The sequence below is a fragment of the Culicoides brevitarsis genome, chromosome 1, assembly GCF_036172545.1.
Source record: "Culicoides brevitarsis isolate CSIRO-B50_1 chromosome 1, AGI_CSIRO_Cbre_v1, whole genome shotgun sequence".
NCBI classification, from domain to species: Eukaryota; Metazoa; Arthropoda; class Insecta; order Diptera; family Ceratopogonidae; genus Culicoides; species Culicoides brevitarsis.
Window position 1 is genome coordinate 20,709,071 of NC_087085.1, and position 72,089 is coordinate 20,781,159.

At 29.3% G+C, this 72,089-nt stretch overlaps 2 protein-coding genes across 2 annotated transcripts; both read right to left on the reverse strand.

Annotated features, from left to right (window-relative positions):
• Window positions 1-382: 382 nt before the first annotated feature.
• On the reverse strand, window positions 383-38,521 carry LOC134837020 (tetraspanin-2A). Its single transcript, XM_063852328.1, has 5 exons — window positions 38,235-38,521; window positions 16,103-16,300; window positions 11,679-11,855; window positions 8,275-8,460; window positions 383-577 (listed from the first exon to the last, which is right to left on the reverse strand). Exons 1-5 carry the CDS (start codon window positions 38,328-38,330, stop codon window positions 503-505), a joined length of 732 nt encoding a protein of 243 aa, XP_063708398.1. The 5' UTR covers window positions 38,331-38,521; the 3' UTR covers window positions 383-502.
• Window positions 38,522-50,050: 11,529 nt separating this feature from the next.
• On the reverse strand, window positions 50,051-62,159 carry LOC134837428 (uncharacterized). Its single transcript, XM_063852803.1, has 5 exons — window positions 62,073-62,159; window positions 55,183-55,380; window positions 52,805-53,912; window positions 52,106-52,697; window positions 50,051-51,259 (listed from the first exon to the last, which is right to left on the reverse strand). The coding sequence occupies exons 1-5, from the start codon at window positions 62,128-62,130 to the stop codon at window positions 50,051-50,053; spliced, it is 3,165 nt and encodes a 1,054-aa protein (XP_063708873.1). The 5' UTR covers window positions 62,131-62,159.
• Window positions 62,160-72,089: the final 9,930 nt, after the last annotated feature.

A 72,089-nucleotide genomic window follows, 5' to 3' on the forward strand; every position in this document is an offset into this window, starting at 1 on the left:
ATAAATAAATTTCTTGGCTCTCATATTTATTTTTTATTATCATCATTTCTATCATCATTATATTTAATAAAATAATAGATATTGATACGCAGACAAAAAAAAATTAAAAAGTCCATCTTTTATTTAAATATTAACTTAAGTTTTTCTACTGTCAGAGTCTACTTTTTCTTGATAAAAAAAAAATAAAAAAGTATTGTCTTGCAAAATTTTACAATGCAAGAAAATTGAAAAGAATAAAAGAAAAGTTTAAAATTAATATTCTTCTCATAATTTTTTTCTTTTCTCTCTAATTTTATTTAAATTTCCATTCATCAATATTGTTTCTCCATTGTTGTAATTTTTTATTCTTTTCTTTTTGTCGTGTAATTGAAAATGAAGATAGTAACAAAAAAAAATCCTCTGAGCTTTATTGTAATAAATTTTAATAATAAATGTAAATGAAAATCTTATTATTATCGATGAAATATGCAGCAGAGCTCCATTCCATTAAGATGTCGATGGTTTAACGGCGATACAAGAATTCCTCTTCACGTTTTGTCGCTTGGACAAAGACGATTCCCAGTACGGCATTGATAACCTATAAAATAATTAAATTGACGGATTATCTTGGAATTAGGACAATTGTGGCATCAATTTCCCGAAACTGTCGTCGCTGCGGGATTTATCTTTTCTCATTATGTCTTGTGTGTTTATTTATTTACTCTGAGATTTTTTTCTTTTTTTTAGCGTTTTATTTTGTAGTAAATCTAATGATGTTCAACCGTTTCTAATATAAAATGTCAATAAATTTAGTTTATTGTCTCCGTTTGTTGCTTGACTGTTTGCTGGCACGTACATTGAGTACAATAAAAATTTGTTATTAATTTTGCTTCGACTGGGATTTTATTACTTTGTCGCTAGAGCAATAGAAGGAGAAAGAGTAAACAATTGTAAATTACCAATAAATAAAGTTTGTTGTTCAGGACAGGATTAGAGTTTGTTTGCCCGTGGAGAAGTCAAGTGTCGTTTGTTGCGCCCATAATGTTGCGAGTTGCGATCGTATCAGCGACAAATATCTTCCCGCAGCGTGAAGAAAGGTAATAATAGTAAAGTAATAAACAGTCGACGACGATGAAGCGCAAGATAGAGACAGAACGAAACTTAATTCGAATAAAATTACTCAATAAAATAGGGATTTTCAGTATAATTTATTGCGTTAATCTTCTGGAAAGTCTCTCTCTCTGCCTTCTGTGTCTATAATTTCTGCCTAATGAAGATAGTAGTGGTGCGAAAGAGGGCGTACATTTCTGCTTGATTTGATAGAATTCCAGAGAAGACACAAATCACCATCACAGCAGCAGAAACAGCAGCAGCAGTAGTAAAAGTTTAACTCATTTATTCCTCATTTGTGCTAAGAATTAGTTTATTCACCCGAAATTGTTATCTTCTTGCTTTATTGTATTGATTGCATATGTTTCGTTTTTCTTTTGTTTTGTACATTGTCTGGTGAGAGAGTGAGTTATGAAGATAAGACAACAGCTGTGATTGAAATGAGTTTGGATTGTTTTGTTTTTCGCAGTAAATTACTTTCAAAAGATGGATGATTTTATCGGAGAAATTAAGAAAATTGCAAGATACCCTGTTGTTTTTGTTATTTTTGGGGCAATTAGGAATTATAGGAATTTTAATAAAAAATTACTTACATTAAAAATTAAAAAAAAATCTAAAAAGGATTTTTTGCTATCCAAACTAACTTATTTAAAAAAAAAATTAGATCAAAAATTGTTCAAATTTTTTAAAAAGTTAATCTACTAATTTTTTTCAAAATATTATTCATATTCAATGATTTATTGTTAATGGAAATTGATCTTTAATATTTTGGCGCCATTTTAAAGATCATACTAAAAATCCCGCCAAATAATCCTTTAGTGATGTTTTACTAATTTAACTTATTAGCCATAATTATTTTTTTTTTGAAATATTGTTGAAAAAACTAAAACTTAAAAAAAATATTTCAAAATACACATTTAGCATTATTTGGCGGGATTTTTAGTACGATCTTCAAAATGGCGCCAAAATATGGATGGAAAATAAGGATGTTTATTTTTATCTTAACGAATTTGAAAAATGATCTTTGAAAATTTATTTTTAATCTTAATTTTTAACATTACATTTTTTATTATTAAATTATTTTATATGAAAAATATAAAAAAACAATCTTCATCTAAAAATATTTAAAATTCTAAATTTTTCTCTCGGATCAAAGTTAAAATCCATTATCACTTCATCAAAAATTAATAAAATAGATCGATTTCTAGCTTATTCAATTTATATGAAAAAACTCACAAAATATTCAATTCTAACCTAAAAAATATATATTGAGTTCAACCATCACATCATTTCGAAACCAAAAGTAAAACAAGAGCATACCAAATTTTTCATCAAAATAACCCATTATTAAGCTATTTACATTCAATATTACTCTCGCACACACAAGCACGTTTAGACCTCATAAAAAGGTAAAAACGGATTCTGCCTCTGGTTGTTGGGCACGATGAAAAAAATCCCATAACTAGACTGTTTCCCCATCAAGAATGTATATTACACAGTAACGGGGACGTTGGTAGGTACTTAGTAGGAAGTATTCGAAATATGCATGATTGAATTTTTAATGAAATTTTCCTAGTAGGTAAATTTATATGGAAAAGGTGGTAACGAAATAAGGAAATAATGTTAAATATGCAATTTTGATATTTTCACATCATAATTTTCATCGTTTGTGTGCGTGTGGGATCGTAATAAAGTTATATGGCAATGAAAATTTATTGACAAGCTTTTCATCTCTTTTACTCTCGCTCTTCATCAAACGTAGGTGACGGCGGCGTCATGGAAAGGGAAGGCTTGGCATGCAAAAATGTGTTCGTCGTGGTATTTTTGATGGGTGCTAAAAAGCGTGTTTATTATTAGGTTTCATTTCATGACGACGATGTAAAATTAGGTTCGTAAAATTTTAATAACAGCATTCCTTAAAATTTGTCTGACAAATAGGAAATTAAAATTCATTCGAAAAGTTCATCAAATGGACGATAAAAAACGGATCAATTGCATTGTAATTCGATTCGTTTTGTTCAATTATCGAATTACGTTGCACCAGTCTCTCGAATGACAAAAGAGACAATGGCACAAGTGTCAATTTCAATCATACTCTAATTTATTTTCCTTTTTCTGTCGGCACTGGCCTCTCTCTTGCTCTCGTTCGAAATTAAGATAAATTTACTCAATTTAATTGTCTTTTATTTCCTATTTCTCAAGTCGCATGAAAGTTTGTGTCGAAAAATGTTGAGTTATGTGGCTGCAACATTGGATAAAATTAAAACCACACAGAATGTTTGACACTTTCTATCCATTCGTTCATTTCTTTTCTTTCCATTTCGACATTAGCTACTTTTGTTTTAGTTAAAAACTGAACAATGGCACGAAAAAAAAGGATTATTCCTCGTTCCTCGTTGTGGAGTACGTGCAATAATTAAATCGTATCGTATTGCAGTCAGAGTTCCGTTGTCGACACAAAAAATAAATCTTAATTAGCCAAAGTCTGTCAATTAATTTCAATTTATTTTCATTTAAAAAAAAAGAGTTTGATTTTTCAACTTATTATCTCTTTCTCTTTTTCACTGTCTCTCGGTGGCTTCGTGGTAATTTCTGTCTAAGACTTTTAATTTTATTTATTTATTTTGTTAGAAATTTTATGATAAAGTAAATAAATAAATTAAAGTAGACGACGTATCATGTCGCTCTGTTCATTAATTATGCCCCGGAGATAATATTTTGTGGGAAATATTTTTCGGTATTTATTTTAATTTTCATTTATTATTTTTGTTGATTGTCTTTCTTTTTTGTTGTGTGTGTGTCTGCGGTAGCGTGGTGTATTTTATGATGAATGACGCCACAAAAGACAACCACAAAATTAACAACGCGGAGGAAAAAAGTTAATTTAAAGGAAGACATTATTAAAATCTGACAATTTGACGACATCCGGCGATGATTAATCCGTAAAAATTTAAAGAAAGAAATTTTTTTGGAAGTGTTCCTTTTAATTATTAAGAAAAAGTTTTTTGAAGTATATATATTCAGAATATTATATAAAATTTAATTTAAAATTTGATTTCCTCTTTGAAAATCCGTACTCTTTTAACGTTTTTACGGGGTTTTTTTCGAAATTAACAAAAACTTGGAAAACCTGCTGGAAAAATCTTTGGAGGGAATTATGGAAGTGGAAATCCACTTGTTGAATAAGTTTTTTCAAGTTTGCTCAAATACAATTTTTTATTCGTCAAAAAAATGGATACGTTGGGGGATGTCAAAGATGGTTGAAAATTCCAAAAAATACAAGATCGAGCCTGATTTAATGTAGAAATAATTTTAGAATTTTAATTTGAAGTCACAAAGTATCTGTTTTTCATGTACCTAATTTTGAGAAAATAAAAGAAATACGTCTTATTATGTCTGTTGTTTCTCTCAAAGTGAGGAGTTCTCATTTAAATTGTGACTTTTAACATTAAAAAAATTCTTTAAATGCTACTAGGGAAAATTTAAGTTTTTAAGCGGTTATTTCTTGTTCAAAGTAATTTTTATTTGCTACATGATAAAATTGGCTTACCAAAAAAGGAATTTTTTATTTGCCGAAAGTGCATTTTTTGTATCCAGGTCACCAATTGTGGGTACTTGAAAACAGGTGAGTAGTGTTTTATGGAAATATAGAGCTTGTCCATCCAGAAATTTTTCAGAATTTGGGACTAAAAAACTTTTTTGTTCCATGTGACCCCCTCCTCCCCCTCAAAACACTTAGTTTGCTACGCTTCTGCTTGGAAATTTGATTTTTCAAAATTAATATAAATTGAAACTGATTTTTTATTGATGTCACTAGTTTTGCGACCGTAGAACGACTAAAGAAATAATTTGTTTCTTTTTACGGTGATAATTGTAACTAAAAAGGTTACTAGGACCAACCAAGTTGTTTGACACGTGTTGGTTGACCATAACATCTATGTGCCAAATTTATTTTTCATTGTAGATTTTTGATCTTTTTCATTTGCCAGAAAGTAATTTTTATTTGATATTTTGATTTTTTTGCCTAATTTTTCAGCAGTTAAAATAGTGCAAAGTGTATTTTGTTTCCTGCAATACAACTTTCTACTATGGTGATGTGGTTATTATATGGTGTACAAAACTTAAGCCTGCGTTTCAAGCAAAAACATCAAAATTGTGTAAATCTTAGCGTAAGTTTTGCGAAAAGTATCAACATTCAATGGCAAAATTTTTCCACAAGTTGGCATCGGGCATATTTGAACGCCAACCAAAAATAACAAAAACGTTTTACGTTCCTTCGGTGTCAACAAATACCATGGACAAGCATAAACTTCATCGATCAGGGCTTCGTTCATAATTTCAAGGACAGTTCCAACTGCACACGGCACAAAAATGAATCCAAAGACAATCACGATGCCATAATATGCAATGAACCAGAATTTGATCACGACAATGAACAACATACAGACTTTCATGGCGGTGTAGAAAGCGATATTCACAAAGAACAAATCGCTGTAACAATCTTCAATTTTGTCAATGTATTCCTGATATCGACTGTAAAGTTTAATCATTTCAATCAAAGTTTTTTCATGTCCATCCTGGTTTGGTTTCGCCTCAATTTGCACATTCAATTTTTGCAACTTGATGATCATGTTGTCAATTTGAAAGAATGCGTTGCTCATGAAAAAAACATACATGTGGAAAGTCGTTTGCATTACTGAAACAACCGTGAAGTAAATCTGCATCGCTTGGTAGGCAAAGTTGATCAAAAATCCTGGATTATGTACTTTGCTTGTGCCCGGAATAAAGAATCCAAACATCAAGGTAGCATTACCAGTGACCAGATACTCTACAATAGATGAAATGATGCAGGAACATCCACCTCCAGTACAAACGATCATTAGAAGCCAAAAAAATTTCCTGCATTCATTCGCATGTTTTACGTACTTTTCGATTTCTCGTGACTCAGTTTTCCAGTCCAAGTTGTTGCCGAAATCGTAAATAATGTCCAAAAGTTCACAGAATACCACTTTTTTCGCCAAAGCGACGTAGAACAACATTACTGTTGGCCATGTGAGCCACCAGGTTGAGATGCAAAAGCAAACGTCCGTGAAAGCACTTCCCCAAATCAAATAAATATCGGTGAGATTAATTATTGGGTAAGTAACAGCATCTGTTACTAAAACGCCAAACATAAAACTGAACCTGAAGTTCGGATCAAATACTTTGAATCCCCATAATGCTGTTTCTACTTTCAAAAATGGCACCAAAAAGTTCTCGTAAACATGTTTGGGGTCACTTTTTGGAGATATTTCGAGAGAATTCTTCTCTTTTTTACCAAACTTGTCTTTAAAAGCTTTGAATTTATCTCGAAGGTTATTTAAAATTGTTTTAGAAATATTTTTCTTCTTTGGCTGATACATGTTGAAGAAAAAAGCAATACTGAATGAAAATTCCAGGATTTTCCAACTTTTATACTGTCGCGTTAAAAAAGACGTTCAGCTGTAAATTACATAAAAATTCTCTGACATTGTGGAAAAAACCTGTGCTAATGATATATTATTAAAAAATGCAATAATGGAAATTTATGAAAAAATTGATATCTTGACCGTTATTGAAAATCTTAGCGATAAATCATTCATTCAAAGAAATACTTTCAATAAATGCCCTACCCTGTGGGAAATTTGAGCAGTTTTTAAGAACCTCAGAGGCTAAAATTAAGAAATTAACTTCAAAGTTTTCTAAATCCAGTTTCTCAAATTTCTGTTTTTGTGGAACAAAAATTAAGGCTGAGTAAATTTAAATTTTTATAGCTCAATGAGTTCTATTTTTTTTTTTTTTGGTTCAAAAATCTCAGAATCGAAGAAAATTAAAATTTAATCTTACTAGTAGAATTTTCTTCAATACTAAGATTTTTGAACCACAATTTTTCAATTTACTCAAAATTCATTTTCTTAAGAAAATAACAGAAATTTAAGACTCTGGATTTGGAAAACTCTGAAAGGCCCAGAGGGCTCTCAGAAACCTAGGGGGCAAATCTGTCATTATTGTCAATTGTCAGGCCTTTTTGGTTATTTTTAGTACATTTTGAGCTTAAAAGATAGGGCAAATCCCCTGATGCCTCCTTGGGAAGGTCTCAAGTTGGCCCAAATTTGCCACTGGGCGAAAATAACTGCTTTTACAGCATTTTTATCTGGTCATGTTAGAGTATTGAAACATCTGAAAATAATGAGCCTTAGTTCTCATGACGCTTGTTTTTTAAAAAAATTCCATCTAAAGGTATGAATTATTCTAAAAGAAAATTAAAAAACTTTCCTTTTCTTCCATATCAAACACCAGAAAATAACAATAATTATCTTTGGAATAAAATCTCACGCAATAAATTGGCCGCAGGTGCTGTATCGAAAACAATTTTAATAATTATTATTTTCCGTCGTACAAGTTCTGTGCTCACCACTATTTTAACCAATTTGTTGTCTCGCAATTCAAATGGGGAACACAAAAGGGACAGATAAACGAAGACACTTTTCTTTCCATTCTTTCATTCCTTCCAACTTTTTTTCTTTTCATTATTATTAAAATGCTTTCTTTGTTAATATTTGGTATTTTATTTCACGGTTGCTAACGCTTTTGAGCAAAAAAACAGAATTATCTAGAAAATTTTCACAAGGGATTCAAACAAGAAATGCAAATTTTTTTCGTAACCCACTGTGTGAGAAGATTAAAAATCGTGAAGAAAAACGCTACCTGAGGGAACAATTTATAATTAAACGGTGGTGGAAGATAATCATGTACAATGAAAAATGTTCCCATTTTTTTTTTATCCGGATGAATGACAAAAAATATTTTTCGAGAAAATTAAAGACACGAGACAAATTTCCTGTTTGTCTGATTGAAAAATATGAATCACGTTGAAATTCAATATTTTGCAAAAGTTAGTAGGAAATTGTCCGACATTTCATAAATTTTGTATCTCTTCTCACAATTTTTTACAAGAAAAACGATACACGTGATGCAATTTTGCAAAAGTGCAGGAGAGACAGGAAACAAATTTTATTTATAAATAAAAACGTATTGTAAATTATTTGTTCAATTTTCGAATGTTCGACTGTCGAAGAAAAGAGGCAAGACAAAAACAAACGGAAATTGATGCCAGTTTTCAGTTGTGTGACAAATAAATTGAAAAAATATAAAATAAAAACTTACATGAAGGAGTGCAAGTGTCATGCCGAGCACAGCTACCCAGACAGATTTGTCTTCCAAATACCAAATCAATTCGTCAACACACCCGTTGAAAAAGGCATTACCTGTTACGCTGTCACGACATTCCAGTGGCAAGGGTTGACGCAAATGCATGTAATCATTGGGACCGTCTGCGCCACAACATCCAATCTAAAACGAAATATGTTCATTTTTTTTTTTGCTGTACTATATGAAAACATGAGGATATGATTTTTTTTAATTTTTCGCTTGAAATACGCTTTTCACGAACAAACAACAACAACAACTCGATGTCTGTATTTTACTTCTTGTTACAAAGGTGTATCGAGAAAATAATTTCCAACTATTTTTCAATTTCATTCTTTCTGCTGTGTTTTTTATTTGCTGTTTTTTTTTCATCTGAAACCAGTTACCAGTAATGTCTATTATAACTTTTCTCGTCGGTCGGTAACGAATCTGGGAAAGACGAGGAGGAAAAAAATGATCAAATAACTTGATAACTTTCTTCTTGTCCGTATTCACCTTGCTTACATGCATGCCGGTAAGAGGAAGAAAAATATATAGGAAAAACTGTTTATAGATTATATTTATAGTAAAATGATGAGAGAGAGAGAGAAAATATGATACAAAGACATTGACTAATAGAAAAAGTTTTGATGCTGTCAATTCCTTTCTTTACGATTTTTATTTATCTCTTTTTACTTCTTTTTGCCTTGCAAGACTTTTTGTCTGTAAAAACCTCGGAAATCACTTCTGTGTCTGCAATATTATTTTTTTTCTTTTACTTTTCTAGGTAAGAGCCTTTGATAAGACAAGTATAATAAAAAAGAAAAAGTAAATCGAATAAATAGACATTCGTTTATTATTTGTCTTAGGGTTAAAAGTTTTTGCTTGTCTATTTGTCTGTCGTTCCAAGAAATATTGAAACAAAAATGAAATATGAGATGAAGAAAAAGTTAATTGAATAAATTTATAGCATCGTATGCAGTATTCGAAGTTTTAATAAATTTTTATACATATTCAAGTTTATTGATTTTTGAAAAATAATTCTTTTACAAATTTTTCATAAATAAAATTGATGAGAACAAGGCTTTTATTAGAAATAGGCAATTGGTATACCTGGGAAGGGAGCACTGAATTATACTATTTTTCATCTACGTTGGTTCCACTTGATGGTTGAAGGAAGAATGAAATTAATTTTGATATTTTTAGAAAAAAATGTTAAACCCGGACTCCTATGATTAGTTTTCTTGCGCCGTTAACATTGATCGTTGTTAACACGTAACAAAAATTCTTTAACGATTTTAAAAAAAATTAAATTTTATGTGAAAATTTTTTTAAATTAATTTTTTTTTTCAAAGAAATTATTGTAAAAAAAAATATTTTTTTTTATAAATTACAAAACTTTAGAATAACAAATTTTAGTTAAAACAGAAATTTTTAAAATATTTTTTTTTTCGAACACAGACTTTAAAATTTTTGATATAGCTTAAAAGTTTAAAGTCTAAAAATTCGTAGGTTTGAGATATTAAATTATTTTGTAACCAATTTATTCTGGCTTGAAAATGTTAATTGAGCTCTCTTAAAATCCAAATAATTCAGTACCTAAAATATTTTCAACTAAATAAATTGTCATTAATTTTTGCATTCCATGTTACATACTTGATTAGTGCCGCTAATTTTTGCTACTAAAAATCCATTCATGTCCATTATTTTGCATATTTGCTGTTAAATTGAGCACTTATAAACTTATTGCCGTTCTCTGCTTTTGTTTTTTAAGCTGATTTTAATGGCCAAACACATACGAACGGATGGTTATTATGTTCCTCTAATTACTTTGACAGAACTCTAAAAATAAATGTAAGCCATAAATGGAAGTACATTTATTTCGTAACATACAGGAGTGCGATCGAATGCGAAAAAAAAGTGCATCGCAAACATGGCACGAGGCAAAACGTCGAGAGTATCGACAAGAAATAATGGCACTATTAACTTGAATGAGGGTAAATTCTAATTGTGTAGACAGTTTTATTTCTAATTTTTTTTCGCATGTACCTCCTTCTGTTTGGATTGCATTTGAAATGTATCTTCGTTAGTATTTGTGGAAAAACTGTTTGCATTGTATTTGCATTTTGAATGGGCGCGTCGCGTCGCGTTGCAATAATACCAAAGATACGCCAACAATTAGCAAGTAATGAACGTAATTTGAATGAATGCCGGCGACTTTGGCGATACCATACAAATTGTTCACGTCGAAGTATTCCGTTACACAAATTTAAAAGCGGATATTTTATCTTTTTTACGATTTTCGCGTTTCGTATTTCAAACTAAATTAAAACAATGACAATACTGCTTTTCATCTATTTGTGCATTAAAGAAATTCGCAGCAACTTTTTCATCGATGTTTACATTTTTAGTTGGCAATATAGCTTTATGACAGAAATGGAGGGAGGACTTGCTAACGGCAATTTTCATATATCAATTTCAGTAATTTGTTCAGGAGATTTACATAAATCCGAGATATTTTCACGTTATGAAAACAAAGTTACTTCTGCTCCATTAAATACTCAATTAACGTTTCGCAGGGAAATATTGCGATGTGAGTAGAGGTTATTGGACAAATAAACAAAATGGTTTTGTCAGAGATGTAAAGTTTAAATTTATTTAAATTATTTTTAAATTTAACGAACATTCGATAGCTTTCGAAATTAAATATATTTTATAAATTCGACATTCGAAGATCGATTTTTGAATTTTTATCGTAGTTTAAAAATTATTTTTTATAATGGACGTTGAAAGAAAAACAGAGTGAAATTGAATAGAGATGAAAATATTCGATATTAGAATAAAGTTCGAAGAGTTTTTGCAATATTCAAAAAATATTCGAAAATTTGAAAATTCAAGTTCGAAAAAAATTTGAATTAAAATTTTCGAAAATAGCTTCGAAAATAAAACAATTTATTTTTTAATTTAAAAATTTGCTAGAAAATTTAACATCAAAAGTCTATTTTCGAAAATTTAAATTCAATTTTTTTTCGAAATTCAAGTTTTCGAAACTTTTTCGAAAATTGCAAAATCCTTTTCTAACTTTATTCTGATATCGAATATTTTCAGCTCTGTTTAATTCTACTCTCTTTTTCTATCAACATCCATTTTAGAGTGCTCCTCGTTCGACAACAACATGACTAGACATCATTTCACACACACACATACATAAAAACCGTAAGCTCACTTAAATTCATTATTATCATTGTTATTATGTCTGGGCAGGCAACCATAAAATTATTATTTGTGTGCGATACTATTAATTCTAATTTAGTTCTCTCGAGCTGATGAAAATTGAGAGTGCACTTGATCATAAAATCTTCAAAATATTATTTTTTACTTACGTTCTCCTGGACCAGCTTTAGTGTCGTCGAATATGGCTCGTATTCAGAGTTCATGATGAGATGCATCATCTGGCGATGGACAACAGGTTCGATGCTCGAATTGAACGTTGAGTGATCAAGCAAAATTGCTGAACCAACAACGGAGACCAGGAAGCACAAAACTTGGCTGGCGATGAACTGAAAAACGATAAAAAAGTAGAGATGAAAATCTAAATTGCAAGAGACAGTTTATCAAAAAGCGAGAAAAAAAAGACAAGGAGGAGAACATATCATAAAAATTAGATAAGAAACGAACACTAATTTGATAGGGAACATTTTTTTCCATTTCTGCGACTAATATCACATATGTCGAGATGACATTTTACGACATGACGACACAAATTTGTATTGTGTTTCTTTCCGTTTCTCTCACAGTATTTTTTTACGACATTGTACAATAAAAAAAAACTAAATAAAAGACGTCGCAGTACATGAAAAAACCCCATAATGTAAGATGTTATCAGCGTGTTTTATGTGCATGTGTGTTTGATAACATCATCAAGTTACGAGAGCGAACGAGGGAGTCGAGGGTGCAGCATGTTCTTCTCGAGCACCATCATATTAATGTCATTTAGCGAGAAATTGCAAGAACAAAATGTGCTTGACACCCAACAACGACTCTCAGGAATGCTCATAATTTCCACATTTAGATTTTTTTCCCCGAGAACTACAAAGCAAAACTAGTTCCTTTGACTAACGAGGCATTTCTGCAGTTTTTCTGATCCTCGTTAAAAGTTTTGTTGAACTCGTTTTTTTTTTGCTGTCTGTCTGTTGGACCGACTTTGATTTATTGCTAGTTTGATTGCAGACGTTGATATTGACCTTCTTTGTTTTCGCTCGCTCTGGGAACAGACAGACGACATCCATATCCGAAATGAAAACAAAAAAGATTGGTTATTACTGCTGTGTCAGGACTGTTTTTTTGTTTCGTTTTTCTTTCTAACTAGAAGTAGTTAAGAGAGACTATGAGCAAAAAAAAACGAAGAAAAACAAAGCAAAACAATCCTTTGATATATGAGCCGCAGACAAAAATATTTTTCATTTTATTATTATTTTTCTATGGAGCGACATGTTGTTGGAAAAAGTAAAGCATAAAGTAAAATGAAAGTGGAAAAAACCCGTAAAAAGTGGAGGCGAAGTGTAAGAAAATAAGAACACTCGTGTAACTGTGAAAGCATTAACATTTATAATTTATCGGTTCAGGTATTTTTCTGGAATGTTGGATTTCGGTAGGATTTCACTAAATCTACTTATAGTTTTAGATGACCGAGCAATGAACGACGGTAAACTTTTATTGGTCAAACAAATGACTATTTGCTCTTTTCTCTTTTGTAAGCTTAAAATTAAAGTAAATTGTACCAAAAAGAGTGTTTTTTCTGAGTTAAAATTTTTTAAAAAGTTAAAATTTTAAAATAAAAAATTGTTTTTTTTTATTGGCAACCCTGACTTGTGAGATTTTTATTAAACTTAGAGAATTGAGTGAGGCTAGAGATTTAAAAAATAAAACGAATCAAAGTTTTGTGTAATTTAACAATAAAAAAAAAATCAAAACCAGCGCTTCCAGATTTAAAACATTTTTTTTGTTAATTGGCAACCCTGACTTGTTAAAAAATTTAAAAATTCAGTTTCAATCTGAAAACAAACAAAAAGTTTTAAAAATATGATTGTGAAATAATTTCTGAAAAACGACAAAAAATTAGAGTCCAGGGTTGCCATTTTTCATTATTAAACCATTTTTTTATATAAAGTGGCAACCCTGATATTTTCAAATTCATAAAATTTTAATGGACTTTAGTAAATTTTAACAAAAATGAAGAAATGACAAAATTTAAAGATTTGAGTGAATTTACAAAAAAAAATTAACATCCAGGGTTGCCAAAAATAAAAAAAAAATATTTTAATTTTAAATATTCTTGAATTTTCTGGACGTCTTTTCGAATTCTTAAAATTCACAAAAGTAGGACAACATTTTCTTTGAAAATTTAACAAGTCTCGATACAATAAGCAATGTTAACGATACATTTAATTCCCAAATCTCTTTGCTACACACAAAGCATATCCTATCATTTGCAACAGTATTAAATAAAGTTTAGCACACATTCACACACGATATACAAAACGAGAGAAAAAGAAGAAAACCATAAGAACAGGAAAATTATCATGTCTGAAACATTAATTCCAAATTATCTAACGGCACGTAGAAAATCTCGTATAAAATAATATGTTTATAAGTTTAGATTTTCTCTCTTTTGCTTCAATTTTCTATATATTTTTATTTAAAATTTTTCTCCTCATGTAAAAAAATCTCACTTGAAAGCAGGTAGCTTTTATTAATTAAAATATCAATTTTACGTCGTTTTATAAAGAAATTTCCTCTCAAAAATTAACATTTTACAAAATTTTATTGAAACGAATTTAATGTTTTAAAATGTAAATTCTAGCGTGCTCGTTACATTATCAGTTGACGTTATCTTATCGTCTCGTGACTTTTAATGTTACAAATTTGTGTCTAATTAATATTTAGGAGACTCCCTCAAACGGTATTTGATACAAAAACAATCCATTTTCGTGGATTAAACGGCGTAATTACGTTAAAATTAGAGTCACACACACACACACATGGGACTCATTACATGTCACGAAAGTATAGCAGACAGTTATTACTTTAATTGTTATGCTAAATAAGCCAGAGGAATTTATTTTCGAATAACTTTTGATTGCATCATCATCAACTTACATACAACATACAGGAGAAATGTGTTTGTTTGCCTATTTTGTTTGTGTGTTAAATGTTATTTTTATTTGTGTGACACAAAATAAAATGTTTTCTTTTACCTCCCGGTCGTTGTTGTCGTTGTCTTCCCCTCGTGTCTCGAAAACTTTCTTCGTACACGTACGACGACGCGTGTATTTAACCCTTTTTCGAAAGACTTTTGTACCATCTTTGGTTTTGAATTGGAGTCGAGTTTACTAGCGACAAGAATATCAAAAAAAGAGATATGAAAATAAGGTTTACAGGCATTTTGGAACATTTATCTATGTTTCTTTTGTATTTTTATTTTATTTTTCTCCTTATTCGATTACGAGACAACGATGCTACGAAGACATGTGGTTAGAAAGGACCAACATTCAAAAAGTTTTGCAGTAACGACGCAAAAAGATTTGCCTCTCTAACGTTATATCCCTTTTATATAATTTTATAATCTTAGCTTGCTTTTACATTATAATATAGCAAATAGCAAGAAGAATAATAATAAACTAAAAATATATACATTTATGTTTTGTATTCTAAACTGTTTACATCAGATATTTGCTGAAAAAATTACATTCGCACACAACAACGTTCTCCTTTTCGGATTTGTCTTTTGGCAAACATTTTACATGTAAATTGTGCCAAAGTACTAGAATAATTTTTTAAATTTCTTTCTTTTTTTCTTGGTTCTTTCTCTTTGGTGAATCGTTGCTTGGGCAAATAAATATTTTTCGACACAACCTTGAGTTTAACTTTGGGTCGACAGGAAAATAACATTTTCATCTCCTTTTTTTTTGTGCATTTGTAAGGTTTTGATTTTTATTCATGGGAAAATTTTGTCATATTTTTCGGATAAAGCAATTTTTATGGCCAAAAGCCTCATTTTAAAGGTCAAAAAAATTATTGCAATAATTTTTGAAAAATCGCACTAAAAAGTATAAAACAAGGTTTCAAAATTTTTGCACTTTTTAAAAATTCACAAAAATACGCAAATTTATAAAAATATTAATTTTAAAATTGATCTTAAAATATTGAAGTTTGTAAAATCATTATTTTTTTTAAATTGCACTAAAAACCGTTAAATAAGGGTTCAAATTTTTCGCTATTTTTAAAAATTCTGAAAAAAATGTCAACGAAATATTTTGAAACAAAAATAAAATTAACGATACTTTCACTAAAACAAACTTCTGATTTTCTATAAAAAATAATTAATTTAAAACTTCAAATTTATAGACCGTTTTTTCGATAAAATATTGAAAAATGTTCTTCATGAGATTGAAATTTAAAATTTTTAACAGAAAATTTTCTTGAACAAAAAATGTCATAAATAAATATTTAAATCATAATGACATTTAATGTACATTTTTAATAATTTAACGTCAATAAATTATTAAAAATCAATCAAAGCTCTCAAAATTGCTTTTTTACGTTTTATGTTCAAAAACACATTTTCAACATCAAATTTCTTCCAATCTCCTGCGACAACATCATTTATTTACTTATAAAATTTTGCGATTGTCAACCAACCGGATATTAAATAAAACAATTTCCGATGTTATTTTCTCCATTTCTTCTCAACAAATTCACTACTTGGAATTTCGTTTATAGATCAAAAAATAAAATATTTACTTACCACAGTCAATCCCAATTTGTGCTCCGTCAGTGCCACACAGCATCCCAGGAAAGCGGAGATCATGATGATAACTCCGGCAAAAATCAAGAAATACACGCCCAGGTAGTAGATCCAAATATTCAACATGCGAACCCATTCCTCGAAACCGGGCTCGGCGCGCATGTACACCGTCAACAAGAACAATCCGAAGCCAAAGAGCTGCGAAAAAAAAAATCCAATGAATAAATTTAAAAAGTGATTAAGAGTCAATAAAATTGCGTCGATGTTAATTGAATTTGCCTTTCAAAGGTTTTCACTTGATTTCCATGAAGAGGGAAAAAAAACTAAAAAAGGCACAAATTAATTTTAATAAAAAAAAAGTCGTCGATAAGTGAAATGCTTTTAGATTTCGAAGCCATTTGTAAATAAATAACACGTCAATATACTTTTTATTCGTATTGACAGGCAGCAACGTGCTGCCCCGAGAGCGCAGCATTTGATTTCATGTGAAAATAAATACAGATTGAACGCATAAATAAGTGAAATGAAAGTAAATTCAATATTATATTAGAATTAATAGCAGGCAATATCCTGTTTTTGTGTTTTCTCTAGTGTTTCACCATCGTAGGTACTCTCAATCACGCTCCATTTCGTCTCAAATTCCGATTTATTTTCATTTCGCAGAGCATAACGAACGCGATTCGGGGTGAAAATCAAATTTCGGATCAATTAAAAACATTAAATGCCAGTTTTGCCGTAATTCAATAGCGCCGGTAGTCACGTCCATGCGTTTAATACGCATGAAAAAAAAAATAAAAGAAAAGCTCGAGCTTCTATTCATCATCAAATTACTTACACATGTATGTGTCCTGTAATGACGACGACGACGACTCCACCAATAACGGAAGAAACGAAAGAAAAGTGAATGAATGAACGAGAAATAATGGGAATTGAATGTCAATTCATCGAGAAATATTTGCAATGTCATTGCGGGAGATTTATTCCGGCGGCGCACACAGAACACTGCCGAGGAAAAGCTGAAAGGCAAGTCATTCAATCACTACTTTAGGAAAAGTCTTTTGATTGATGCACACAAGTGTGTCGGTGCTAGGTACAAAAGATTTCAGGTATTTTTTTTCGCAAATGTCAGTCCATTAATATTATTCAATCATCGCAGGAAAGAAGAGAAGCGAGGAGAGGGAATGAATGAGAGGGCAATTATTCTGATTGGAGTAATGCTTGAGCGGACGCTTTTTTAATATAAAGCGAGGTAAGTATTATTTAATATCTTCAAAGGACAACAAGAGCTCTTCTCAAGAAATGAGATGGATGAATATTTAATACAATTGTGGAGATTTCAGGAAGGAGCATCCAATGACAAGTCGGATTATTAAAGTAAAAGTTAATTTATTTAAGAAAATTTCGATTGTTCAAAGACTGTGAAAAAGAGGGATTTTCAAAGAAATTTCTATTAGATATAACGGGGAGATGATTACAATAAGGATCGAATAAGGAAGCAAGTGAAATAAGTGAACGATAAGAAAACAGAGAAGTAGAAATTTTGTCGTCTTGAGGAAAATTTTATCAACTTTATCGGATTTTAAATGATTTTAAAAATTTGTTTTTCAGAAAAATTAAATTCTAACCTCAAAATCTCGACGTTGATCTTCGTCGAAACATGAAAACCAAAAATACCATGGGATTCTGACAAGAGACACCAAGTTTGCGATCTACAAAACGCTAATTAGGCACTATACAGATCGGAGTCCTGGCCTACCTCCAAGAGCAACGAAAACCAGCTACAATAGTTCGAACGCAAGATGCTTCACACTATGTTGGGCGCCAAGCAAGAGAACAATAGATGGAGACGTAGATACAACTTTGAAGTTGAGCGCGAATATGGGGAAGCAAACATCGTTGCGATCGTCAAGGTCAATCGACTGAGAAAGGCATGTCATTTGGCACGAATGAATCCCGACCCCTGCTACGCTGTTCCGAAACGATAAAGAGTGCCCTCGAGGTGTTGCGCGACCAAAAGCAAGATGGATCGATTGTGTTCAAGCCGATCTGAGGGCGCTAAATGTGAGAAATTCAAGAGAAATTGGACAGCTGTAGCCCAAAATTGATCCGAATGGGACAACATTCTTCAACATACCAAGGCCAAGTACTGTCTATAACGTGCAGAAATTCCTTTGAACCTAAGATTCTCAGAACAATACTTAGAGCTTAGTGGAAAAATGTCATTCAAGGAGTCCTATTGAGCTTCATACTGTAGAATCGTAAACGACTTAGAATGGTTCATACTTTGAACCACTGAGCTTTCGATTTTTCACGCGTTTTAATTTTTCGTTTTTGCAAACTTTTCAATTTAATTTTTTTTTAATATTTAAAATAACCTAATTAAAAATTTTTATCAAATTTCTTAATAAGCATTCATAAAACTTTATAAATTTTGAATTTCAAGTTCAATTAGATATTTAACAAGATTTTGAAAAAAAAATCTCATTTTCATACTCCTCCATGACACGTGACAGACAAAAGTACACAACCACTCATTTTTTTAATCTAAGTTCTTTTGTAATGCAGTAAAAATCGATCACGTGCTTAGCTAGACACGCACTAAAAACTAGACTTTTTATTAGTATCATCTCCATCGCCGTATCAACGTGATTCCGTGATGTAATTCACCTGTTTCCCTCTTTTTCCATTTTTTTCCTATCTCTACCGATATATATGGGAAGTTAATAGAGAAAAAGAGAAAAATGCAAAATAAAGAAAGAACAATATCCAATCTATTTCACGTTTGATTGGTCATAGATTGGCACGATGATGAGTTTTGCATATTTTTTTTCATCCTGTAACGCACGTTTGAGAATGACTAGAAAGTATCGTGCTCTTCATTAAGCTTATTTTTAATCCCCGGAAGAAATTGCTTTCTGTTTGAAAGCTGCCTGGTTTTAGTGAATTAAGTGTGCTTTACTGCGAATCGCAAAATTTAATTGAAACCTCGAAAAATTCAAATTTCGGATAAAAAAAAAGTGTGCTTCAGGTCAAACGAATGATATCAATTTCGTATTCACCAGTCAATAACGAAAAAACAAATCAAACACACACGAACATTTCCAATTTATACGTGTTTTAGTCCCTTGTGTGGTAAACAAAAAAAAAATATTTGAGCAGAGATGATACAAACTTGTCTAAATCATAACATTAACGTCACAAATCCACAATAAAAATCCAAGCAAACAGAAAAACATGTCTTACAGCGATTTCTTTTCCGAAGCAGAGAGGAAAAAGTACATCGGACTCATTTCATTGATGGAATGTATTGTAATAGATCTATCGTAAAATATTCAGTTTATGGCACATGAACACACGAGGCAGGCAGCACAAAACAATGGAATAGATAAAAAGTTTTTCAATCTAGTCAAAGTTTTTGTTTCAATAACAAAACAACATCATACACAAACTCCGAGAGTTTTAGTTATATTCATAATACATGTCGGCATTTCGCTAGGATGCTCGTCAATTTTTGTCAGAAACAGCGAAAAAACCAGACTTTTTGGACAGTAAATAAACAAGTCAAGCCTAGTTCAATCGACATCGTCTCCAATTTCATGTTGCTTTGTGTGGTGGTGTCATTTCGCTCAAATATTGAAGAAACAGAAAGAGAGAAACGAAGAAGATGCTATTGACATCTAACATTGCATATTATTGAACAGCAACATTTTTTTTTTGTTTTATTTTATAGAAATAGGGCTCGCAGTCATTTTCTTGTTCTGTTTTGTTTTTTTCATTGTTGTTGTTGTTACTCCTGATGATTCAGCGGAATATAAAAAGAAAAAGTTCTGAAAAGTGAAATCTATCAATTTTGCTCATTCAGTGTTTTGATATCGCGTTCAGTCATTCATTAATGAAAAGTGAAACAAGTCAAATCGATAAAATGTGTGGGAAGAAAGACGGCGCGACATGGGAAAGAACGACGAGGCAATCAACTTTGAGCTTTAATTTTGTTTATGAGCTCATATCAAGTCTATTTTTAACTTCAAAAAGATTTCTAGAAGTAGTAAAAAAAAAGTTTATTCGCTATCATTTTAGATCCAAATTCAGTTTCATTTATAAAAAATTAGTTTTTCGAATTCACTCTTCAAAGTTCCAGATTTTGATAGTCATGAATAGAAGCTAATGACGCAGCATTTGAAATTTTCACCAAAATAACTTTCAATTTCAAAATTTTTTAAAATAATTTCAAAATAACGAACCCTTTTTATGCTAGCCATTTAAGCAGATTATCACTCATTCCAATGCATTCAAGTTTTAACAAAGTTGAAATAATTCAATAAAAAGAATTTCATCGGACTCAAAAATGAAAGTTTCCAAAAATTAGGCATACAGCCCGTTGCTAATGAGGCCTTAAAGAGCCGATAGATAGGCACAGATATTGCATCAGCAGTTTCAATTAAGAAAATCGGAGGTATATCGTCAGGTCCAGCGGATTTATTCTTATCTAGCTTCTTGATACCTTGCAGAACAATTTCTTGAGTAATATTGATGTCAGAACAACTCATCTTAGGCAGTCGACGGAGATGATCAAAGTCTGAGGATTGGAAAGTAAATGGTTTGTTGTGCCAAAGAATTCAAAAAAAATGTTTATTCGACTTGCTTTTGTTTCGTATGTTACAAAAAAATTCAAAAATTGAAAATATTTTTAAAGAAAATTTAAAAATCTCTTATAAAAGTTTAAAGAGGAACAAAAAACGGTTTGATGACTTTGATTGCGTCATAATTGGCATTGTGCAGGTCAAAGTATGTGAATTCAAAAATGTTGAGTGTTGAGACATCAAAAAAAAAACGGTCGATTGGATTAAAGGCGGCAGAAACTTACAAGAAACATAGGGCATATTAACTTCTGTGATGTAATGAGCATGTTGATTGTAGATGACGTCGGACGAGTTAGGAGGAATTTTTTGAGGAATCAGGACTCCTCCCCCACGAGTAGTGGAGTTAAAAAAAATCATTATTATGTTCTCATTTCTTCGAATTAAATTTTAAAAAATTTTAAGTTTAAAAAAATTTACTCTGCAATACATTCGATAACCAAAATTTCATTTTTTTCCTCCATAATTCGCTTATAACGACCAAAACTTTTACTATCGATCAATTTCCCATCAAAATTTAATGCCATCAAATATTTCTATAATTGAATTATTTTTCAATTTTCTTCCCAAAAGTCGTCTAACCTCTTTTAGCATCCGCACGCAACACCGACCCAAGTAATCGTCTCCATATATAAGGTGCTAATAAGTGTCACAGCTGTTTGTCGCACCGAAAACTTCCCTTTTAAAAAAATTAATCCAACCTTCATCATGCGATCTCTAATACATTTAACGCAATGTTTGGTTATAAAACGGATCAAAAAATTATGAGAAATCGTAAAAATAAAGTGTTCGCATCCATTTCCAATCCATTGTCATCTTCTTCGTCGTCGTCGTCCTTGTTGTGTAGAAAAAAAACGAAGGGAGTTCAAAAGTTACCCTTTTGCCTCTAAACTTTCATTTTGTAATAAATGTCTTGCCGAACAGCAAAAAAAATGTATAAAGAATGTAAAACCAATATAGAGGCTTGACTTGACAGCTTTTCTTTGTCTAGTTCGTTCATCGGTCGTGCGGTTGCTACAAATATCCGAGTAATAAAAATATTTATTATGGAAAAATATTACGTAGAAGAGAGAGAGTGCGACGATAAAAGTTCAGCAGTAGTAGTTTATGTGTGGCAAAAAAGGAAAAAGGCAAACACACTTTTATTGTATGATGCAATGATGTTCTCTTAATGAAAATTTTCATTAAGTGAATATGGTTTTGTGTCTCCTCTCTTTCTCTCCATCTTTTCATTAAATTGTATATTTTACAACAAACTATATAAATTTCTTTATATATTTTTGTGTAAAAATAAAATTTTATTCTGTTTATGGTGCCTTTTAAAATTAATGTGGAACTTCCAAGGGATCCTTCTACGACGGCATTCACGTCATTTTGTCTGCATTTTATTACGATTTATTACTCATATGTACAAACACAATATTATTACAGGATATTAACTTTGTGCACAAAAAGGAAAAAATTCCATTAAAAAATTTTTACGAAGATATTTGATTGTAAAAAAGAAGAAGAAGAAGATCGAGACGAAGCGAGGAACTTTATGTTTTTAATCAGTTATTTTATATTTTTATTAGTTATTGCCACAATTTTACTCCGTCTTGACATTAATTTTATGATGGAAATGCAATTTTGTGTCGTAAAATGCGAGGAGGGCACCAACAGTTTCTTAGCTGCAAGTAGTTTGTTGATGTTTATACTGCGAGATAATTAAAAAAGTATGTAATGTGACTCGTTGAAAGTTAATTAAAAATTATTATATGGAGGTTATAAGAAGTAATGGAATGCAATGAAATGGTGTCGTGACATCTTATTAGAGCAATTTTGTAGTTTTTTTAAAGAGATTTTCATAAAAAAAAATATGTTTATGCTTTGAAAGTACAAAAAACTCCAAAATATCTGATAACTTTATAATTTAATCCAAAAATGATCAAATCGACTCAAAAAGATTTTTAAAAAATTTTTTGACCTTTTAATATACAAATTTTAAAATTATTATAAAAATTAAAATAATTTTTAAAAATAATTTTTTTTAAATAAAATTTTATCTATATTTTACTTAGATGAAAATCTGACAAATAAGGATTCATTTTAAGTTAGAACAAAATGTGAAAAATTTTGAATTTTTCAGAAAAAAATTAAAATGTTTTAAAATTATAAAAAAAAATCATTTTAAATTTTTATACTCAATTTTGTCTAAAAAAATATAAAGTTTTATATTTTTCATACTTGAAAAATTTCTAAGATTTTATTAAATTGAGAATTTTATTAAATTTTCGAATTAAGAATTTAAATTAAAAAATTAATTTACTTTAAAAATTAATTAGTTAAATGAAAAAAAATCATTAAAAAAAAAAACAAATTTATTGAAAAATACGCTAACTTCAGCTTTAAAGCAGAAACTTTTTTTCTAAAATTTTCTCTTTTTTTTCATTCATCCACATAAATTGGAATTACCATTGTCTATCTCAATGTCTGACATTTCATATGTGTGTGCACTGTTTGCATTTCCAAAACTTTTGCACTAATGCCCTTCCATGTATCGCATATTGAACGGAATACTTCAAGTCAATCGAAAACTTTTGTAACATTTTTTTTGTGTTGCTCGACCTAAAAATCTCTCGTACCCGGTCACAGAACATAAGAGAGATGATCACGTCTAACAAGCAAGTAGCAGGCACAAAAAAAACGCTCACAAACTATTCACATATCTGTCTTAAATGTGTCTGTTTGCCTTTGTTACACACACACCGACTCGCACTCAAGCTCAAGCTATTCGCAGGGGATTACAACCTGTGTGCATTCACATGCCAAAGCAACAGAAAACTTGTTACGTTGTTAAAAAATTTTCTTCTCTATTCTTTCATGCTGGTTGGGTGACTGGTGCTGCTGCTGCTGCTGTGTGGATGCATGCTGGATGATGAGAAGAATGGTGCTAAACCAGGAAATTGTTTCTCTTCTTTTCAAATCAAACTAAATTTGCTGTGTGTGTCTGTGTACTACCAGCAACAGCTTTTATTGCAGCAAACTAAAAAGTAAAGTAGTTAAATTCGAAAAGATAACTTAATATAGTGGAGAAAACGGGCATCATGCAACTCAACTAACAATCACACACACACTCATGCATGAAGATAGCAGAAAAAAAAGAAATAAGAACTAGTGCAATTGTTTAAATTTATGTTTATTGTTCAATGGAGGCCAGCAGCCGAGCAGAGGAATGTAAAAGAACAATAAAATTTTTGAGAAGTGAGTAAAATATTTGTCTGACTGTCTGTCTATTTTTACTCCGTTTAGCAAGTTGTCAGTGCTTTTACTCAGTTTACTCGACGCTTTTTTATCACATTTTTCACATCGAATAGTAAAAATTCTAAAATATTTGCGTAAGAAGAACGACCAATGATAAAACCGTATTTTTATTTTAAACCACGTGACCCAGAATATATTTTGATTTTTTTTTTAAATTTTCTTAATTTTAGACCCAGGGTAAATTTTAGATTTTGACCTTAGTAAATTTTTATACAATTTCTGCCCCAATGCAAATTTTAAGTTTTTAATTCAATTAATCTTTGACCCATTTAATAATTCAAATTTACATCCCAATGCACATTTTAAAATTTCTAAGCAAATTTTTATTTTTTTTATATGTTTAAATGCATTTCCGATCCTTCATTTACGAATCCTTCATAAATCGTAGAATAAATTTTTACCCAGTACAAATTCAAAATTTTACCCCAGTACACATTTTAATTTTTTACCTATATGATTTTTTTAATTATTTTCAATAATTTTACAAATTTTGACGATATGTGATAAAATTTTAAAAAATAATTTTTTGACTAATTTTTTTAATTAGTTAAAACTTGAGTAAAACTTAAGACCCAGTGCACATTTTTAATTTTCATCCCAGTAGATATTTTAAAATTTCTAACTACATAACTTTCAAAATATCGCACATTTTTATCGAAACGCGGTAAACAACGTAATTTTATGGCGTTCAGGTACTTTGCTTTAAGGTATAAAATATCATTTTTCCCTGCATGATGAAAAAAAAGCAAAAGAAAACTGTAAATCACAAAGGGTTACCAATGACATTTCTCCGTTCTTTGCCGTTACTTGCTTGATCAGGAATAGATTATGGGTGTCACATGAAACGATTATCGTTTCCCTTTTTTATTGCATCTCTCCAGTTTCATTGGACATATAGGTAAAAATAAATAATAAAAAAAATTCTCGTATTTCACAAAAAAAAACTTAGATCACAGGTCTTTTCTTTGAAAATGATGAAGAGTTCTAATAAAATTGTAATATAAACGTTCCCTTTCTCCGTTCGATTTTTCGTTTGAAATAATGATACACTTTCCACCTCTTCGTTGCACGAAATTTATAGTGGATTTGTACTTTTTTTTTTTTATTTCACTAACTGGCTACTAAAATTTTATCGGCAGAAAAAGGGATCGAATCGACTTGGGTGGGACTTTGGTACAAATCATCAAGAGACAAATAGTATTAATTTTGTCACAATTGTGAATTTATTATCGTTTTATTGCACTTTCTCTTCGAAGTTTTTTTGCCTTTTCCTTTTCGAGAAAAAGGAGGAGGGATTGAGTGTATTGAAAAGTAGGAACGGAGGGTATCATCTTGTAAATTGGTCATTTTCGTATTACTTTTATAGAAAAGGGTTAGAATTCTAATTATTTTTATTGAGTTGGATTCAGTTTGTCGCTTTCTTTTTGCATGTTGGCAGCTTAGCGAATGAGCGACAAAAAAAAAAAAAAACCAAATTTATATTGAATTCAACAAAAAATATTGCTTCTAACGGGTTGGGAGCCAAACTTGACAAGTGTTTATTAATTTTAATTAAAATGTATTTAAAAGAGTTAAAGAGAAGGCGTGAAAATGAAGAAAATTAATTAGAAATTACTTTTTATTTGATTAAAAATTTTTAATTTTAGGAAAATTCGTGCTAAATCTCTTTTGAGTCAATTCAAAATGATTTTTCAACAATAAAATTTCAAGAAAATCAAATTAATATTTTTAAAAAAAAATATTTAATTTAAAACATTTTTGATTTTTAATTAATTTAAGCTATTCACTAAAATAAAATATAAAATATTCAAATATAAAATATTTTATTTATTTATTTATTTATTTTATTTTTTTATTTAATTAAATTTTAAAAAAAAAACTTTAGGTTCTTATCCATCAAAATTCACAAAATAAAAAATTATTTATTTTCCAAGAACCAAATTAATTTTTTAAAATGTAAAAATTTTGTCAAATTATTTTCAAATAATTTTTTTTCAAGACAAGAAAAAAAAAATGCATAATTTTTTAATAAAAAAATAATAAAATTTCAACTCAAAATGCATTTCACCGAAAATATTCTCTGTCAGAAGTGAAAAATTCAAACCCACATCAATGAATAAACAATAAATCTATAAATATTTACCTCAAACCGTAATTGGCCAAGCAAAAACTTTTTGGCATCATCACTCATCTGGTAAAATATTCATATTTTATTTATTTATCAACATGCATGAGCAACTGTGCGGCTTTATCTTGGCTTAGCTCTCGGATTGTGTGTAACCGAAACTCGTAGCCAAGGTACATCCATATCAACAGCATGTCTCCGAGAAGTGCAGGGCATGCAACACTTGCATGTAACACGAAACAAACAACTTTAAGATGAAAATTGTCACTTTAATGCAACTTTATCTGGGAAATTTATGGTGGAAAGTCGGAAATTGTTTTATGTGTGACGGCAACGACGACGACGACGACGCAACTTTGTGTGTCTTGTGTAAATATTTTTTAAAATTTATTATTTATTTTTTTCTTTATTTTCTCATTTTTGGTGAATTTCTCTGCTCGAAAATAAAAAATGTCTGCAAATATTTCGTACAGCAAAAAAGTTTTGCCAGACAAGAAATTTTCTCGAGTGTTAAAGTTAAACGACCGACTTGGTTGTTGCACATATAATAATAATTTTATCATCATGCATTTTGCGAAAAAAGGGAAACAAACTTTATCGTTAATGATATCGTTAATTTTGTGTCGTCGTCGTTCTTTCTTCGGCAACTAAACTAGCTAACTAACTCGCTCAAGTTTCTGTGCCACTCACAGAAAAATAATGTAATATAACAAAAAAAAAATGAACAAAAATATTAAATGTGACTCGAGAGTGCTTGAACTATTTTACACGAGTAGGAAGATAAAGTGTCCGGTTACAGAACATAAATCAAAAGTAGTTAAGTGTCTTTCCTGTTTTTAAGTGAGGTTCCTTAATCTCAAGAGGAAACAAAATTTTCGCATTTACATCTTGCCTCGTGGCTCGTTGTGTCGACACCGAACGAGAGAAGGAGAAAAAATGTTTAATTTCCGGTCATGTTTCATTTGGCGACGCCTCGAAGTTGTTGTTGTTGTACCTTTCGTAACCAATCTATACAAATTATCTCTGCCTCTCTCTGTGACAAAAGCAATTTGCGTTAGAGAACATTCAAATCACATTTATACAAATTTCCTGGTCCCTGCGTCTCAATCGAAATTCGGATCCGAGAGACATTAATAATAATATCCAAGAAAATGTCCCGTTATCTTTTATCTCGTTTCCTTCGCAAGAAAAAATATTTTCTGAACGGAAATCGCACAAAATGTACATAAATTTTGTAGGAAAAAAATGGGACAAAAATAGACAGACAGACACCGAGATTATGATGACGATAATCTTTTGCTGTAATATTAAAATTGTTAAAAGATTGATTTTTTTATTGTATTTCAGGCAGACAGACTCAACTATGTTTATCAGATATTTATTGAAAAGGAATATTTCAATTCAATATGTTTCCACTTCAATTTTTTTTCTTGGGATGATAATAGAAGGGCGGCATATGTAATAAACATTTTTAGTCAATTGAGTTCGATTTGTTGCTAATGGAGATGATATTTGAATGAGAAATTTGTCTGGAATGAAAATAAGATATTGATTGAAAAAAAATATTGATAGAAAAAAAATTAAATCTAATGCAATAAAAAAAAACTTTGAGATATAAAAATAATTTTTTATCAATTTAATTTAATTTTCTCAAATATATTTTTATTTTTTTTTTTTTTTTTATTTTTTTTTTTTTTAATTTATTTTAATTTTTTTAATTATTTTCATTTTTTTAATTTAATTTTATTTTAATATTTTACTTTAATTTTTTAAAAATTTTAATATTTCATTCATTTTTAATTTTATTTATTTTTAATTTTTTATTTTACTGTTGCATTGAAAGAATTCGATCAACCAAGGGACATATGGACGAAATTAAACAGATTCAGGACAAATTGTGGGCGATGTAATTTTCTCCTCAATAAATGGCAAATTACACCTTCGCCGCTATGTGATACAATCTATGCAGCATATAGTCAAAAAATGTACAAATTATAATTTTTCAGGAAGATTTTCAACACTCAATGAACTAAGTCAATCAACCATTCATTGGTTAAAAACTTTAAACTTACAAATATAAATTTTGAAAATCCATAAATTTATTGGGAAAAAGTTCAAAAATTCGATTCTTTTCAATTAAATAGTTTCTATAACTTATAAATTATTTCCAACATCAAAATTTTCGTTAATCAAACCGTCATAAAAACTTAAAAAGATTTAATTCTCAAATATTTGATCAAAAAAATCAATTATTCGCGAAATCCCTCAAACCAATAAATTTAAACGCAAAACTTTTCATCTCATTCTTTTTGATTCACACGCTTTTACTGCAAAAGTGCACGAAAGATCAAACTATAACAAAGTGCACTTTCCAATCAAGTGTTTTTGAAAGGTTAAAAGCTAAAAGGCTAAAATCTAATTTATTTATTTTACTCAACTTTGCGCACAAAAAAAAAAGTTTTTCATCTCCCTTTTTGTTCAATTTCATCACTCTTTTTACTATCAATTTTCAATCGAAACGGATTTCACACTGATCAGATTACGGGCGCAGCACCGAGAGCACCTCAAAGACGAGACGAGAAAAAAGGTAAAAGATGTTAATTGATTTTTTTTCTGCTGTATGACGAGATGAGACACATCGTTGCGCTTTTAATCCAAATCCAATTTTTTTTTTTAGCTTCAATCTTTGTAATCTCAAACATAAATTTAATTTAGTCAGGAGAGCCGCATGCGAAACGTGCTAAAATAAATATAATAAACGAAAAGTTTTGTAAAGTCCTCTTTTTTTGCTTCAATGATGCATAAAAGTAATGACATTACCACAGAATTTCCATTATTTTTGACGTGAACAGAGCGGCATGGCACTTCAAGTGTTGCTCTGTGAGTCGAAAAAAGGTATTTTTAACATTTTTGATAAAAATTTTGTTTTATGAAATTAAATTTAAATTTTTGAAAAACTAAATTAAATTTTTTTAGGCGTATTTTAAGACCTAAAGACAGTAAAATTCACCCTTTTTCGATTGAAAGTGCATTTAAGAGCACAGAAAAAATATTGAGATCAATTTGTGTGAAGTTGCAGGTCAAGTGCTGTTCAAGTATTTGTCAATTCTCGAGCCTTTCATTCGGTTTTTGCACCTGAATTGATTCGACATCATTATTTCTCGAATATTTTCTTTTCATTTACTTCGCCTCTCGTCTCATTTGTTGAACGAGAAAAAAATCAACAACAACGTCAAGTGTAAATAACCGAGCTATGAGTACATTGTCTTACAATCGTCAACATATTGGAGGCATCTTGCAAGCTCAGAAAATGCATTTCTGCTGTTTTTTCGTCTTTCATGCAGCAAAGCAACAACAAGTAGGAGGAGAACAAGTGAATGAACGAATGAAAACCAAATGAAAACATAAAATCCATTTAGAGTGAAAATATTTTTCTTGATGAGATAACATTTGTTGTGATCCTCTGTATGTTCTTACATGCAACATTTCGACGACGCCAAACGACACAAGTTTTTATTATTAAATTTTGATGATGCAAAAATAGCTTCGAGGAGTGTGCCATGTCGTGTGGTAAGAAAATTTAGGTTTTCCAAATGCTTCATAGACCACTGCTTGAGACAAGACGAGCATTAACCATAAAAAATTCCAATAAATTTGTGGATTGATGAATTAAAATGATGCTTTTTTGATGTTCGTGTTGCGTTCATCTTTTTTGCATTAAAACGGAATGAAGACGAGAAACAGACAAACCACCGTAACAAGAAAATTGCATTTGGAAACTTTTGCCATGGATGGTAAGTTCATTGAAGAATACAGTTTAAGAGTTCTTTTTCGAAGGGTTGCAATAAAGTTAAAAAGAAAATTGGCCAGACATGAGCGAGCAAAAGTTTTGATGTAAAATAAAGTGAATGAACATTTTCAGAGGGAACAAAAAAAATGATTTTTTAAGCATTCTGCGATTAGAATTAGGATAAAAATTACATTCAAAAATTCCCAGCGGAGGACCAAAAATCTTTTATTTAATTCTTGAAATTATTTTTTGGAGACTTGAATTAATTTTTTTTTGTAGTGTCAGGATTAGCTAAAAAAAATAAAAATAAAATAAAACGTTCTTAGAAAAAAAGTGACATTTGTTATGGATAAATGATCTGATGACATATCCAATTTTTTTTTCATCATCATAAAAATCAACAAATTGGTTCTATAATTAAATTAATTGAAAAAGAAACCTTTTCAGAAGGACCTGGGGTCTTGAAAATAAAACCCTCAAACTTTTACATGGACATTTTTATTACCAAAATAACAAAAAAAAATAAAAATTTCATCAAAATTTCGTTTTTTGTTGTATTTTTAATTTTTCAAGCCATTTTCAAAAAAATGTATAAAAAATTTTCATTTTAATTTTTGTTTTCAAAATCATATTTCGCGTCTTGAAAATTTTCCCTTGAAAAAAATTTTTCCTCAAACCTGAATTTTTTTTAAAGTTGGAGATTTTTGAAATTTTAAATGATCTTAAATCCATTTTTAATTTTGTCCTATTTTTTGAAAAAAGTAAAACTAAAAATTTTGAAAAATCTCAATTTAAAGGTTTGAGGACCCCATTTTATTTTATTTTCAAGCCTAAAAATAAAAATTTCTAAAAATGTCCATTTAAAGGTTTGAGGACCTTATTTTCAAGACCTCAGGGCCTCAAAAAAGGTTATATTGTTGATTTCTATGATGATAAAAAAAATGTCCATTGGTGGGACGAAGATTACGGGTCCACTAGTTTTTTCTAAAATTATCTCAAAATCTTATAATAAAATCAAAAAGTGAATTTTCAGATTTAATTTGTAATATTTAGTCATTTTTGAGCCCCTAGAGATAAATCTAATTAAATTTCCCATCCTTTCAATCAAGTTTTTACTTCTTTTGCAAACTTTTACGAATAACGTTTGTGGTTACTCAATATCGAATAAATTGATTCCGATACAAAAAGCTATTGAATTGCATCCTTTGACTAAACGATCTTAATCTATTTTCGCAGTTCATCTCCATTAAATTTCATCACAATGCTTTTTGGTGGCTTGTAGCAAAAACCAAAACGTATTGTTAACTTGTTTTCTTCAATCATTTCCATTCATTAATGGTTTGTATCTCCTTTTTGAGGTTATTTTCCGATATTCGTTCCGGGTACATTCCACAAAAGCAAATGTCAACACCTGCAAAGCTGTCCCTAAAGAGCTATTAAACGTGTGTGTGTGTGTGTGTGTGTGATTTTAGAACATCAAAGTCTATTTATTGAATATTAGTAATACAAGCACGAGCATACCACATTCGAATGGCAATGTATTCAATGTTCAACAAATGCCAATTAAAAAGATTTATTCAGACTGAACAAAAAGCTCGCAAACTGATTTCCCAAGCTATTCAATTCAATTTCAGTGAATTGCCGTCATCGTGTGGCGGGAGGTTTTTCACATGACGTCTGTTTGTGTTTTACGAGATTGACGACGACAAAACATGGGATTGAAAACTGTCCGAGGAAATACAAACGAGACACAGGACATGACAAAGTTAATCCAGGCCAAAGTGTTTAACTTTTATACGGCGGCCACTGTTGCTCTGTGAGTTAAAATTAGGAGGATTTAACTCATGAAAGAGGAACAAAAAAGTTTCAAGGGTTTGAGGTCTTAAATTTATCTCTTGAGGTCTCAAATTTATCTCTTGAGGTCTCAAATTATCTCTTGAGGTCTCAAATTTATCTCTTGAGGTCTCAAATTTATCTCTTGAGGTCTTAAATTTATCTCTTGAGGTCTTAAATTTATCTCTTGAGGTCTCAAATTTATCTCTTGAGGTCTTAAATTTATCTCTTGAGGTTCTTAATTTATTCCTTGAAGTTTCAAATTTATCTCTTGAGGTCTCAAATTTATTTCTTGAGGTCTCAAGCTTTTAACTTGAGGTTCTAAATTTATCTCTTGAGGTCTTAAATTTATCTCTTGAAGTCTTGAGGTTCTAAATTTATATCTTGGGGTCTCAAATTTTTCTCTTAAATTAATTTCTATAATTAATTTTTTTCTCCAATTTTTAAATTCATCCCTCAAAGCCTTAAATTCAAACTTTTTCCCTTGCCAGGAAAATCCTGATGACAAGAACAACTAACTGCGGAGAAGGAGATTAAAATTTTCAACAAAAACGCCCGTTCGTTCGAGGTTGATTAGGGTCCAAATCCGATTGTCCGTTCAATGGATAAAATTGATTTTAATTGATGAAAGTTTTTTTTGCCATTGTTTTGTTTTCTCCTTGCGGTAAGTTAATTAAAATGGATAAGGTTTTATTTTTTTGTTGATTTGATTTCATTACCGGGGGATTTAAATCTGTTTTTTGCAACTTTTTTTTCCTTTGAAACGTGATACGAATGAAAAGTGAACAAAAAAATCCGCCTGTCAATGAATGACATGAAAGATCTTCGTGGAAAAAAACAAAAAGATTTCTCTCATTGTTTTTTTTTCCTTACCTTGATTTCTTTTGTTATTGTGAGACACTGGAATAATTAGAACGACAAACAATTAATCGGAGAAAAAAGAGGGAAAAAAATTTAAATTTACACAAAACTTTTTAACTTTTCCTAATTTGATACTTCCCAACTTCCTTCCTTCTCGTCTTCCCATCGTAACAACAACATTTTTTTTTCTTTCGTCAAAAGTAAAACAAAACCAGGACAAACATATCGTTCCTCTCATGTTTACTTTTTGTTGCAAAATTTTCCCCCACATCTCGTGTCATGCAGAGAGACTTTATCGCCGTGCCAGAAGAACAAACATCAATCCCCGCTTCGTCTATTCAAATAAATTCCCGTGATAAAGTTTTAATCAAGATTTTTTTTCTTGTGCGGCTTGTAACTTGATACACGACGACGACGTAATATGGGTAATAGTCGCACATCAATTTTTCACCGAGGCAGCAAAGGGAAGAAGAAGAAGCGACTTGTTATGAATGTAAAATATAAAATAATATCGCGGCAACAATGAAGCAGCAGCGACGACGTGTTTGTCATAATATCAAACAACTGCCACGTGCTTAAATTTTAATTATTTCAAATTAAAATTTTAATAACTTCACACATTTTATCCATAAATTGTCTGCGTGTGTGTGTGTGTGTGTGTTGTAATAAACGGAAAATAATAGGAAAAGGCAGACAATAAACAGGATGTGTGATATACGAAAAATTAATAATCAAAAAGTGAGTGTTGCGTTTTTGGAAAATTTTTGCCAGTGTGTTAGAATTTAATTTGAGAACAATTGAATCATAAAAAACGGAGGAAATCGAGATGGAAATGACGAATTTTCATTTTGTAACATTTTGATGTCGTGTTCGCGGTTTCCAAGAAATGTTTTACATATGAAATTTGAGGTTTCTTCACTCCTTTAAAAAAATCTTTAGCATGGAAAATTTAAAATAATTCTTATTCAACCAGAAATAATGTCAAGTTATCACTCTGCATGTCAGTTATTCCAATATTTGCAGTTACAAAGGCAATAATAGTATAAAGAGGAATCGTTTGAATTCCATTTTTTATTATATTTAAAAAAAAAGTTTTTCGAAGAAAAATATCGTTTTTGTAGGTTAAATAGAGCCCAAAAATTATATTTTTTTATTAAAATAAATTTTTTATAGATTTTTAAAAATTATTTTGTTATTTTTAGGTCGCTTCAATTTTTTTCGAAATTTTTCTTCCATTTCAAAAGTGGAAAATCCAATTGGGCAAATTAAAAAAAATATATTGAATAAAAATTCCATCAAAAATGTTACATTAAAAAAAATTAGAAGAAAAATTATATAGACCAAAACTTTGTAATAAAAGAAAATATTTTTGAATTAAAAGAGTAAAAGAAGACTACTTTTGAATAATCTATAAATAAAAAGTTTACTTGAAGATACTCAAATTTTTGTAAAATCGCTTTTGGTCAAATTTTAGCAATTTTCATAAGGCATAAGATTGTAATTATTCACAAAAAATTATTTTAAAAAATTCGATTTTTTTCGATGTTTTTGTTCCAAAAGATTTTGTTTTAAAATTGAAGAGCAAAAAAATTTTTTTAATATATTTTTTTTATATTTTGGCAAACTTCAAAACAATTTTTGACCGTAAAACCAAATTTTAATTATTTTTTAATTATTAATTTTAATTGTTTCCACCAAAATTTTTACGATTTTTTTTTATTTCAGCCATTTTGAAAAATTTAGAAAATTTTAAATTTTGTTTTCTACAGTTTAAAATTTTGTAAAAGCGCTCTTGAACTTTTTTTAACTTGTAGGCTATGTTTAAATTCTTTTATATGTGAATTTTTATTTGATGATGCACACACTTAGATAAATGATCTCTCCATCCACATACTCTTCTATATATTGACTGTCATATCAGTAAAATGGAATCAAACTCTTTATTTTTTACATTTATCTCAACACTGAAAACACTGACGATGATGATGAAAAATATTCAAATCACGCATTCTTCACTTTAGTTCTTTATGATATCAATTTAGCATCTCTTCCTTTATTTTCTTTTATAGTTGAACATTTTTACTCCTTTTTATTGCATGTCACTTCTATTTGTTCCTGAATCTATTTTCTCTTGTCAACACCAAAAAAAATGACATGAAATTTTATTTTTCTTTATTAGTTGCATTTTTTAGTTGGAATTCGGTTCAGGCGTGAAGGCACTACAAAAACTGGTGGGAATGCATTGACCAAATGGAGATCTGACGAGTCCGTATTTGCAAACGCAAGCCGGAGCACAAGCACATTCCATGTCACGAACGTCATAATGGCGATAATTGAAGCAAGTTTTTTGGCAGGGAGCGCAAGGAACGTAAAATTCAGTGTCAAGATTGCAATTTAGCACTAAAAAATTAAAATTAGTGAAAATTAATATTTTTTTTTTAGAAAATTTGAAGAACCTACAAGGACAATGCTCCATTTTGATACATTTGCCTCGATAACGTGCGTAACCTTTTTTACAAATGCATCCAGCGTGAGTTTCAGTAAATAACGAAAATTCAATTTTATCATTTTTGTTACGATTTTTGTCATTTTTTGAGGATTTTAACAATTTTCGACTGCAGCGATTGCTTTTTCCAGATCGAAATATGAAATTTTCTTCAATTTCGTTGTTTGGATGAACAAATCCTTGATTTTCACACTCGCGATCGCATTCGGAACTCCATTCTTCAGAATCAGAACATTTTTGAGATGTCACAGGAGAGTTCATTTCAAGCCCAATTTCAGATTGTCCTTCGAAATAGTGATGGTGATAGTAATGATGATGGTAGTGATAATGGTGATGAATATCCAGTCGATCTCGTTTTCTGTTGTGATACTTAGTTTTAGTGCTAATTAAGCGTGACGTGACGTTATTTTCATCTTTTAGTATTTTTACATCAACTTTTGTTGCATCTTTCTTGTCTACAAAATTTTTATTAAATTTTTTAATGGAAAATTTTTAAAAATAAATTCTCACCTGACACAAATTTAGCAAAAATTAATTCCGAATCAATAAAAATAATTAAAATTATTAAAATTAACTTCATTTTTATTAAATGTGATACGATTGAAATACGAAAAAGAAATGCATTTGTCAAAAAAATATTATGATGAAGTAATTTTGAATGAGAAACCTGTTTTAATTTACGTCTGAGAGCAATAACCGATTTTATTTTTTGATGATTTTTTGTAAATGACTTAATCCATTTCAAAGAATTTTAAACAATTTTTGGTCTGTCTGGACTGAATTGAATTAAAATAACAAAAAAAATAAATGTTAGTTTAAAAAATTATATAAAAATTCTTAAAAAACGTAAAATAAAAAAAAACATTTTTTTTTTTGTAAATAAAATTTAAAAAAATTAATTTATAAAATTTAAAATTTTTTCAAATTATTTTTTTTATTTCAAAAAAATTGTAAAAAAAAATTTTTCAAAAATTGTAAATAAATGACACAAAATTTTTAAAAATAATCAAAATTTAGACAAAAAGTGATCAAGCTAATTTTACCAAAAATTCAAATCATATTTATTGCTAACTGCCCCAGAAAAAAAATCATAACCGGTTTCTCAATTGTTCGCATGTTTTGTCTGGGAATCTCCTTGTTCTTGTTTCTCTTCAATATTCTTTTTTTTTCTGTAACAGGAAATTAACCACGGTCCCTTTCGAATTCTTTCACCGCAAAAATCGATAATAATTTCTCGTCTTTGCACGATTGTCGCAGATAAATAATAAGAATACGTTCAATGTCAACTCCACTAATGATGACAATTCAATCGTTTCGTGTTGCAATGTACACAAAAGCAAAAAAAAGTTCCATCATTTAACCAAACATGTCAATTTTTCGTGATATTTTTTTTTCTTTCTGTGTGAAATTATTTTTCCTTTTCTACAATTCTGTACTGATAACCCTCATTACGTGGTCCCTTTATTATTATTTGTCTGCTGTGTCGTAGTTAGTGATGATTCATTCACAATATATTGTCAGTTAACGTCATGCACACATTTCCCTTCGTTTTACGTGGAAAAAAATGAACAGAAAGAAAATTGTAGAGCGAAAAAAAGTCCTAATTGGCCGTTACAGCGATGCGATGATGATCATGACGATATAAATATACAATATTATGATGACAGAAATGGAAAAGTATATGAGACATTGGAGGAATTGAGGTGGATGGGCGAGGAAATGGGAATGTGAAAAAAAAGAACAGACACAAAAAAGGCAATTTTTGTGTAGAAAAAAAAACGTGTGGAGTGTGAGTTAAAGAAAAAAGATAGCAAAATAATTGACACATTTTTTTGTTTGTTCAATAAATCAATTCAATGTTGGAGGTTGGGCGGAATTTGCCAACACAAGAAGCTCTTAAAGACTAGAAAATAATTTTTTGTAGAACTTATTTTATATTGAAGAGTGCTTGCAATTTTTCTATAATGATGACTAAGCTGGTGGTTATAGAAAATTTTCAATAAAAAAAATATTTTAATTTTGTTACTCAGGTTTATAAAAATAAATTTCTAAAATCTTGATATAAAAATTAAAATAAAAATTAAATTAAAATAAAATTAATAATTAAATTAATTAATACAAAATGGATTAATGTAGAATTTTTTATTATCTTGGGGTAAAAAATATAAATTTATTTTTGGATCTCAGGATCTCAATTTTTGCATCTTTGTATTTCCCATTTATTTATTTATTTTAATAAAATTTAAAAGTTGGTTGTAATTTAAATTTTTTAAATTAAATTTTATTAAATTTTAAAAATACTTTTTAATTTTTAAATAATGAAAAAAAAAATCTTTTGTAGCTCAAAAAATGTAAGGAAATTTTTTTTTTCTATTTAGAGGCAAAAATAATTTTTTTTCTTACTTATTATCAATTTTTTTAATGATTTTTTAATAAAATTTCATTCACATATTGAAAAAAATTGCTATTTTAGCGACATAAATATTTTTTTTTTCAAATTTTAATTTTTTAATATTATTTTAACATTTTCTTATTTTTTGCATTTTTTTTCAAACGGTATTTGTCGTTTTTTATTTTTTTTTTAAATATGAACTATTTTAAATGCTCAAATTAACTCATTTCACAATATTTTCTTCTTCACGTTAATTCATGTTTTTTCAACTAAAATAATTAAAAAAAAACTCACACAATTACACGAACAAAAAAAATATGCGCGCTCTGTTATCACTCCGCATTGACACATCTTATCTATGTTTTTTTTGTAATTAAATAGATAACAACTTTTTTATTCAACAGACACCAAACCAAGCAAGGTGCGTCATCGCGACTTATTCGAACACTTTTCAAAACTTACAACGAACGAGAAAAACTATTTGTTCACCAAAAAATTAGTAAAGAAAAAAATTACAGAAAATCGTTGGCCAGCAATTCAATTATGATTTAATTTTAGATAAAGAAAAATATTTCCGTTTAATTTTTCTTCTTTTCAATTTTTTTTCTTTCTTTTTGAACAGGAACATATTTTCTACCGTCCGCAAAATATTTTTCAATTTAAACTTTTTTTTTTGGTTACTTACCCACGACACGACATTGAAGCAGAATAATGTATATTTGATGCATGCAATTTGATTAACTAATTTTTCTGCACCTTCTCTTCTTCCCATTTGGGCCATTTTTGTGCTTTTTCTTGCTTTTTTTGTAATTCAATTAAGATTATTTCACGAAAAACTTGCAAAAAACCTTTTGTTCGGGAGGTTTTTTAAATTGAAAAATTAAATTTCTTCACTTTTATTTGTTTTTTCGGTGATGACACACTTCTTCCGTATGGTTTCACGTGAAATTTTTACAAAATTAAATCGCAGTCACGACGGCTAAACGATAACTGAGTGTGTAACTGATTGCTCACTCGGTTTGCCTCACCCAAAGTTGCGTTATCAGTTTTTTTATCAGCATTTATCATATTTTTTCAATGTGTGGGAAATGATAAAACGGCTTAATTTTAATGGTTTTTCATTGAAATTCATCAAAAATCGACAAAAAAAATTTAAATTTTCATTTATTTGCAAAAATTCAATGAAAAACAAACAAAATTTCAATAAAAATTTTTTTTTATAAACTTTTAATGACAAACCAATACCAACAAACACCTGTAACGCCGTACGCAACATCAGATAAGATAACATCGAGCTCAAGATAAGCCAAATATGTGTTCCATTTCACACATTTTTTGTTTATTTAACAATATTTTGTAACATGACTCACACAAAAATGACGTTTTTCTCACGAATTTTCGGGCTGCTTGACTCATTTGTCTCGCTTGCACGTCCAATTAATTTCAATTTTCTCCGATTTTCAAGGGAATCAATTGTCTGTCACCAATTTCAAATGAGATTCGTGCCGAAATGCGTTCGACATTGTTGCTCTCCGTCAAAAATTCGAGCAACATTCAAATCACGTACCGAACACGAATTGATTAAAAATTGAGTTTTACAGCGAACGACGAAGACAAGGAGTTGAATGGCTCGTGAAAAGGCAAAAAAAAAGTTTTTGCTGGCGTTTCTTAATTAATATGAAACGACAACAAGTCGATGATGGTGAAGAAGAAGAAGCTTGAAAAAAAAATGAATATTAAATTTCTGCACAAAAAAGGAATGCAAATGAACCGATAATAAGTGCAATGGATCTCTTGGCAATATAGAAAAAAAATAGTTTTTAGCATAAATTAATTATTCATCACTTCAGATTTTTTTTTATTTTTCTCCTTCTTCTCAAAAGTGGCAAAAAGACATCAATAATAAAAATGAAGCATAAAAAAGGAATTAACGCCGCAAGAAAGGAGAAAAAAGTTCATGAAAGAGATACTCAGTTAAACATTTCCGTTCCTTTTTTTTCATTTATGGAAATAACTTTTTTTTTCGTGTATAAGACGAAGATGATTTCTCATCAAAAAGAAATTGCTCGTTTAAATATTTAAATGTCGACTAAACACTTTTTAATCTATTCGCAAACAGTTTTTTTCTTTCCCTTTCTTTTTCACGGTAGATGCGTTGCGGAATTGTCCTCATTTAAGGGAAAAGGAATAAAAATGTGAGAAATAGAAAAAGAAAGAATGGAAAAAAATCAGGATATAAAAATGAAATTAAATCCAGTAATTAAATTTGTATTGCATTTGATATGACATGAGAGCAGAAGACCTCGTTGTAGAGATAAATGGCAAAACGGGGGAAGTGAAATGCAATAAAAATGATTACACGAGCAGTTTAATTTCTGTATTTTTAATTGTATCATAATTTGAAAGTCGTTTTGTATTTACAAGTGGCAGTTTTATGAGATTTACGCGTTGTCATGACATTAAAAAAATGCAGAGGAGGGACTTTGAAAGGTCTTTGAAAATTTTTATTATTTTTTTTTTAAATTTAATTAATTTTTTAAATATTATTATTTTTTATTATTTAATATTTAATTTAATTTTAATTTTAATTTTAATTTTAATTTTAATTTTAATTTTAATTTTAATTTTAATTTTATTTTAATTTTAATTTTAATTTTAATTTTAATTTTAATTTTAATTTTAATTTTAATTTTAATTTTAATTTTAATTTTAATTTTAATTTTAATTTTAATTTTAATTTTAATTTTAATTTTAATTTTAATTTTAATTTTAATTTTAATTTTAATTTTAATTTTAATTTTAATTTTAATTTTAATTTTAATTTTAATTTTAATTTTAATTTTAATTTTAATTTTAATTTTAATTTTAATTTTAATTTTAATTTTAATTTTAATTTTAATTTTAATTTTAATTTTAATTTTAATTTTAATTTTAATTTTAATTTTAATTTTAATTTTAATTTTAATTTTAATTTTAATTTTAATTTTAATTTTAATTTTAATTTTAATTTTAATTTTAATTTTAATTTTAATTTTAATTTTAATTTTAATTTTAATTTTAATTTTAATTTTAATTTTAATTTTAATTTTAATTTTAATTTTAATTTTAATTTAATTTTAATTTTAATTTTAAATTTTTTTAATTTTAATTTTAATTTTAATTTTAAAATTTTAAGCGCTTTTAATTTTAATAAATTTTCAATTAGTAAAAAAGCGCTTTTATCATAAATTTTAATATTTCACAATAAAAGAAAACATTTTTCACTTCACCGACATTTTTATGACTGCCTAGAGCACAAAAACTGCACCAAAGATAATTCGGAGAGATTTTAACGGCATTCCAAAGGCAAAAGCCAGTCGTTTCCCCAATTTAAAAATAAAACTTTTTATTGCGACATCATCTTTCGACTACTTAAACACGTCGACTTGACGTCGATAAGCAAAAAAGTAAATAAAACACCGATAAATAATTTCCACCTGAAACTAAATCTAAATCGAACTGCTATCATGGATTAACGTTAAAACAAAGTCAAACCGAGCAGTAAACTTTTCCTCGTAAAACAAAGAAAAATAAAAAGCGAATTAACTGTTTCTCACTTGAATTCACACACGAACAGCAAAATGTGTAGTCGTGAAAATTTATCGCTTTTCTAAAGTTTTTAGCATTTCATGATGCTCGGCAAAGTGCAATTGTGGAATGTACGGGAATTGTTTTGGAAGAAATCTGTAAAATTGACAAATTTATTATTCTTTTATCTTTTTTCTCCGTTTCAAGCGTGGAACAAATTTCATGCTTTTCAAAAAGTGTTTGTCTCAGGGAAAAACTTTTAAGGACATCAATTTGACATTCAATCCAGAACTCTTTTTCGACGAAAAATCACACAAAATTCATTTCTGCCAGATTCGAGATTTTTTTTGTTAAATTTTAATACTTTTTCCTGTTTCAATCGGTTTTTTTTATTCGCTCCAGAAATAAGCTGGTAAAAATTTCATACAATTTTCTTGTATTTATTTGACTTTTGAGCTTGTTTCCTTCTACAACTACTACGACGATTGCTTGCATTCAAAATAAATGTTTTTCTAGGCTCCTTTCGTGTTTGCTCCTCTTGCATAATGCCGTTGATGTTTTATTCATTTCTTTTTTTTTTGTCTAAATCAGTAAGTCTTATTTCAACAAAAGGTACAAAATTGTCAAAACATAATAAAATACATTTTAGAGCAGAAAACACACACAGACACACACAGTGAGCGGTAAATAAAATGACATTTAAAATAACTTTTCTTTTGCGAAACATGAAAGGAAAGAAAGTTTTGTGAAAAGGATTTTTATTTTTTCTTGCTCTGTTTGCGATTTAGCTTTATTTCATCTTGTAAAATGGCACGGCAAGATGAATTCATAAACAACCCCGAACATCATCAAATTTACATGCGAGGCAACGGCAAAAAAAAAATCCGGTCGCTTTCTTTATTTTTTCATAAATACGTCATTCATTGTGTGTTTGACAAAAGAAAACACAACTTACATCAATCATTTTTCCCCGTAAAACACACAATGCGAGGCAATAACACACACACAAAATATGAAGTTTAAACGACTTTTGATATGTTTACTCCATTTTTCCTCATTTTTCGTGCTGCGTCGTGCTATTTGCCACCATTCGCAACAACGTTCGCCAAAGGATGCATGCAAATCCACATAAGACCTCTTTTTACTTTTAAATTTAAATGGATTTGCATCATCAGGGGGATTTTGTGGGTTGATTAGAGGTTGACAAAGGAAAGTTGATGTTTGTTGATTCACTTTTCCCACGTGTTTATATGGAGAAAAAAAGGGCGACAAAGTTGTTTACTGTAAGAAAAAAAGTTAAAATTACCATCAATTGACTTTTATTTACCTTTAAATATGGGTTAGGAAGTTGATTGACAAGACGAGAAAATGATACTTACTGTTCAAAGAAAAAGTTTGAAGGTCATTGATTGGAGAAAATTGACATATTTTTTAATTGATTTAATTTAAATCGATATTTTTTTTGAAAAATATAAAAAGTTGTATGAAAAAATCATAAAAAAAAAATATATTAAAAAAATATATTTAAAAAATATATTTAAAAAAATATATTTAAAAAAATATATTAAAAAAATGTTATACAAGAAGTTTTCAACTTCAAAAATAGATCATTTATATTTGTCAATTCAAAAAAAAAAAAAAAAAAATAGTAAAAAAAAGCGAACTGCCTTATGGTAACAAAGTCGAAAAAATTGCCAAGTAAATAAAGTTACAAAATTTTTGACAACAAAAATTTGAATATAAAGGATTTATTTCAGAATTAATATCGTAGACTGACATAGACTGAAATAAATCCTTTATATTCAAATTTTTGTTGTCAAAAATTTTGTAACTTTATTTACTTGGCAATTTTTTCGACTTTGTTACCATAAGGCTCTTGTTTATTCCTTTTTAGTTCGCTTTTTTTTACTATTTTTTTTTTACTATAATCTATTTTTGAAGTTGAAAACTTCTTTTCATTACTTGATTAGTGTTGTGAAAGAGATATTATAAACCATTATTCAATATTAAAACTTCCAAAACTAAAAACATTACCCACAGAAAATCCATTGTAGTGATTAAGAGGTGTCAAGGTCCATTTTGGAGAACCCCAGGATAAAAGTGATGTATGGCAATGTTGTGCGTCTCGACGAGACAAACATTTCTGCATCATTAGATTTTTGAAATTTGCACTGGATTCGGTTTAAATTTGAATTTACCGTTTATTTTCCGTTATAATTTCGAACTCTTATATGGGGAAAATTTTTTGTGCATTGGGATCATGCCTCGATTCCACAAATGGGACCTAAGTTGAGCAAAATAAGCATGACCTGTAGAACAAATGAACCTTCTATCTCTTAAAATAAAGCCGTGAGAGAGGTTCCAACATACTAACAAACCCCTCATTGACTAAATATAAAGGATCTATAATAAGAGGTGTCATTTGTATGGGAGGTCCATTTTAGAGAACCCCAGGATAAAAGTGATGTATAAAAAATGCTAAGTTAAGCAAAATCATGACCTGTTAGCCGTGAGAGATTTTTAGCAATTAGATTTTTGAAATTTGCACTGGGATTCGGTTTAAATTTGAATTTATCGTTTTTTTTTGTTATAATTTCGAACTCTTATATGGGGAAAATTTTTTGTGCATTGGGATCATGCCTCGATTCCACAAATGGGACCTAAGTTAAGCAAAATAAGCATGACCTGTAGAACAAATGAACCTTCTATCTCTTAAAATAAAGCCGTGAGAGAGGTTCCAACATACTGACAAACCCCTCATTGACTAAATATAAAGGATCTATAATAAGAGGTGTCATTTGTATGGGAGGTCCATTTTGGAGAACCCCAGGATAAAAGTGATGTATGGCAATGTTGTGCGTCTTGACGAGATAAACATTTCTGCATCATTAGATTTTCGAAATTTGCAATTTGAATTTTCCGTTTTTTTTTCGTTATAATTTTGAACTCTTATATGGGGAAAATTTTTTGTGCATTGTTGAGCAAAGTTGAGCAAAATAAGCATGACCTGTAGAACAAATGAACCTTCTATCTCTTAAAATAAAGCCGTGAGAGAGGTTCCAACATACTAACAAACCCCTCATTGACTAAATATAAAGGATCTATAAAAATAATTTAATAAAAAAATTGAACTTAATTGACATAATTTAATCAAACAAAAAAATTATTTAAAAATTATTCGAAAATAATTTAAAAAAGTAAAAAAAAATGAACTAATATTTTTAGAAAATTTAAAAAAAAAATTAGTAAAGCAATTTTGAATTTTTTTTGTTTGAAAATGTGAAAAATAAATTTTAATTTAAAAATTTTAATTTTTTAAATAATTTTTTTTTTTCAAAAACTAAAAAAATAAAAAAAAAAACCTAATCAATTTTCTCAAAAATAAATTTGAAGAAAAAAACAATTCATTTTCATGAAAATATTAATTTATTTGCAAAAAATGTTTAAAAATAAAAAAAAAATATTTAAATTTTAAATATTTAATATTTTTTTTTTAAAAATCAACTAATCTAGGTAAAACCCTAAAAAAATTATTTTTAATTTTATTTTGACCTAATTATTTTCTTTTTGAATTTTAAAATAAGCTTAAGACAAAATTTAAAAAAAAAATATTGTAGCGGTCTAAAATTAAAATAAAATATTTTATAGAAACGAGAATGAATTGCATTCGTGTATAAAACGAATGACTTGACCGCATTTCAATGTGTTCAATTCCATGATTTTTCATAAATTTTTCGAGTTTTCCCGAAGATATTTATCAATTTTCACTTTTCATGTTACTCGCGAGACTCCCTTGAACATTTTAAAATTTTGAAAATCAAAACTACGAAAATTTTTATTTTTACTTATCATGTGTGAAAAAAAATTTTTTTTTTTTTCCACTAATTTTCATCGACAACATTTTTCCACGGAGGAACATTCATTTAAATTTCCAACGGATAATTTTTTTAAATATGCTGTCAAATCTGTCAATTGAAAAGAATTCGCCAAACCTGCAGACGGACGGACGGACGGACGGACGGACGGACGGACGACATCACGAGCACAATACCGCATTTTTTTCAAAAAAATTGAAATGCGGTAAAAATGAAAGAAATTCATATTTCAAAAAAAAAAAAAAATATCAATCAAACTACATTTATTTTTATTCATGTGTAAAAAAAAATTTTTTTCAATTTTATTGAAACGGAAGCCATTTTCACGCAATTTATTTAAAAACATCAAACAACTCAAAAATTATTTTTATTTTATTTATTTAAAAATATATTTCGATTAACATTATTTACTGCTAAAAGTTACTTATTGCCTTTCATTTAATACACATAATTAATAATAATAATAATAATAATTTCCTCTCTAAAACTAATTAAATGTAGGTACTTAAAGAATATTATTGAAAACAACAAAAACGATGAAAATACTGCGAATTTCCTTTTCAAATAATTTTTCATTTAGAAAAAAACCATTTGCCTGTTAATTTTAAGTACACTTCATTTTCTTTCATTTATTAATATTTTTTCTATGAAATTTTATTAACAAACAAAAAGAACCTTTTAACGTCAAATCCTTCTTATTTTTTGAGTATTTATTTATTTCTAGGTAAATTTGAAAACGTGGAAGACGAAAATATTTATTTACAATAGAGATATTCGAGTAAATATTGCATTTAATTACCTTACCAACTGGAAAATTCCATGGCAAGCAAATTTTCTGTGCGGTATTTATTTATCATTAAGGGTAAAATATTGATTAAAAAATATTTTAATGAAGATTAGAATTTTTTTTTGAGTATTTATTTTAATTCGCAGTTAGCAAGAAAAGCAAACCACAGGCAATAATTAAAGTTGTTTACTTGTTTGTTTTATTATATATTTAATCCATAAAAAAAGTAATTCTACGACGAACGAAAATTTTTCTGGTGAAAAAAGATGAAAAACAAACCCAGGGACACGCACCGAATGAGCAAAAATGTTTTATGAACCATAAAAATAAATGAAATGTGAAACAATGATCCGAGTGAATGGTTCGATGAATGTTTGAATGATGTGTTTGTTTGTCTCTTTTTGTCTCTTCTTTTAACCGCGAAAATGTAGCGATGCATTTTCTGTCTTGCTTGATCTCGTTTCTTTAATAAAATTTTCTTTTTTCTGCTGAAAAAACCATCATTACATTTTTTTTTTTGCTCCATGAATTATTTACTGAGATAAACTTTTAACAATAAATCATATCCGCCTTTTTCGCAAAATATTTATTTACTTTGAAGATGTTGCAGCAGTTGTTGTGTGCTCTGCGTCGCTGAGATGCAACATTACTTTGAAATTTACTCTACGGAACGAGGAAGTAGCTTTTTCTTCGATAAACAAGCAAGACAACAGACAAGAGAGAGAAAATGGAGTGCATCGCATGGTTGGATGATGGGCAAGATTTTCTTTTACTTTACTATCAAACTATAATTTACTTATGGAAATTTGTTGTGTACACGAGCTTCGATTGCATAATAATAACTGGGAACATTTTTCATCGTCGTCGACCACCGAAGAGGTTAAAAAAATTGTTGGATATCAAAAGTTTTCTTTAAACTGATTTTTTATTCAACAAACAACCAGAAATTAAATGAAAAGCAAAAAATATGTTATAAAACTCAATATGAAAAAATTATTAATTTAATCCAAATTTAATTTAATTTAATAAATAAATATAAAAAAAATTCGAATTTTCACAACTTTTGATATGATAAACTGAACCATGTGAATTCCAGAGCTCTAAAAATTATTTAGGAAATTTAGGGGGGAGTGGGGTCATTGAATTTTCGATTGATTTTGACAAAGGAGGGAGGGGGTAAAAAACAGAAATTCTCTATATTTAAGATTTTTTTGTTCCAATTTGTCAGAAATATTCGAGAGCTTCAAGCTTTAAATATTTAGTTTTTATTTAAAGTAAATGTAAAAGCAAGGGCAGATCCAGGGAGCTCTGAAGGGGGGGGGGAATAATTTTTTTTTCTTTTTTGTAACTTTTAGTACATTTCGAGCTAAAAGAGGGGAAGAGGCATCAATAAAAAATCGTCTTTTTGTCAATTTTTGGGTATTTTTTGTTATTTTTAGTATATTTTGAGCTGATCCCCCCCCTTATTGCGTAAAAGAAAATTTTAAAATTTCAATTTGAATTTGAGCTAATTTTTGAACAAATATTTCTAAAACAGAAAAGGGGGCGGGTATTTGTTCAAAAAATACGTCGTAAATTATGGGGAGGGGGTTCACTAAATTCTAAATTTGACTTTGAATGATTCTTTTTTTGAACATTTAAAATTTTGTAAGTCCAAGTTTTCACAATTTCTATAAAACACTAAAGTAATGAATAATCATACATTTCTTAACACTTCTCTAAAAATTATCGATTGAAAAATAAAAGCGCTCAAAATAATCTTAAAAATGGACAAAAATCCGTCTCTCATGTCATTTGCAATAAAATTCAAATTCCCGGAATGGAGAGCTCTTCACCCAACATTCTATCAATAAAAATTATCGATATAAATCAATAAATCATCATTTTTTTTGTTTTCCTCTCTTTCGCATATTTTTCTTTCTTCCTTCTCCGTAAAAAAAATATCCGCTTATTTTTCCCTTTTTTTCGTCGTTAAGTAATACGATAAAAACTTTTTTTTTTAAATGTACATTTTTTTATTGCACACGCAATAATACTCATGTGTGTGTAAAAAAAGACCGGGCGACAGACAAAAAAATTTGTAAGTCCTTCTCATATATCATATCAACCTTTTTAATATTGAAGATTCGGCCTGTAGTTCATATAAAATGTATGAGGCCGAAAGAATTTCGTAAAAAATGGGTTTCTCCTTCTTGCTGATGATAATGCACCTGCTTCGCTTGTTTGTATTATTTTTCTCGTATTTTTTTTTTTGTTTCTTGAGCGAAAAAGCGTAATATTAAGTCATAAAATATATGAAAGAAACGGAAAAAATGGTAATCGCTAACATAAATCAGGGATTTTGTCATATTTGTCAATTGAAAATGGAATTGGATTCGGTCTCTTCTTTTGCACTTCAGCCTTTGTTTCATCGAAAAGACTATAAAATCCGATTAATTGCTCGTTTTTCTCGTAGTTTTCTTTCGGAATCGTGATTTTTTTTTGTATGTAAATGACAAGTTTTTGTCATGAAAAGCCGAATTTTATGTCCTTTTTGCATGCTTTTTGAATCAAATTCACTCAAAATGTGGTTCTTATCATCGTAGCAGCGCACACACATGACATAGTGTGTTTTTAATCCACTTTGAATGTCTATTTAGCATGCGGAATTCTCATTATTTTTCCCTTTTTATGATAATATTATACATTCCATTCATTAGATTACAAAAAAGAAACTCGCATGCGAAGAACATTTATGTGGAAAACTATAAAAATAACCGTATAGTAGTGTTAATAATAGTAATTTAAAGCAACCAACTTGTTATTTATATGCTTTTACTTGTTTTTTCGAATGACGATGGGAAATTTGGTCAATTTTTGTTGTGTTTTTATTTCATTATCATCAGCCATCATCTTCGACTTGTGCGTCGTGTGCGGGGTGCTTTGAATGCCATAACAACTCGTGTCGCCGTATGTGAATGAGGAAAAAATGGTGATAATGAAGTAGTTTTTGTTAATAGGGGTTGAAGGACATCCACGATGACGACAGACGAAGGAATTTATGACAAGATGGCGTGCCGTTAGGCAGGAAATTTGAGCTCAAATTTGTGATATTTTTGAAATATTTCTATTTTTGGCAGTTTTTGTCCTAAAAACTATTTAATAACGTTTGAAAAATAATTTATTGTTGTTTTTGTAAAAAAAAATCAGATTTTTTAGCTGAAATAGAACAGACAAAAAATATTATAAAAAATTACAACTTAAAAATTTTTGTGAAATATGTCATTTTGAAATTTTTTCATATATTTCCTTCATTTAAAAAAATATATTTTTTAGTTAAAAATAAATTAACAGTTTTTTAATTATTTTTGAAATTAAAAAAAATCAATTGAATTTAATCATTTATTCAATGATTTTTTTAAATTTCTTGATATTCATAGAAAATTATTTTTTTTTATTTTAAAATTAATTAAAATTAATTTTGAAATTTAAAAAAAAAAATAAATTTTAATTTTTGCTTTCACATTAAAATTAAGTAGAAAAATTTACCTAGACTTTAAAAATTTATAAAAAAATAAAAAAAAAACTACTTAAAAAAAATTTGTTTGAAATTTGAGAAAAATCTGACATTTTTTTAACGAGAATTTTTTGAATAAACTTATTTATCAAAATTGACTCTTTTCTGTATTTAAAAAAAAAACTACGATATTTTATACAATATTTTTTAAACAGACAAATTTTCTTAATTTTTAAAAATTATTTTGGAAAATTTAAATATTTTAACAAAAGTCGAAATTTTTTCGAAAAAAAATTTAAAGAAAAAAATAATCTTCCAAATTTCTGAATTTTTAAAAAATATTATGTAAAATTTAAAAACTTTAACAAAATTGGATTTTTTTTTTGAACCAAAAGTTAAAGAAATTTCTAAGATGTCCTTCCTATTGTGGTCAGTGTGACGGAAAAACGTGTATTATGCGAAGCTCGTAATTAAATTCTTCCTTTTTTCGTTCCTGAATCGTTGTTGGCGTCTCGTCGTTTTATATATTTATGTACTTATTTGTAATGCTTTTGTTTGTACATTATTCTTACAACTATCCCTACAATATTACCTACAGAGCATAATAATTACAAGAAAATGATAATGAATGAATGAATATTGTATGTGAGTTTCATGTGGATGAAGAAAAACAAGAAAACGAGCTCACTTGATGATCTATTGTCCGTAATTAGTTACATTTCTTCGCTTTTTCTTTCATTCTTCTCTCTCATGTGCGTTTTTTTTTTTTTCGTTGTTTAGCCTACGTAAGGAAATGGTGCATACGGTGCCGGAAAATAGCCCGGGAATGCAGCGGTCGGCTGTACAGCCACGGATTGCGTCAAATACGTGGTGAGTTGCGTTGGCACGACAGTCGTGGAGAACAGCGTGGTGTAAGCCGTTTTCGCGCCAAACGTCAATTTCAACACTTTGCTGTTGGTCTGGGTGAGCATCAATTGCGTGATAATTGGCGTCGATTGCAACTGGAATTGTTGTTGTGCCTGTTGCGGGAACAATGCCGGATTAACTTGCGGAATTGGGGGAATTGCTGGCAAGGCTGGCAAGGAAGATGTCACCATTTCGTAGTCCGTTTTCGTGACAGTGCCGATGGGACGCGAAAGAGTGCTGAAAATGGTGTTGGCTCCATTGACAATCGGCAAAACGTGCGTATCGTAGACAGTTTCGATCTTAATGACGGGCTTCGATGTCGTTATGACGTTGGGAATTTGGGCAGCTGCCGCTGGATTAAGTAACCGCAACAGTGCCAATTGTTGTAATTGCTCTTGCGTGAGATTTGGCGTGGAAAGTGGTGCTTCTGTGGTTACGCGATTATTTTGATTGTTACTCGAAATCTTCTTTTTCGGACGAACGTTATCGGGAATGTTCGTTTTGTCAACTTCGGACAAGTCAAAGTCACTACCCACATTCGACAAGTCCAAATCTGAGGGGAATTCTTTGCGAACGGCAGCGGCATCTTCATCGTCATCATCATCACTTTCCCCGTATTCGAGTTCCAGATGCAATTCGGAACCGGCTTCGTCCAAACGACTATTGAACTCGTTCAAACGCTTCGACGGCACGAATTGATAAACTTCCATTGGCGGCAAGGTTTTCGTGGCGGTCACAAGTCGCGTGACATGATACGTTTGGATAAGCGTGTGGCTCGTGGTGTTTTCGCCACGAATTACGGGCAAAATGTGCGTCTTGAGCATCAATTGCGTCGTGCTAAATGTCTCCGTGAGTGTTTCTAATGGCGGTGTTTCCGTGTCTGCGCCTAATGTGATGGCCGGCAATGTGGCGATGCTCGAATCCAATAAATTATGTTCTTTGTCGATGTGTGACGTCTTGGCGAGAATGTTTTCCGTAAGTGGTTCCGTTAAAGTGGCCGAAATTGTCGGCTCGGGTTCGAGTGTTTTCTCGAATGTGGATGTGACAGTAATGTAGCGCGTGTTTTTGAGTGTGCCAACCTTTTGGAAAAAAAATAGAAATTGGGTCAATTGTTTAAGAAAAATGTTAATTTTTGGGAAAGATTAAAAAAAAAGAGTTTTAAAGCAATTTCAAATAATTTTCAACATTTTAGATGGCAAAAATAATAGATAGAAAGAATTTTGTTCAGCTTAAAAATGTAAAAAACTTAAAAATAATTTTTTATTATTATTTATTATTTTTAAAAGATTCGACGAAAAAATTATAAATGGATTTTTTTTGGGATTTTAAAAATCAGTTAGAAATTGTGAATTTCAAAAAACAAACCGTAAGAAAGTTTAAAAAATGTCTATGTTAAAATTTTTATTTTTTTTTTCTTTTTTTACTAAAATTATGAAAAATTATGAAATTAAAACTAAGAAACTTAAAGATATAAAATATTTGAATTGGACTAGAAAAATTATAATAATTTTATGAGGGGTGAATAAAAAATAAATATTTTTTAATTTTTTTTTTTTTGTAATTTTTTGATGTTTTTAAACGTTTAACGTTGATTCTTAACATTTATTTAATTTTAGTTTATATTATTTCCAAATTTGAACTAAAATTGAAGAAAATTGAATCAAAATCTTACAAAATTAAAATTTTTGAAAACAAAAACTGACTTGAAAAAAAAAATCTTTTACATTTCAATAGAAATCGTCCTATTAAAACGAGTTTCTTTTGTTTTAACAGTAATTTTTCGATTAAAAAACTCAAAAAATGTATAAAATATTTATTTTTTTAATTCAATTTTTTTTCCCCCTGAATTTTTTCGACAAAATCGAAAAAAAATCGATTTCAACCTAAATTTAAAAAAAAAAAAAAAAAAATTTAAAATCACTCACCTGGAAAGTGTAAGGCGATTTAATTGTTGCAATTTCAAAGTAAGTCTCTTTAAAGTCAGCTGGCGTCGAAATTTCCACATTAATTGTTTCAATCGGGAATTTCCGGTCAATTCTATTGTCGTCTCCAGCTTCTCCAAGCACATCTCCGTTGATCAAGCTTCCTTGTTGTTCCAAATCTCCCTCATCTGAACGCGAAACGACTTCATAAACGGGCTCCTTTTTCTCCTGCGCCTCTCTCGTCTCGGCAGCTTCATCACGTACAAGTTCGTTCTGCTTGCGGATTGTGACACGTGGCTTCGCTGTCGTCTTGTACTGCCATCTGCCGGGTGCGCGATTCAACTTGAACTTGTACAACGACGTCGAGTGGGAATCTTGTTCCACGGGCGATGGATGTGGCTTCTTGTAGGAACGACGTCCTCCCGATGACGACGACGAATGGGACTCCGTGGCACTTTGCTGACTGCTATAAGTAGATGTGGGTTTAAAATTGCCTTGTCTTGTGGCCTTATTACGGCGACTTGAGTATGGAGCGTGAGTTGCGGCAGTTTCAGCGGAAACTGTTGCCACCTCAACACGAACGTTACTTTTGAAGCTGCGAATTATATACAAAAGAAAGAAAGAGAAGAGAAAAGGGGGTGCATGCAAGAAAAATGTGGAAAATGAGGCGATGAGGTGCATCGTGTGCGGATCAATACTCACTTTTTGCCTTTGTTCAAGCCGTTGCGTGGGCGATTCTTCTTGCTGCCATTTCCGTAGGCGGGCGTATTTGGCGACGAGGGTTGGACGACTTCAACTTCTTCCTTGGGACTGTTATTCTTGTAGCGATTCTTGAAACTACCTGAGGCCTGAGCGGGACGACGTGAAGCTCTTACCAAATTTGGACTGCCGTTATTGCCATAAGCCTCCACGGGGTCATCAGAGCCATCGTCAGAGTATTTTGGCGTCTTACTTAATGTTGGAGCAGCCGTTTTCAAAATTCTCAAGGACGAAGAAGGTGTTGGCTTAACTTTTGCGTTATTCACGAGGATATGCGACGTACTTTGCAACACTTGCGCATATTTCCCGTTGATCGAGGTGCCAATAACGCTCGTTTCGTGCACCGTAGTTACTCCGTCATTCACAACTGTGCCTCCCAATTTCGTCACCAAGCCCGTGGGGTGATTATTTTGTTGCTGCGCTGACACCCGTTTGGCTGTTGGTTGCTTGCGACGTGGCTGAGTCGGGACATTATCACGAACTTTGAAGGATTCTTCGGCATATTCCGATTGGCGTGACAAGAAATCGTACTCGGGCTCGCCAATGTTGTTTTCGATCGCTAAAACGGGTTGAACGTCATCGTCGTCCTCTTCTTCGTCGTTATCGGAACTGGAATGCACTTCAACAACGCTCGAGATGACAACGGGTTTGGGTTCTTCGACGTGCGTTACAACAGTGATTGATGGTTGAACGGTTTTTGCTTGCGTTGAAGCGATTACGGGACTCACAACTGACGGTTTGTCTTCGCGAACTTCAACTTTTGTGATAATTTCTTTTTTAGCCAAAACGGTGTGTTTTTTCTCCTCTAAAATCTCGACTTTGCTGGAAGCGTGTTTAGCAGCCTTTGCGGGTTTTGCCTTGACAATTGGTTGTTTCTCCTCGACGACTTGAACGACGCTTGAGACAACGACAGCAGGTTTCTTTTCGGAAGTTTCCTTCTTTGGGACGACAGTTTTGCTGGGTTTGATTGTCGCAGATGTAGTTGGAGGTGTTTCTGTCGTTGGACGTGTTTCAATTGCGGGAGTTTCGGGTTTTTCCGTCTTTGGTGGCTCTGAAAAATCGAAAAATATTATTAAAATTGATTTAATTAATTTTTAAAAATATTAAATAAAAATATTAGTTTCAAAAATTAAATTAAATTTTAACTATTAATTATTCTAAATTAATGTTTTTGTGTTTCTTTGAGAAAAACTCTTAAAATATTTTTAATTTTCAAGAACAAGTTTAATAATTAAATAAGTTTTCATTTTATAATATTTTTAATTTGATTTTTTTTTTTTCAAATATTTTTAAAATTTAATTTAGGCCGCTCCAAATGAAAATCAATAATATAGTCCAAAATTTTTGAAAATTAAATGGGGGGGGGGCAAAATAAAAAAAAAATTTTGAAATACTATTTTCATACAAAATGTTAAAATTTTTAACTATTTTTTTTAAATATTTTTTATTTTTTTTTTTTAATTATCTTTTTTGAGATTTGCTAATTAAAAATAGATTTTAGAATATTACATATTAAAAATTAAAGACAAAAAATTCATAAAAAATAACTGTCAAAAAAATTGAAAAATAAATTCAGTAATTTTGTAAAAAAAATTAATTATGTTAAATTAATTTAATTTAATGTTAAATTACAATTTTTTAAACAAAAATTATTAAAAATTTAAAACCTTTTAAAAAAATTTTTAAAAACATCTTGAAAAATTTTGAAAATACACCTAAAAACGGCAATTTTTGATGAAATTTTTAACTTTTTTTTTGCCCCATTGGATTTTCGACTTTTAAAATAGGGCATCGGACTTTATTTTTGATTTTCATTTGGAGCGGCCTTATTTGTTTTCAAATTTCCTTTATTTTTTATTTAAATTTCTTGATTTTTTTTGTCATTTTTTTAATGATTTTTGTTAATTTTTTTAATTTATTGGGTTGTAAAAAATCAAAATATACCTAAATCAATTAAAATTAAAAAAAAAATTAAATTAAAAATATTATTAAAAAAAAATATATTTATTTTGAATTATTTAAACTCTTTCTTAAATTTCTTTTAATTAATATTTTTAAATTTCTCAAATTTTTCTAAAGTTCTCTTAGTTTTCAAAACGAAATTTTCGACTAATTTTAACTTTTTATTAATTTTAAATTTATTCAATATTTTTTCTGAATAATTATCCGCACTGATTTTTAAAAATTTCTCCTTAATTTTATTTTTTTTTTTAAATTTCTTATCCAATAATTTTTAGAAATATTCCTTGATTTTCCCAAATTTTAATTATTTTCCATCTTTACTAACAAATTCTATTTTTTTAGCTAAAATAAATCCTCACCTGTTACTGCTGCTGCACTCTGAGGCGAGAAAACCATAACGGTATTCCCAATTGTCGTCGTGAAATCCAAGAATCCATAGACAGTTTGTGTGATCAAATCAACTTGCGCTTGTACGGCAGTCGGCTTTACCAACGGAACATCTTTCGGGGCATTTGGATCAACATAAACGGGCCCAATAGCAGCTTTAGCAATGGAAACTACAAAAAAAAAAGAGAAGTTCATGAAGCATTTTTTTTCCAAACAACACCAACAAACAATTGTTCAACGGGACATTAAAGAAAATTACATTTCTTTCTTTCTCTCTTTCTTTATCTCACACCATAATCTGGCATGCAAGTTGTCTCGGCAGCAAAAGAAAACTCTGGGATTTTAAAATACAAAGCACACTTTTGATTGTAAATTCGAGATAAAACAAATTTATTTTTATGATATTCCTTTCGGTACACGAACCGACCAAGGAAAATTTCATTATATTATTGTTATAACTGAAATGCATCGCAGGTCTCCAGTGCCTTAAATTATCTTTTAATGCTTATTACATGCCAAGGGAATCTCGGGAGCAAGGAATCTTCGAAAGACGAACGAAGAATCCTTTATTTTCTACATTTATTAACGTTAAATGGATTAATAAATATTTGGTCTGTGTCCTTCGTTTGGTGAAGAAAAAATACAAAAGAAACCGAAAGAATGGATTTTATGGGACATGAGAGTGCAATAAATGAGCAAAATCAATGGCAACTCATGCAAAAATCACGTAAATTTCGAATAATCAGTGAGTCGAAAAAAAAATTTTCTTGATTTTGGAGTTTTTGGCAAGCAGAAAAACTCAAACTAAAAATTCATGAAGGAAAAATGGCAAACACCACTCGAAAATTCCTCGAATGACACGCATTTCTCACATAAATAAGGATCAAACCACTTCCATTGTTGGAGAGAGTTGCTCTTTGTTTGTGTGTTAATTTGTGGTCAGTTCACTCCGTGTTCTGAAAGTAATTCTTTTTGTTTGTTAGTCCGAATTAATAATACCGCACACATTCACAAAGAGCCAAAACGGACGGAGAACGAACGAGGAACAATGTTTTCCATTTATTTTCTATTTATTTATGGATGGAACGTGATAATTTCATGAAAGTAGTTTGCTTTTAAATCATTTGCTTCGCTTCAAGTTTTAATCATCATTAAAACTAAAAGAAGAGTGCAACATGATACATTTTTTTTCTTTGTTTTTTTAATACAAAAAGGTCGGTCGTTGTCGTCCGGTCGTTCGTAGATTGAAGTCAAAGTTATTATCTTCGGTGCAAATATAATAAAATGATGATAAAATTAAATAAAAAGGAAAGAATGAAAGACGATATAATTGTGTTGTTTATTATTATGATGTTGGTTGCTTGGATGGTTAGCGAGAATCATCATCATCATAATAATAATGGAAAAGCAATGTAATGATACGCGAACGACAATGGAGGAGCTTTTAAAAAGGATAAGCCATAGTGCAAACTGTTTTCTTCGTCATCATCGTCGTCGTCTTTAGTTAGGAACAACAATATGGACTTTGTTTATAAAAAGATTTATTTTTTTTCTTTCTTGACTTGCGATGGAAATAATGCCACAGCACAAAGGACGCATGCTGGTTCATTAACATTAGGAGCCGTGCATTAATAGTATGTTTTATTATTATTTATCACCCGGAGATAAGAAGGATTTGTCAGGCAAATGCAAAGAAATTTAATGGCCTTGAAGAATTTTTTTTCTTAGATAAAAAGGATATTTATGGTATTAAAAAAAAGTTAATTTTTCACCACAAGGAAAATATGAAAAAATTCTCATGAATCTTGTCAAAGTCCGATATTTAAAAAAAAATATTGTGAGTTTCTAAAACTGTTCCAAAAATTTCTAGAAGTGTTGAAATAAAGTTTTTTTAATGTAAAAAAATCGAATAAAGAATAAATTTAGTTTCTTCAGTTTTTGTCCCATGAGGATTTTCATAAATATTTTAATTTTTTGTTTGGAATTTTTTAACGTTTTTGGATGTTGCCTAGGCACTTTTTGACATTTTATTAATTTAACATATTATTTTTTTAAATTTGAACTCAAAATTAGAGAAAAATAAACCTTACAAAATCTTACAAAATTCAAATTTAAAAAAAAAAATTATTTTGGTCACGTGACTTTAAAAATTTTTTCACCTGTATTTAATAGAAAACGTCTTGTTTAAGCAAATTTACCTATTCTTTGGTATATTTAATTACACTTTATGATTTTTTATTCAAAAAATTCCCAAAAATGTCAAAAATATTCCAATTTTTAATTTAATTTTTATTTTTCCCCCGGATTTTTTGACAAAATCGGAGGGGGGCGACAAAAAATGGAAATATAAAATTTATTCGCCTAAAGAATAAATTTAACTAAATTATAAAATTTAGTAGGCCTTACAGGCTTATTAGTTAACTAGAAATTAGTGTGTCGCACACAGAACAAACTAAATTTTTGAGCCCAAAATTCTAAAAAAATCTTTGAGGGAGGCTTGACACTTATTGACACTTTTTTATATTAATTCAATAAACATTTAACATTTATTTAAATTAATAAATTAATTATTATTTCATTTTTAACAAAATTTACAAAAAAAATCAAAAATTTTTGACAAAATTTTTTAAAAATTAAAGAATCGTTATTAAAAGTTCAAAATTATTAAATTCTATATAAATCATGAAAATTTCAAGAAAACTTTTAAATAGTTTTTTTTTATTCACCGAGAAAGCTTTATTTTTGTGTTTAAAACTCCTTAATATTTTAAAAATTGATCGGATTTTTCTAGAAAGTTCTTGAAACTTTAAAAACTCCACAGATAAATTAAAAATAAGCCTTGGAATCAAAAGAAAACTCTTAAATAATGCATGCAATTCATTTACGGTACACCACTTTTTCTTCACTTTAACAATTTTCCTCTTCCTTTTGCTCACAAAATTTCTCTCGGATACAAATATATTTGACTATTAATTTACAACGGGTTGTTAACTACGACATTTCAAACTGCATTTCTCGTCTCATTCCGAGACATGAAACCCAAAATAAATTGGATCAAATTTGTAAAAGTCGGTGTGCGGTAAATGATTTCTTCTCTCACAAACTTTTCTTCCAAAAAGGGGAATAATCTGCATAAAAAACGAAAATTGATTTCGTCACAGCACTCACTCGAAACGTTTTCGTAAGTAATCCACCCCTTCCTTCCTTCGTCATTACTTCTTCATAGATTTTCGCTTTTTTTTTCTTCTTCGTCTTTGCCGTCTTTTAATAAAGTGAGATAAATTTCTTTTTGCACTTTTGAATATATATTTCTTCGGAGACATTTAACAAAATGACGTATCATGCCGTCAAAATGCTTTTTATTGAGACAAAAGAAGTCGTCGTCGTTCAATATGAAAAATTCATTCAAATTTATACATCTTGCTCGGAGTGAACGAGTGAGTGAGCGGATTAGATGACACTTACACTTCCTCTACATTTGGCACCCAATGAGACGTTATTCAATTTTTGATCATTTGTCTTACGAGACTCGTCTTGTTCTGTTTCTAGGTAGCGTCACACCCTCCAACAATTCAAAAAATCACATGCAATCGACGCAATTCGTGTAAATGTGAAAAAATAAACGAGAAAAAAAAGTACTTCAAGTACTTACGAGACGACATAAGTTTTGTGTGAAATGTCAAGTAGATGAAAGCTTTTTTACTTTACTTACTTAGATTTTCGACAAAAGAACACTTCAATCAAATATTGCTTTTTTTCGTGTGTTTTGAAAAAATTTTTTTAGTGGAATTTTTTGTGCTAAAATGGAATTCTAATGACACAGGAAATTTGCGATAAAGCAGCGACGCAGCAACAAAAGGTGTTTAACGGTTTGCGTTAATATGCCAAAACCAGAGAGGATTTCACATTAAATTTTAATATTCTTTTGTTGAGTATTTTTTGCATACTTTCTGTGGCGTTGTTTTGAACATGCAACTTCAGTGACGTAAAAATATTTTTCTAATTTTAGTTTTAATTTTTAAGAATATTTTCATTTAAAATTTTCACAATTTTTAACATTTTTAAAAATACTTTCATTGAGCTCTTAGTAATTTTTAAATATTTTAAAATTAATTAAACTTTTTAATGTTAAAAAAATCTTTTTAAAATTAATTAAAAATAATTGTAATAAAAGTTTCCCTACATTTACAGTCATGATTTATGTGAAAATTTGAATTATAGAATAGTGTTGTAGTAGCGAAAGCTAGGTCACCATATATGTTATGTAATATGTTAAGAAATTAATGTTAAGACAAATAAATTGAATTGTAATTGTAAAAAAAATTGTAATAACTTAAGTATTCAATTTTTTATTTTTTAAAATTAATAAAAAATTTAATTTTAATTCAATTCGATATAAAATCAAAAAAATAAAAAATTATTTTAATTTATTAAAATTAAGTTAAATAATTTAATTATTATTAATTTAAAAATATTTTTTTATTTTTTTCATGTAACGCATGAAAATTATTTTTTTAAATTTATTTTTAAATAATTTTCAATTTTTCACACAACCATTAAAAATCACGAAAACTTATTTTAAAATATTTTCTTCGTCTTCACCCAAAAAGCAAAAAAATTAACTTAGGCCGCTTTTTTTTAAACTTTTTGTCCCATTTTGTCCCAAAAGCCGAGAATTCAATGGCGCAAAATAAAAAAAAAGTTAAAAATTTCTTAAAAAATTACCGTTTTTTGGTCTATTTTCATAATTTTTTAAAGAATTTTTAAAAAATTTCTAATTTTTTAAATTTCTAAATTTCAAATTTTTTATTATTTTTTTTTAACTTTTGTATTGAAAATGATATTTTTACAAGAATTTTCTTCTCTAAATTTTTTTTTCGAAAATCAATAAATTTATTTTTTCAAAATTTTTTAAAAGATTTTTTTATCAAATTTTTTTTCCAATGTTAGTTGAATTGCTTTGAAATCAATTTTAAATAAGAAATTCTCAAAGTAGAAACCCTAAAATCAACTAAAATATTGATTAATGACGAAAAACTGTTTAAATTTTGTCATTTTGTATCAAAAAGTATTTCAATTTTTTTTGTTTTTTGAAAAAAAGTTTTTGGGACAAAAAGTTTGAAAAAAAAATTTTGGAGCAAAAAAAATATGCCTACAAAAAAATCCTGCTTTGACAATTTTAAAAATTCATTCACTACGTCCCTGCAATTGCAAGCATGCAACATGCAGCTTTGTTGCTTCATGCGAATTTTAATGCATACTTTTAGGAGAAGAGATATTTTGTGTGAACATGAAGCAACACTCAATTTAAATCAATTATTCCTCATTTTTCAAGTATCATTTTTATTTTTTTTCATTTTTTTTAGCTCATTCATCTTCTTTTTTCGTGAATGAATTATAAATGGCATGCATGATGCAAAAATCTGCCGTTTTTTTAGAGAAGAGCATTTTTGTGTTTGATTGTGTGAATGAATGATGCGGTTCAAAACCAGTTGATAAAGGATTTAAAATGCACAACAAATTCACATTTTCTGCTTTTATTTCGTTTTTGCTCGTTTTCTACCTTTTTTTGTATTTTGCATGCTTAGTTACACCTTCGTTCTTTATTTTTCACCCTTTTCAAAAAGAAGAGGACCGACACGTGAGGCATTCATTATAATCTACAAAAATGCATGCATTTATAAATAATAAAAAGAAAATGCATTTAACGGTAAAATAAAAAGTGCATGCAAAAAGATTTTTTTTCGGTATTCATGAATTTTTTCATAAATTTAAATTTTGTATTAAGAAAATGGTGAAAAATTCACCAAATTGAAAATTTAAAGTTTATTTTGTCGATTCAACGCCTCCACACTTCAAAACTTGTTTATTTTCTGCCTCTCACTGGATTATTGTCCTGTCATAGACACCGCAGCGCACCGAAATTTGTGAAGTGTATTGTTCGATTTAATTATGCAAAAATTGAAATAGAGGAGCAAAATCAATTTTCCACGTTGAGAGGTGTTCCGTTGTTCATAAAATTTTCAAAAATTAGCCTAAAAAGCATTTTGACACCAACATGAAATTTGTTTTATTTATAAAATAAACAACATTATAATATTAAATAATACCGGGAAAAAATGAAAGTTTAGACAATTGAAAAACTTTGCACTCGTCTTCACAAATTATTATTTTATGAAATTTATTTTAATAAAATTTTTCCATCAACCTGTTTTTATGATATAAATTGATGTTGATAGTCAGGTAAATAGAATATAAATCAATTTAAAAAGAGACGCGCAAAATGAATTGTTGTCAAAATTGATTTAATAAGCGAAATAACTTTATGCCGTTTTATAGGATTTAACCAAACTTTAACGAGGATGGGCAAAAAAAAGCAAAATTTATCAAGAATTTTTTTTTGTCTTAAAATTAAATAAAATAAAAAGCTTCTTTTAATACGAAAAAATATTTTTACGTAAAACAAAATAATATTTTTTCATAGAAATAAAAAAGTTTTGAAGTACAGCAACAACAACCAAAGTTCAAAAAAATTATTCATAAACAACCAAAGCAGAGACACGAACAAAACTTACGCGAAACCAAAGAAAATTTTCATTTTTTTTTTTTTTTTTTTGTGTAAAAAACTTATTCTTACAATACTGGTTACGATAATGATGATTCCTTTTCTTGTTGGCTCATTTACCACATTTTCATTCGTTCCCATAAAAATTTATTAAAATTTTGCCAGACATCAAAAGAGCGCACTTGACAAGACTTTTTATTTTATGTTTTCATCCAAATTCTTTCAATGGTTGTTTTTCGGTCCACAAAATAATGACGGACGAAACTATTGAAAAAATAAAATGTAAATGCAACTTACCCGTTAATAAGAGGAGGATCAGCGAAAATAATGAGGATGGTAGACCCATGTTCATCATTAATTTTGAAAACAACAACAGATCTTTTTTCTCTCTTGGTTTTAGCGTGTGTCAAGTACTCTAAAAGTCAACGATGAATAAATTGTAATTTCATTAACTGTGCGTTCTCTGCAGTTCTGGCGTAATGATGGAATGTTCTAAAAGTGCATCGTAGCGTTATTTTCTTGACAACTTGTGATGGCTTTTGCGTTTTTTGTTTTTTTTTAAGTGTCAACCTGAAAAGAGAAAAAAAACAGAAAAAAACGTGTAAAAAATGCTCTTAGAATAAAAAAAATCATGAAAATTATTTAAAGGGAATTTTTAGTGTTGAATTAAATATTAGGAAATCCGTATTTAAATGAAGGTTAATGTCGACAAGTCAAATCAATTGACCGAAAAATTCCAAGTTGTCTCACGTTACATTTGCCTATGTAATTAAACACTTTCAATAAAGCAGCACTTCTAATGACTCATGCCACACTAAAGCGATCCTTGCACAATATATTTCTAAATTTAGCATTAAAAACCGTTATTTTTACACTAATGGCCCCCCATAACCATTCACGACTCCAATAACAATTAGCTGAAAACTGTCTCTTAAAAACACATCAAACGTCCGAATTGCCAAACAAAATCATAATTTTTCTGCAAAGCCGTATGGATTGCCAAACGACAATACCATAATCATAAACTAACAAAATTTATTGATCGGAAACACTTCAAATGCAATTATTTGTACGATAAATGTCTCGTTTGTAATTTAACGCACGCAGACTAGAAAAAAATTTACTCAGCTATCCGCAGGCATCAATTTGATCCAGTAAATGAACAAATATTCCATTACTAATTTTATGAGCAGATAATTATTGTTATTGATCGATCGACGGAGGATTGCATTGCAATTTGTTTTTTATTCTCGACGATGACAACAACAAAGTCATTATTATTGTTATTAATATAATTTGCATCCAACAAAGTGTGCATCTCGTTCATTACTGTCATTAAGATAATAATCAAAGTGTATAGAGTTACATTTCTCTCCTTATTTCAAAGAAATTCCGTACAAAGGGATGCAACGATGCTAAATTGCTGGATATCTGATAGGAAAGTACTCGAGTTACGTCTTGCTGTCTATTACTATTTTTTTGCAGTTTGGAAATGTACTTTTAGAGAAAAGACAATTCTCGATGGACTGCAGCGGAAATTACTTTTCCTTATTTCTAATTAACTTTTTACTTTTAATTCACATCAATTACAAGTAAAATATCGGATTTTCTGTTTTCTCGAAATAAAAAAGAAATGGATTAAGACATTATCTGTCAATTTAGAGAAAATTGGCTTTTCAAAGTTTAATTTTTTTTTTCGATTTACTCTTGGGAAATCGAGCATACAAATTTTAAAGTAAGATTTTTTCCATCTTTAAAAAAAGCTGTCTGTCAATGTCAGAAAAAAATGACACGTACTTTTGAATATTTCGCGTTGATAATGATTGAAATGCGTAAATATTTATGATTGTTTCCCTACAATGTTGAAATACAAAAAAAGTGTTTTTCCCTTGTTCATTTTGTTTGTTGACATTTCGTCTTTGTGTTTGAACAAAATCAGTTACAATGTTGCACATGGGCAGGAAATATTTTGCACAGAATATCTAAGGTATTTCATGAGTGTTTTTGTATTTGCATATGTTTAAAGGAATATGACACAGTGGGATGAAGTTAAAAAAAATCTGTAGAAAAACCTGGTATTAAAATTTTATCTATAAGACTTCAATTTCATAAAATAACTTGAAAATTACTCTCAATCTCATTTTTTTTTTTAAATATTTCTTGAAGTCTTCGACGTTTTTGGCTGGTGAGTTGAAACTTAAATCTGGTGAGTTCGGGTGGGTAACTTTTATTCTTCTTTATTATCGGACACACGTCGATTTTTAACAAAACTCAACGAATAAAGCCAATTTAAATGTCAATTTGTGAGTCCTGACGATCGGCTGTGAACAACAAAAGTCATTAATTTGGTTGTTCTTACTGACGAGCTCTTAAGCTATAAGTCGCAAGATCGGGCCAAAAGAATGGAGGAGTGTTGTGACTTTTATATAAAGGCAATAGAGGCTTTTGGATAAATTTTTGGGATACTAAAAATCTGTGTTGATTGAACCAGATGTATTAACGAACAAACTTTTCCATTTTTTTTTTGTATTTACAAACTTTTCCAGTAGATTCCCGCTTGCTCCCAACAAAATATTTTTGATATGAATTTTGGCAAAGGTCAGCTTGGATAAGTGTTTCGTCGTCCATAAGAATGCAACCTTTAAATCCGGTTAACACTCTGTTATTTAGCTTTTTGACTCTTGTTTTTGTCCGTTTATCAAAACACATGGTTTTAGACATGATTAAGTCGAGTTCAAAATTAATAGAGAGCATTCGGTTTTTAATTTTTGTGTTTTTAAGCTGTTGTATGGATGTGGATAAAAGGTTGTGGAAGTGTTGTAAATTTTTTTGCGAGATTTTCCTTGTTTTAGTGAAAGCATTTGAAGTTCTTGTTCATTCATTAAATTGATCTTATTTTGTTCTATTTGCTTTATAAAACATCATTGGTCGTAGATTGTTCTTCATTTATTTTTGGGTAGAAATTAAGTTTCAATTTAAAGTTCAACAGCATATATTATTTATAAAAAGTTGTCCTGGTCATTCTGATACACAATTTTTTTATATTTTGTCTATCTGTAATTAAAAAAAATGTTTTTGTACAGTTAAAACATACTCACGAAGTTCCATTTGGTTTCAAATTTCACAATATTTTCCAAATTCAGCCCACTGTGCCATTTAAAAAAAAATTCCATACCATCCAAATCTTTTGTGGGGTGAAATATGTAATCAAATCAAATGAAATCAAACATTTTTTGTTGTTGGTGCGCGCCAAATATATCGCACCATTATGTATTCCATTCAGGATTCAGGTGGAGATGGCATGTGATGAAATGTCTACGCATATTTTCTATTATTATTTGCTCTTTTTTTCCTGTACTCACGCTCGCTGAGCATCACAATGATGACAATATTATCACATCATGCAAAAAGATGTTGTTGTCGACGACGACAATTTCATTCACGACACGCTGCGGATTGACGAAAATTGACAACAAATTAGGGGCACATGATTTCTCAGAACGATTTTTTTTTTCATTTTAATTTATTCATTACGCAGGTACATCATTTGTCTCTGATTTTTCATTCTTGTGATTTTCCAGCCAACAAGTGACTGAATGAATGAATGAAAGGAGAATCGGCAAACACGTACACATTATTCAATCTTTTTCTGTGTGTGTGTGTGTGAGTTGTGTCGCTCTGCCAGACAGGTCGTCGAGCATTCATTCACGTCGCAACGAAGTCTATCTTTCTCATTTTGATAAATTATTTTATTTCACTATTTTTTTGTGAGTCTGATGTGTGTGTTCGTGTAAAATACCAATGAAAATGTCCTTCGCCATGTATTCAAATTTGCTTGCGAGTGGATGAATAAATGAATGCATATATGTGACAAATGATGTACTTTGACTGCTGCCAGTGCATGTGATGAATATTAAGCAAGCGAGATCGGACGACGAATATCGATGATGATGCGCCATCATGTACCTTCCTATTGACAAAGAATTGGTCAACATTTTTCGATGTAAATATTTCATGAATTTATATTGCGTTCTCGTCCTGGCACGCTGTGATCGATGAAAATATCGGAGTTTTCAAATACAGGAAAAAACCCTAATTGTTAACGAATTTTTAGTTTAATACCAGTTGATGTCAATTAAAAACAGTAAATCATGCTGCGAAACCCTTTAATTTACCACAAATAGAGAGTGAGTGATGTGACAACAACATGGTGATATATTTCCTCAATTCACAAATAAAAATAACATGAAACAGTTTTTGCATACTCAAAAAAATAAAGAAAAGTTTGAAGTAAGAACCCACACAATACAAGGTACAACAATTGAAAAGAGGTGTTTCGGAAGTCGAGTTGCGTGACTAATAAAGTGAGTGTTACTGAAAACAAATTTCTTTTACCTCTTTTTCTCAATAAATTATAGACATGAAACTTTGTTTTAATAACTGGTTTGATGTCAAGAAAAACGGTGCAAGTGGAAAAATGTGTCTGATAAGAGTATCGTAGGAAAAGAGTTTAAGGGTGATTAACCGTTTATGGCTCTTATTGGGCAAAGAATCTCATTATCTTTTCTCTATCTGAATCTCAACAAATTATTGAAGGAAATTTCAGGTAAGTTCCTTTATGTTATACAAATTAAATTTAATTTTTTTGTCATTTCAAAATTATTTTAAACTTTCTAACCAATAAATTTTATTAGATTAAAAGCAAACTTTTTTATTTTATTTTAAAAATTAAAAAATTAGTCAAAAGGTTTAAATTTGTTCAAAAAAATTTTGCAAAATTCATTAAAAATTCAATATCAGAATACAACTTGATTTCTTTTAAAAAATATTGATTTTTTTTATAAAATTTTTTACTTTTTTTTCTCATAGATAAAAAATGTCGAAGATTTTAAAATAGGAAAAAAAGTTTGAAAAAATAAGAGGGTTTTTTTGTTAAATTTTTTTTAAATTATTTTTTACTAAAAAATATAATTTAATTTGTATAAAAACCAAAAAAAAAACTTAATAGTACGTTAAAAGGTTAAAATGCGTAACTCTACCCCTTTCTCGCCATAACCATCAGACAAGCCATACAAGTTTCCTTGTAATTGTTTTTAACTTTCCTTTCTCATTTATTAAAGTAATGTAAATAATGGATTCAATATATTTTAGCCAGCTCACTGTATGAATGGCGTGTCAGATAATGTTCTTTGAAGAAAAAAAAACTAAAAGAAAAAACTTTTCTAAATAATACTTCTTTTGTCTTCTTGCCACCCATTAAGCCTCATATATTCTTTTGTTTTGATGCAAGTTACGCAAACGACGAACGAACGACACTTTTCATGAAAAATATAATAACAATACAACTTACCGCGTGTCAACATCAAATATTTATAGACAGCTTAATATGCGTGGTGTGAGGTCTGGAAATACATTAAAGAAAAGGTGTAAGTTAGTCAAAATATCCTGAAAACTTTTACAAAACAAATTATCATAATACTCGATGTCTTGCTTTCGGCGTAAATATTTATATGAACTGTGGTAGCGTGGCAGCGAACGGATGTTCACGTAATAAAGCATTTAATTACTCTGCTGCCATGAAACATTATTTTCCAATATTTAGAAAAACATTTGTCAGAGAGAGAATGAAAAAACTTTCATTTGCAGTAATTTGTCATGAAAAAAGGGGTTGACTACTGGTTGCCATTACAGCGGAACATTTTATTTTCCATATTTATATGTGAAAAAAAGTAATTTTAAATTTTAATATGGACCGAAAATGGTAGAAAAGTTATTAATATTCATAGAGAGTTTTTGTGGAAAATTAAGCGCAAGAGTGAATAGACTTAATTAAATCTGGCATAATTAAAATGTTGATGTCATATATCATCGTAATTGCATACTATTTATCACTACAAAAATATTCTCCGTGCACAAAACGAGAGATGTGAGGATGAGAAATGGATACGAAATTACCCACTGGAATAATATTTATTATTTTTTCTTTCTTGTACCTTAAACAAAGGGCAGGTCACTAATTGTAACAGCATGTCTAATCGCCGCCCGCGCATTCAGTCCAATATATTTAGATTACGAGCAGATACTGTACAAACGCGTCTTGCAAGTAAATTAAATAAATTTCGTGAAATACTTTGCGAGATACATTGTGAATCAGGGAAACACGCTTTGGACCCGGTAAATGAGTGCTGCTGAATCTCAAAAGAAGTTAGAAAGAGATGGAAGCACGTCGTCATTAACGAATTTGAGCCCACAAAGCAGTAAATTGGTCCCAAACGCCATAAAAAGAGTCGCTAGCTGGCATACCGCCGAAGAGGTTCAGGTAGAAATGTTTCTTATGCCGATTCAGATGTCACATTGCGTTTTTTTTAATACCAATTTTAACGACCTTAAGCATTGTGTAAATCAATTGGCAAGATCCGAAATCTTTCATAGGTGTGAATTGTATCAAATACCGTGCCTCAAAAATAAAAGACTCCAAACGGGCAAAAACCCAAAAGTAGACCTAAAAAATCCGTGGAAAATTGTTTCTTTTATCAACCAAAAGATGGGCTTTTATACCAGCTTTTTCACCTCTATTAGAATTAAGACCTACGCAACTTGGAATGAAATAAATTGAAGAAACTCTGTTGAAATACTGGGATTATTCGATCGATTTTGTTACCCATTGATATTTTAACATTCAGACAGTGTGGCAACACAGCTACATAAAAAACGTGCAAACAACACAGAACAAGCTTTTGCGTATGAAAAATTCCCATGATGGAACGAAATTGACATTTATCAAAGATGATCAATCATGACAACGCTTTGATTCGGGTCTTCCATTAGTTTTATTCCTTTCCTGGCTTTCCTATTTTTGACTTTCCTTTCAAAGATTTTTTTAATGGAAAATAGTTTTTACGTTTTTTTTAAGCTGTGGTTATTCATGCACCAGTTACTGATGTAGAAAAAATTGCCCCAATAAAGAAATCAAAATTGTGAAAATATTAATATTACGACTCAATGTGATGATATGCCCTTTGCTTTTAATTCTACATGTGCTAACAATATTTTTTTAATTAAATTAAAATTTTATAAAATAATCTTTTTATCCTTTAAAAATTCACAAACTGCGCATTCATTCATAAAATCAGAACAGATCAACTGCTTATTATTATTTAAATTCAGCACAAGGAACAATTTTTATCCATAAATCATCATTGAACAACGTGTGAACGAGCATCACCTTGAATTCATAAATTCTTCTCAAAAAAAAATAACAAATTTTTGAACAGTGTTCGTTGCCCACTCAAAACAAATCATCTGAATTGCCAATGAATTGTTTGCAAGTGATCCACTTACATTAAATTGTAACTTTTTTCTAGCACATTGGCGTGGGAAATGCATTCATAATGAACTTCAAAGTTATGAGTTAATTTTTTTTGTGGACGTAAAACGTAATTTTGTGACCTTCAAGAAGATTGCCGGCGTCTTGTTCATGATTATTTAATATTTTGTACCAAAAAAAAATTGAACAATGGATCAAAAAATTTTAATTTTATGACAGTTTAATTGTTGTTTGTTTGTTAAATTGTGACTAAGATCGTGACGGAAATAGTCATTTTTTGCAGTTGAATGCTTCTTCTTCTTCTCACATAAACGATATGAACGCCTCTTCTAATTTTTTATTTCTTTTTTTTTTGGCTATAATACTAATGAAAGAACTCTCAAGGGTAGAAGAATTTTAATCTCTTAAGTCTCCATTCACATTAGAGCATGCCTTCAATTACAGTAAAACCCTCATTTAACTGCCATTGGACTATAAAATAAAAAATAATCCATTGTAATGACGATGGCTCTTCAGAAAAAAAAAGAATATTTTAAAATGATCTTTTTTCCCTTTTCAATGTTTGCTTTTTATGTTTATTAATATTATTATAATCTTTTCATACGATAATGACATCACAACAGACAAATTTTCTGCATTATTTGAATAATTTTTCTCCATCGTCTATTTAGGTGAAAAGCTCTTCTATTGAGTGTAGCAAAAGTATGGAGAATGGAACGACTTGTCGTTATCGTTCATGAAAAGAAATGAAAAGTCAAGCAGAAAATTTGTAACCTTAATTGAATTAAGTAACAAGAATTTTCATGAAAATTAAATTAAAAAGGATTATATCTTTCGTTTTCATAATATATTTTTTCTCTAATAGAAAAAAGTCTTAATTTTGAAATTTTTAAAAATATTTGAATATTTCATGCAAATTTTGATATTTTAAAAATATTATTAAAATTTATAACGTACCTAAGAATTAAAAAAAAAATGAAATAAAAAAAATATTTCTAATTTCATTTAATTAATTTTTATATATTTTGTCAATGAACCAAAAAGTCATTTAAAATTTAAAAAAATACATTTAAATAAAATTATATATTTAAAAATAAATTTTATTGTTTGAAAAATCTTAGATAATTTTAATTTACATTTTAAAAAACGCCTGGTATTTTTTAAACTTTACCAAAAATATTTAATTTTGGTAAATAAAAAACATCAAAGCACACATAATCCGATTAATCGCCAGCAATCCCCAATAAAACATCAAACGGCTTTTTTAATCAATTAAGTATCCTTTTCATTAAAACATACTTAATTCCATTATAATTTGTTTTTAATGTCTCCGTTCCCTTCATCATTATCACAACAAAAAATAACAACAATCCACCTTTCGGTTTCTTTTTTCTTTCATCGTTAAGTGGATATAAATCATTTACCCCCTTTTTTCCAAACCTTTTCTTTCTCCATAACAACAAGAGATAATCAAGTATCGTCGTCATGTAATAAAATGTTTAGTCAAAGATAAACATTAATTAAGCGACAAACAGTAATAAAACCGCAAAATTTAATATTTACATAAATATTTATTTTGTTTTTGAGCGTTGTTAGTTGTAAAATATGATATTTATTAAAAAGCAGAAGCATTTTACGACTTTTGAAATTTGGTTTTTATGACTCCTTTTTCTCGTTCGCGTCGCTCATCGTCGTCGTCGTCGGTTGTTGACTGTTTGTCGTCTCGTCTCTCAATCATGCTCGTAACTGATTACTCTCCAGACGATTATAAAACAAATATTAGCTGTGTGCCAGCGTCGTTTTTCATGTGGCTGCGTTGAGTTATTGTAAAATGAATATTAAATTGCTCCCGGCATGGCAGCAGGTATACTAGTTTAATTTTTTTTTCGTATTTTTTAAAGATTAGGAGAAGTCAATGAAATGACAAAGGAATTCCCATTAGAGAAAAAAGAGAGTCGTAAATTTGTAGAGTAGATCATTAACTTTTCACAAAAAAAAAAAAAAAAAAGTAAAACATTCTTTTATTGCGAAAACGTTTAACCCCTTTGGCGGAATTAACTTTTTTGAGTCACGAAATGCTCATAAACACGGATTATTAGACAAGACGAGGGAAAATTTAAGGTGTGATGATATTTATTACCTCTCGAAAATGGAAAACATGACGCCCGAAAGTGCTTACGAAGAACACCAGATTTGTGTCGAAAATTCTCGCTTTTAATATTAATTAGTTTCGAATACACGGGATTTTCCGTAAATAAATAATATTAATATCAAAGCAACTTCAAAATATTTGCATAATAAATTTATATTTATGCAAACAACGAAAAATGCACATCATCATCATCAACAAACACGGTAAACTCGCATTATTTTACAATAAATAATAAAATAATCATGTGCGAGAGCGTTTGTTACATTAAGTCTATCTGTGAATATTTTAGATCATATTTTATTAAAATTTTCTCACCCACCGTAAAAAGTGGTGTACCCTTCCACTCTCGATTTATTCATGCAAACATTTTGTTTAAGCTTATCGTTTTTGATTATTATTAAAATACACATTTTTTGCCGTTAGAAAAAGAGACTTTAATTCGTGCGGTTGAACGTAAAAAATTCATAAATCTCTGTCTAAGACGAATGAAATTTACAGCGTTTTAAAGCACATGAGAGATGCTTGTTAGAGATATGATTCATTACGATTGTTTTAGGCATAAATCTTGATGATTTAAAGACATGCACTCTGCAGCATGTCATGGCACGACTTCGTGTGTGTGAATTGTCGACACTCTCGGTAAGGGGTTTTGTTTGAATTTCATGCGAATTTTTTTTTTCAAATTTTTACACAGGTAATCGAGTTTACTTTAATTTGAAATTCTAAAAAAATACAGTTAAATAAAACATAAGTATTTATTTGAAATAAAATTTTAATTTAATTTAATATATTTTTTTAATTTTTTAAAATTAAATTAATTAAAAAATTAAACATT

Bases quoted from the DNA above. Each gene is read 5' to 3' on its own strand.
- LOC134837020 (XM_063852328.1), bottom strand. From the start codon at position 38,330: ATGGCCCAAATGGGAAGAAGAGAAGGTGCAGAAAAATTAGTTAATCAA. The intron at 16,301-38,234 runs GTAAGTAACCAA...TTTTTTTCGCAG, and splicing joins GCTTCAATGTCGTGTCGTGG to CTCTTTGGCTTCGGATTGTT. The intron at 11,856-16,102 runs GTAAGTAAATAT...ATCGTTTTTCAG, and splicing joins ACAAATTGGGATTGACTGTG to TTCATCGCCAGCCAAGTTTT.
- LOC134837428 (XM_063852803.1), bottom strand. From the start codon at position 62,130: ATGATGAACATGGGTCTACCATCCTCATTATTTTCGCTGATCCTCCTC. The intron at 55,381-62,072 runs GTAAGTTGCATT...TTTTTTTTGTAG, and splicing joins GATCCTCCTCTTATTAACGG to TTTCCATTGCTAAAGCTGCT. The intron at 52,698-52,804 runs GTGAGTATTGAT...TATAATTCGCAG, and splicing joins GGCTTGAACAAAGGCAAAAA to CTTCAAAAGTAACGTTCGTG.